This window comes from Homo sapiens, chromosome 4 (genome assembly GCF_000001405.40).
Source record: "Homo sapiens chromosome 4, GRCh38.p14 Primary Assembly".
In the NCBI taxonomy this organism is placed as follows: Eukaryota; Metazoa; Chordata; class Mammalia; order Primates; family Hominidae; genus Homo; species Homo sapiens.
The window spans coordinates 73,889,058-73,950,005 of NC_000004.12; the positions used below are offsets into that span (position 1 = coordinate 73,889,058).

General features: G+C 36.6%; 2 pseudogenes; both read right to left on the reverse strand.

Annotated features, from left to right (window-relative positions):
• Positions 49,217-50,572, reverse strand: HNRNPA1P55 (heterogeneous nuclear ribonucleoprotein A1 pseudogene 55; annotated as a pseudogene).
• CXCL1P1 (C-X-C motif chemokine ligand 1 pseudogene 1) lies at positions 54,938-55,436 on the reverse strand (annotated as a pseudogene).

A 60,948-nucleotide genomic window follows, 5' to 3' on the forward strand; every position in this document is an offset into this window, starting at 1 on the left:
TAAAAATTAAATATGCATTTAAAATGATTTTTAATGCAGCATCATAAGGCAATGACCTGAAAGTGGGAGCAAGAAGACATAGCTTTGAAGAGTTATACAAATGTGACAATTCTGAAAATAAGTTGAGGTGTTTAAAAGTATAGATGCTAGAGATGGATAAATCTATATATGAATGTCAGCTTTAGAACATATTAGCTGTGTGACTTTGGAAATATTACTTAACCTCTGTGAGCCTCAGTTTCCTTGTCTGCAAAAGGAAAAGAAAAATAGAAAGCACCATACCACCATCAAGTTTGCTGTAAGAGATACATGTAAAGTGTTAACATAGATACCTGGAATATAACAAATTTTCAGTAAATGACAATAATTATTTTTTCAATAAATGATAGTAATTAATGTAATTATTGTTTACAAGGTTATATTATTGTTAATTATCATTATTTTACTCCTTTCAGTTAAGATCAACATATCACTTATTTTTTCTATACATCTAAGGTACAAGGCTTCCTAAACAAGTTTCAAAACTGTATTTTCTATAATAATTATTGCCCTTACCACCTAAATATTAACACCTTATAGTTGTTTGGAAAGTTTGTGCTGGAAAGTAGAGTTTTCCTTTCCCAGGAGATCCACATTAAACCTGATAACTCAATTGCAACTCAGTTTTTTGAAAGATTTTCTCATAGTAATCTTTTTAGCATTTTAAAATTTCTCTGCGATTCTCTTTCCTTAAAATTTTTCTCAGTAGAAATTTATTGAAATAAAACAAAAGGATGCTGACTCTCACCATTCATCCTTCTCCAAAATATATACTCTAAATTAGGACTGCTAGAAAACAGGCTTCTTAATATATAATCTATATATGAGTGGATCATATGTGTCATATCTAAGAGTAATGAACCTGTATTTAAAATACTTTTTCAATGTGGAAATGCTTTAAAGTAGTTCACTTGCCCTCCCAGCTTTATTGCAAAATAATTACCAAAATTTGTATATATTTGAGGTGTAAAACATGATGATTTTATATACATTACCACAATTAAGTTAATCAACACATTCATTGCCACCCAGTTACCTTTTGTGTGTGTGTTTGCGTGTGTGATTTCAAGTAAGCAATACAGTACTATTAACTATAGTCACTGTTCCATACATTTTATTCCCAGAACCTATTCATCTTATTACTCAAATTTTGCATCCTTTGACCAACATCTCCCCATTCCCCACCCTTCACCCCTTTCTCCTGGCAGCCATTAATCCACTCTTTCCTTCCATAAGTTTGACTTTTAGATTCCACATAAAAGAGAGATTACACCGTATTTGTCTTTCTATGTCTGACATTTCACTCAGCATAATGTCCTCCAGGTTCATTTATGCTGTTGCAAGTGGCAGGATTTCCTTTTTATATGGCTGAATAAAATACTAGTTTGTGTGTGTGTGTGTGTGTGTGTGCGGGCATGTGCATTTATGAGATCTACATATGTTATATATAAAATATTTTTAGAATTATTCGTCTGTCAAAAGACATTTAAGTTGTTTCTACATTTTGGCTATTGTGACTAATGCTACAATAAACATGGGAGTGCAGATATCTCTTCAAGATACTGATTTCATTTCCTTTGGATATGTGTCCTGAGGTAGAATTGTTAGATCATATGGCAGCTCTATTTTTATTTTTTTATAAACCTCTATGCTGATTTTCATAATAGCTATACCAATTTACATTCCCACTAACAGTGTACAAGGTTTCTTTTTGTTTCACATCCTCAACACTTGTTACCTACACTATATGCAAAGACCTGAGATGTTTCTTATGCACAGTAAAGTTTGAGAATTTCCATACTTCATTTATTTATCTAAGTTCCTGATATTCTTCAAATCTTGATATAATAATTTTTTACTTGTTCAGCTCTTTGACTTTTAAAATATTTCCAGAAAATATTTTATCTACCATTTTTAGTTGTATTCTATGGGAGTGTGACTCCAAATAACCTAGTTTGCTATTATTGGAAACCAGAAGTCTCAATCCCATCTCCACTTGAGAAAATTATACTCAAGCTTTCAAAGCTCTGCCATGATTCTGCTCTTGATTGCTTTACACATATGTGATTTCTTCTTTGTTCAAGACATCGTATAACCTCTCTTTCTCTTATTGTCTTAGTCTGTTATAATAAAGACACTGCTAATAAAGACATACTCAAGACTAGATAATTTATAAAGGAAAGAAGTTTAGTTGACTAACAGTTCCACATGGCTGGAAAGGCCTCACAAACATGGCAGAAGGTAAATGAGGAGCAAAGTTATGTCTTCATGGTGGCAGGCAAGAGAGGGTGTGCAGGGGAACTTCTCTTTATAAAACCATCAGATCCTTTGAGACTTACTATCACAGCAACAGCACAGAAAAGACCTGCCCCTTTGATTCAATTATCTACCACCAGGTCTCTCCCATAACACGTGGGAATTACGGGAGCTACAATTCAAGATAAGATTTGGGTAGGAACACAGCCAAACCATATCACTTATTTTTCAGTCATGAGTAAACTCGGTGGTTTCCTATTTATTTATTTATTTATTTAGAGACAAAGTCTCGTTATGTTGCCCAGGCTGGAGTGCAGTGGGACTATCCTGGCTCACTGCAACCTCTGCCTCCTGGGTACAAGAGATTCTCCTGCCTCAGCCTCCCAAGTAACTGGGACCACAGGCACGCACCACCTTGTCTGGCTAATGTTTGTATTTTCAGTAGAAATGGGGTTTCACCATGTTGGCCAGCTTGTCTCAAACTCCAGACCTCAGGTGATCTGCCCACTTTGGCCTCCCAAAGTGTTAGGACTACAGTGTTAGGTGTGAGCCATGGCACCTGGCCTGGTTCCCTTTATATATCATGTTAGACACTTAATGCCAGGCAGTATATTTTGTTCCCTGAAGCAACTAGTTTGTGCTTTGCACAAAACAGTCACTCAAGATTTATTGCATTAAAAAAAATTTCAAAAAGTATTGGTTGAGAAATTATTAACCAAAATATCACTTCAGCTATTTCCCACATTTCTCAATTGCAACAAGCAATAGTCTTGAGCAATAAAAAACTTCCCAGGACTCTTCCTCTCACATTCCACTTGAGTTTACATAAAATAATGTGAATAGGCCCAGTTTGTTTTTCTTCTAAAATGGTGCAGCTGCTGAAACATTCAACTGACACTTGTTTGAATTGTGATAATAAATGTGTTTCATCAGTCCAATTCACAGAACTCCCTAAGTGGCCTCAGTTCACAGGCAAAGAAGGAATGTGACTCCCAAGGAGCATAATTCTATACAGATGTGGTCAAGTGAGACACAAAATCCCAAACTGCAGGCAAATACATGAAAAGATGTGAGGAAGGAAATCATTTGCATAGAACATAAGGTATGTGTTGCCTTAATTGCTTGTATAGTTGAGGTAAAAATTGTTGGCCAGAAAATAGTCTGGAATCATTTTAGAAGTTGTCATAACCCAGGTAACAAACGCTAATTTCATCATTTGCTACTTATCTAGCCTAAGATACTATGGATCATAATACAAATCATTACCTTACATACCATTCAGAAAGGGAAAAATCAGCCCAAGTAATCTGTGTTCTCCATCAGTGATAAGCCATGCCACAATTATAGAGATTTTAAAATGTGATAAAATGTGCCTTTTAGACTCACTGAAATACAGCATGTGTCTTATCATCTTCAACACTCTATTTTCAGGCAGTTGTGCATTGAGTTGTAGATTGTACTGCTGAGGAAAAGCAAGTCTTTTACCTGTAATCTTGCATCTATCACCCATGATATATCTACCTACAGAGAAAAAGAGGTGTATTGTAAAGTTGACTCATCTAGTCTCTCTGCTTCTGAGGGAAACATTGACTTATTTAGATGGGTGAGTTTGAAACAATCAACTTTGCATAACATCTCCTGCTTACCTTTTTCACAGAACCACTCACCCTCCTGTAAAGTAAATGATCTGTTCTGCTCTCTGCCAAGAATAAAAGTAGCTTATCGCATAGGGCATACCTAAGATTTTCCAACCCAGCTTGTGACTACATAGATAGGTCTGCCTAATTCTGGGGGTCAGTGTTAGGAAGTACACCTGTCCACAGAAACAAACCACTGGCTCTAGTACCAGCTTCATTATTAGTAAGCAGGATATTTTTATATCTTATCTAAGTTACTTTCTTTTTCATCTCAATTGAATCAAAAGTCATAACTCAAGAAGGGATAAACGATGCTACCTGTAGGCTTCCTAGAAAAACAACTAGCATACATGCACGCCCTTGGCTCTGATGAGCAGGAAGCCCTCTATACTAGAACGGAAAAACTACAATAAGATGGTCCATTAAAGGTGGCATTGTGAAGTTCAATCCATCATGTAATCATCCCTTTCTCATCCTGCCTGACACAGTCATAATCACAACCCCAGTCTGCTTCTGAGTGTGTTGAGTGTGTTATTTCTTATCTGCCCAGGGGGACCTATTCTTTCTTCTCATTCTCCTTTGGCTTCTCTTAGCCTCCTCCCAACAAAAATGCAGTGCAAAGCTTTATTTATAACCTGTGATAGGTTTGGCTGCCTTTGTTCTGCCATCAACCGTCAGAGAAGCAACCCAGGCACTAATTCAAACCAAAGAGCAGGCAGCCATATTCTATTGGAGCGGATGTGGCATGGTGTAAAGATCTCATAAGGACCATGTGTTGACTCCCTGAAAGCCATCACATTAGAATAAATAATTATACCAATGCAACCACAATCTACTTTGCTTGTCCACATTCTCAAAGACCAACAAACTGAGACCAAAAGCAGCTATGACTTCCAGAAGTGAAGTTTGAAGATAGAACGACTTCGGCCCAGCTCCACGTTTATCCTATTTCTTTGTATGCATTTTATATTGAAAAAAATACGGTACATTTTCTTCATAAAAATTCTGCTGGGATGCTTATTTTTATTTTCTTCACCTAGGAAAATCATTCCCATACACTGCACTGACTTTTAGATTATGTAATATAACTTGTAATTATTTTATTTTATTTTTTTTTTGCAGCTTGCCTCACATCCTCTCAGTCCTCCTGCTACTCAGCAATTCCTGCAGCAAACAAACTGCTCTGTGTGAGTTTAACCAAACAGCATGTGGTGTTAGCTACATTCCATGCCCTCGTTTCATGTCCTGGAGCTTTTCTAACATGGGAGCACCCAGGAGTGACAGGCAGTTGACCTCCTTTGTGCCACTGATGGATATTATGGGATGGGAGCTGTCAGTTAAATTCTCCCCACTTCTACCCCTAGGACACATTATTCTGAGGCACAACTACGATAAGCATTATCATTCTCTTCACCTGGAAGAAGTTGTAGAGGTTCCATCTCAGAAGACCAGAAACAGCATGATAAAGCATGGACTTCCTCAAGAAGAAGAAATCACATTTAGAGCTGTTGAATTTAGAACAAGGCAGAAGGAGATGGTCAAACTAGTTTGTTCTACACCTTGTTCCAACATCTTTTCAAGAGAAAAATCACTGGCCCTAATGGAAGGATGTTTATGTAACTAACATAAAGAGATGTCATAATCACCAATTAGAAAGAGAGAATGCAGATGAGAATCAGAGCAATGCTCAGTGCTCACTGAATCTATATTATAGCAGGCTAATGTTAGTCTAAGGCTGACTCTATGTGCAATGACTTAAAAAATATTATTTTAGAGTTCTTCAGAAGACTTAACAGTGCTTTTGGCATTTATTCCATTACAATGTGCTAGACAGACATGATAATTTGTAGTGATACAATTGTTCAATACAGGTAACTTATTTTACCAAGCTTTTCTTCTTTTTTTCAAATCAAGATGGTTAAACTGTTATAGTAGGTAGCTAGTCAGACATGAACAGGGCAAGAGAAGGCTCCCCTCACACATACACAGCGGGAACACCAGGCGACCAGCAGATGATGGTCAGGCAGTTGTTAACTGAGTCTCTAAAACAATAATTGGTCACAGCCAGTACCAGGGGAGGGCAGTCTCCCCATAGATAGAAAACACCTGAAACTAGTGATCAGCAGCTTCCCAATAAGATCTCAGAAGTTGGGTGAGCGGGCTCAAGCATGCACATTAAAATGGCAGAATTTAATCAGCAAATGACCTTCCAGGAACATTTGACTGGTAAAAGAAGAACGCCTCAAGTGAGCATGTGTGCAACTCCAGTAAACACACTGTACATGCTCAACTCCCAAGTGCTAGCAGGCCACTGTGCATGCAGACAGCCCATCCCAAGGGAAGAATCGGGAGAAGTAAGGCAAGACCCTGGAAGTACGCCAATGTATAAAACCGCTAGTCAGAAGGTCAAACCTCACACTGAATCTCTCAAGTCACCCACTTGGCCCTCTTCCAAGTGTACTTTACTTTCTTTCACTCTTGTCCTAAAGCTTTCAAATAAGCTTTCACCCCTGCTCAAATACTTGCCTCAGTCTCTCCTTCTGCCTTATGCCCCTCCGTCAAATTATTTCTTCTGAGGAGGCAAGAATTGAGATGGCTGCAGAATCATACAGGTAAGGATTTGCTGCCGGAGCAAAACTACCAGACAATGTCAAGCACAGTGTGTTCCCAGCGCAATAACAGATTACACATTTATGAGGTTTTATGAGTGACACATTTCCAGAGCAAAGCTGGAGAAGGAACCACATAGATATAGATCAATAATAGAATAATTGTGACCATTGCTTGTTCTTTCTGAGGCTGGACAATTAAAAAGAAGTCAGGCTGTTATGAACCTCCAGAGGTGACTTATTTCTCCTAAGGTCACAAGTGAGGAAGACCACTGCCTTAAGTCATTGCCCAGGCTCAAACACTGAGAGGAGATAGAGTTGAAAATGGATCCAGATCAGTCCCCCAACCAGGCAAACAGCCTCACTCAGGAAACTTGTTTGGTGGCCTCAAAGGTCACTTTTTTTTCATGATACACCTTGACACACCTAGGAAAAAAATATTTGAAAGGTTTGAAGGGTGAACCGATATCATCCAGAAAGAAGAGAAGAAAACAGGGCTTGGTCACATACAATGTGAAGAGATTATTCGAGAGTGACTTCTCTTGCCAATGACTAGCAGAGAAACTTCAAAAAAGAGGCAACAACTTCCCTTGGTTATGTGTTTTACCAAATGAGGTCTACCTTTACCACTGCAGCAGAAATGCTGCCTTTCTTAACTCGTTCACTTATGTATCTCAAACAGCATGCGCTTACCTAAAAAAGCACTGTAGAAAAAGGTAATACGAATCACGGACATTAATAAAATCTGTGGAATCTTCCTTTAGTTATCATTAAATTCATCCAAATCCAGATCATTACCATAACGGACATTGTAAAATTCTCAGGAAAAAAAGCCATTTTTACTGAACATATCTTAGCAAAGTCTATTACGGTTAAACTATTGTAATGTGCTTTCTCAGTAACTCAATTTTATTTAATTATTGCTATTTTTTAGGAATAGAGCAAAAGTATTTGCTCTGAGCGTCCTACATGTGGTTTAACATTGTGGAATAGTTCATATTTTCAGAGTGAATTGGAAGAATTTGTTCTACTTAGTCTAAAACCCAACATTCTGAAATAATTTTGATTGTGTTTAAGTCAGATCCAGGACTTACCAATATTTTGGAAACTTATTTTTTGTACTGCACAATGACCTTTTAAGAGGTCCTTTGTAATATGCTGACACCATGGTGAACACAAAGTTTATAGGAAGAATTCTTTATTTTATTTTTTTTCTTTGAGACAGGGTCTGGCTCTGTCACCCTGGCTATAAGTGCAGTGACACAATCACAGCTCACTGCAGCCTTGGCCTCAAGTGATTCTCCCACCTCAGCCTCCCTAGTAGCTAGTACTACAGGCCCATGACACTTTGCCCGGCTAATTTTTGTATTTTTTATAGAGACAGGGTTTAATCATATTGCCCAGGCTGGTCTCGAACTCCTGGGCTCAAGCCTCCTGCCTTGGCCTCCTAAAGTGTTGGGATTACAGGTATGGGCCACCACAACTGGCCAGTTTTAATTTCTAATACAGTAAATATCAATGGTTATAATCCATATTTCTAACAAAAAAAAAGCTCTTTTTGGGTCCTGAATAATTTTTAAGAGTTTCAAATTATCTTGAGACCAAAAAGTTTGAGAATCACTTTCTAGAGCAATGCTTTCCAAAAGAATTTATCATAATGTTGAAAATGCCCTATAAATCTGCACTGTCTGATACAAAAGCCACTAGATACATGTAGCTGTTGAGCAGTGGCTAGTGCGACTAAAGATCTGAGGCTTTTACTTTTATTAAATTTAAATTTAAATAGCAACTGTGGGTAGTAGCTAGCATATTGGGCAGTGTGGTCATAGACCTTCAGTGTGCTGGCTCCTGATATAATATTTTTTCCAATATTCCACGCAAGTTAATAGTTAGCTCATTTTTTCTTCTGCTAACCATTAAGCTCTTGGCTTGGTTTGTATGGGGTGTAAGGGAGGTGTTTAACCACAAAATACGTAATAAGAGAATTATCATGCATAGTTTTGAAATATGAATGAATTCCAGATTAAATCCTTGACTCAAGATGAAAAAAACCATTGTAGTTGCCCCACTGGGAATTAAACAGAGTTCAAGAGAATGTTTCTTCATGCCTCATCTTGAATTAACTACACAGACTATAGGCAACTGTTTTAAAATTATAAACAATGTTTTAGGCTTTGTTTCTGTTGTAGACAAAAATGTAATTGTTCCAGTTACAAAAAAAAAAAAAAAAAAAAAAAACTTGATTGAGTTTCCAAACATGGTACGGGCTTGACTTGGTATTAACATCATTCATTAGAATCTGAATCTTAGTTGGAATTCCTGGATTTCATTTTGTGGAACTATCTGGCTATCGTGCAGTTTTTACCCTTGCTAACCAAGCACAGAGCACAGAGGAAACTCTCAACTTGAAAATATAAACCTTGAATTGTGTGATCCTGTGTGAGTTACAGAACCTCTCTAAACCTATTTTTTCTCATAAAATAGGATAATAATATTATTAGGGACTTCTCTACATATTGAGAGGATTAAATGAGATAATGCACATGAAACATTTAGTATAACTCCTGAAACATTGTATATATTTAGGGGGTGGTGGTTATTACCCTAATAACTGCTATTAATTACATTATTTATAATTAATATAATGTCTACACTACATATACTATATTATTTATAATTAATATTATATCAATTATATTTCTAATCAGTAGGCATAATAATATATCAATCATGATTGTTATGATTAATGTAATTAATAATATAATAATACAATTTATAATAAATAATTAGTAATATTATTAACTGTGCTTACTGGACTTTTTTTTATGAGTCAGCTATGTGCCAGGCAATGTGTTAGTGCTAGTGGATAAGTGGCCTCTGTCCATGTGTGCATGGAGCTTCCAATCTAGAGAGGGAGAGAGACACTCCCTAGAGAGTATTGTGAGGATTAAACTTTAAAAGAGAAAAGAGCTGGGTCCTAAGATAGGATGTATCAAGGAAAATTGTTTTGATCTAGAGGGTAGGAGGATGGAATGTTTAAGCTGAGTCCTGAAATACAGTTCTAGCAAGATTTACTACTGGTAGAAATGTTTCAGGGTATATTGGTTGGGATGATGGTTAACAAATAGACTCTAAAGTTCAGTGACTAAACAAGACATAAGTTTATTTCTCTTTCACTTAACAGTCCAGAGTAGGTAGTCAGGTTTTGCTCTGTAAAGTCATCCAGAGTCCCAGGCTACAATGGTGGTTCTGCCATTCTTCACTGCGGCTTCTACAGTAGCTCCATCGCCACTATGTCCAACCAGCAGGAAGGAAAGGAAGATGGACAACTAGGAAGAACTTATTTAAACAGAAGACCTGAAAGTTACACTTACCCAGGAAGGTCAGCTGGGTGTTTAGACATGCCATTGTTGAACTAGCCTGACTTGGTGTTGTCGTCATTCACTAGGATCTGAATTTTGTATTGCTGCACTCTTGTCTGAAACATGTAGGTAATACAGAAATTATGTTCATATATATAAATTTTATATACCCTAAAAGTTAGTTTAGTTCAATAAACACTTAGAACTTGTACTTTTTTCCCCCTTAGAGATAAAAACATGGTTAATACTTTCATTCACTTACTTGTATTCTCATTCATTCAGCAATGTTCATCGAATATCAACAACCTGCACTAAATTTCAGGCACTTTGAGGATGTTCATGAAACACAGCCCTTGATCTCAAGAGATTCAGAGTCTATTGTGGATCGGAGGGGAGCAAACATCACAGTTTAGTGCAAAATAGAGAGAAAGATGTGATATTATCTGCATATAAATAAGTGCTGAAGAAGGTGGGGACTGTTCTCTGCCAAGAGAATGGGGAAAGGTTGTGGGAACAGAGCCATCTGAGAGAACTTGAATATTGATTTTATAAACAAAGAAGAACCTTCCGGTCTGATATGGTTTGGCTGTGTCTCCACCCAAATCTCATCTTGAATCGTAGCTCCCATATTCCTGTGTATCATGGGAGGGACCCAATGAGAGGTAATTGAATCATGGGGGTGGATCTTTCCTGTGCTATTCTCATGATAGTGAATAAGTCTCATGAGATCTGATGGTTTTATAAATGGGAGTTCCCTTGCACACACTCTCTTGCCTGCTGCTATGTAAGATGTGCCTCACTCTTTGCCTTCTGCCATGATTGTGAGGCCTCCACAGTCATGTGGCACTGTAGGTTCATTAAACCTCTTTCCTTTATAAATTATCCAGTCTCAGGTATGTCTTTATTAGCAGCATGAGAATGAACTAATACACAGTCTATGAGAAAAGTCATAAATAGCTCAGTGTGATTGGCTAGTTTAGGGGTGGCAAATAGTCCAGAGTGGGTGAAGTAGCTAATCAATAGATAAATGAAAATAGAATGTTAAAAGAGAGACAAATTGTGAAGAACCTCAAATGTCAAGCAACATATATTTGAATTTGTTTAATAAATAATGGGAAACTAGTGCAGATCCTTAAGAGGGGATAGATGTGACTGGATCTGAGTTTCAGAAAGAGTGCCCTGGAGGCAGCATACACAGTTAAGTGGCAGCTGAACTTATAAGCATAGATGCAGGGTTTCCAGAGTAAATCCTGCCCCTGATGCCTGTGTGATGTTGAGCAATTGGTTTACCCACCCTGTGCCTTAACTTTCTCATCATTAAATAGGAATGATAATGATAGCTATTTCATAGAACTGTTGTGAGCATTAAATTGAGTAATTCATGTCAAGAGTTTAAAATAATGTTTGACATTTAATAGGGATACATAAACGTTTACACACACACACACACACACACACACACACACATATATATATATATATATACCTTGGAGAGAAATGGAAACAAATTAAGAAAACAGAAACATCTAGTTTGAGCTAGGCTAAAAAGGGCAGTGTAGATACAGGAACAAGGGACCTGGAAACAGATTATCTCGTGCCCAATCGCAGATAAATTGTTTCTTAATTGTTCTAACCCTTTTTTTTCTCTGTAAATTAGAAATAATAACAGTGCCTATTTTATAGAATTGTGAGGAATTAAATTACACAATACATGCAAAGTGCTCAGCAAAGAGCCTAGCATCTACTGATCACTCACAAGATGAGAATTTTCATTATCAAAAAGGATTTATTCTAAAAGCTTGAAATTCTATAATTTTTTACCTCTGAATTAGTTTTGTCCTTTATCGCAACATTGATGTAGTACAAAAAACACAGACATTATAACCAGGTAAAACTGATATAAATTTTTATTCTGTCACTTCAAAGCAGTGTAAATTTGGGCATATTTTTTCTAAAATTTAGGAGCACCTGTTTCCTCTTGAGACAATTATAATGCTTCCCACAGTAAAATGTTGCTGTGAAGATTACCTGAAATAATTTGCATAAAGAACCTAGACTGGAACACAGTAAACACGTAATAGAAGTTGAATGCCCCCCTCCTCACACATGCCTTTTTTTTTCTCTAACTCTCTCTCACATCTGCTCTGAGAGATTAAAAAGTCACATGCAACCTCAACCTGGGCATATCTAGTCTAACCAAGACTGATGAGAATCCCATTTTAGTTGCAAGCAGAAGATTGAAAACAGAGAAGCACTGTTGTGAATCATGAGTTGTGGGTTCAGGCCGAGAAGGACAAAACCAAACTAACCCAATCCCTTCACTTGCCAAACCTCTTGCTGTTTGACCCCCGACTAACAGCTAACCAAAATTAGCCACAGACCGCTGATGAGCGTGTGAGCCATTGTGCAACTTTTCCAACTGGATAGAACATGAAAAATTAAGGAGAGAAGGACCATCCAACAGAGAGGCAGTGAGGGCTGAAAATACAAGGGATGATTATAGTAGGCTTGGCAGGGGACAGGATATGCATTAATGTGGAGAGAGGGATTTTCTTTTTTCACATCAAAACACACAGAATTTGACCACCTAAGTGAACAAGCTTTCTTCATATCTGGGAGTCTTGATGACATAGTTTTTAAGAAAACTGGTTTAGGAATAGTGATTGCTGAGTTCAAACCCTGGCTCCACCATTTGTGAGCTGTTATAGCCTTGAGTAAGTCATTTAAAAGTTCCAGCTGGGCGCAGTGGCTCATGCCTGTAATCCCAGCACTTTGGGAGGCCGAGGCGGGTGGATCACCTGTGGTCAGAATTTCAAGACCAGCCTGGTCAACATGGTGAAACCCCATCTCTACTAAAAAATACAAAATTTAGCCGTGCATGATGGAGGGTGCCTGTACTCCCAGCTACTCAGGAGGCTGAGACAGGATAATCGTTTGAACCTGGGAATCGGAGGTTGCAGTGAGCTGAGATTGTGCCACTGCACTCTAGCCCCTGGGCGACAGAGCTAGACTCTCTCAAAAAAAAAGAAAAAATTCTGAGCCACCTTTTCCTTGATAGTTCCCAAATCATTACACTAATGCAATGATTAAGTATTATCATAACCTTTACAAAGCAGATGAAATAGAATCTTGGGACATATTAAATATTTAAAGATATTAGCTATTACAATTGTGATTTAAGTTTTTAGCTGGTCAGCACACTTTAAGGAGAGTTGAGGCAATTGTCTATTACAGATGGTACAGATGACAAATAAGATGAGTCAGGCAAGTAAGATGAGTCTGCTTGACTGATCTCATTTCTTAGATTTATTTAGTGTAGAATTAACCTAAAATTACTTTCTTTAAAATAATTTTTCTACTAGATTTCATTGTCATCCCAAGTTTTTAAAATTCTATTTTCCTGAACTTCTGATACATGACACTTTTCCGTTTCTGGAGAAACTTATCCTATTCACAACTTCTATCAAGTGACTTGCTTCTTAAGTATCTTCAGGCTTGGCTATTGCTCATAGATCTTTTATCTAGCCCTTACCACTCCTCAATGTGGTTTGAATCTTACTGCCTTCCCTTCTGACTCTAATCTAAATAATAACCCTTGAAAAGAAAAGCTCAGTTTCACCTTCTAGCTATACAAGAGCATTCTCTTTACCTAAGTTAGAGGAAGTGCTCTCTTGTTCACTATTTAGCATTTTGTGGCTAGAGACAAACTGGGTTCTCTGAGCCTGCAGAGGTAAAATAACAACTCTCACCTTCACCCATGTTAGAATTAATGAAAGAAACAAATCTCATATCGACAAAGATTCTTTGCTTGACTAAACTTTAGTCAGCTCCTCTACCATCTCCTAAGCCCATCTGTGAATAGCCTTGTAAAATCTAGTATTAGCAAAGAAGCCTGCTAAATCAGGTTAGCAAGAACTACCCCATCCTTTTCCAGACCCCAGGTAGTGTCTAATCACTCTGGTCTGTCTTCAGCAACAATTCTATCAGGTCAGTCTAGGCCAGAATCCCCCTGGTGCCTGACGTTTCCTCTCAGTAATTTTCCATCCACTGACCCCCACCTTGCACCTTGGCTATAAATTCTCACTTGCTCCTGCTGTATTTGAAGTTGAGCTCAATCTCTTTCCCCTCTGAAAAATCACACTGCCATGGTCTCTATGGTGACCAAACCTATTGTGATGGTCTCGAATAATGTTTGCCATACGGTGCTTTAACAGGTATCACTAAATACATTTTTTTATTTAACAATGTGCATGAAACAACCAGAGAATAGAGTCCAGGTAATTATGAAAATAAGGAAGATAATATGGTATACATGATATATGGATCCACCAGAGGCATGAGACTAGACATATTGCTTTCTGGGAAACAGCAGTTACTACAGCTGGGAAAGGGAGGGGAGGTAGTAAAGAAATATTTCTGTTGTCCAAATGGCTGGCTGGCAACACCACAGATGGGGGCATTCTTCTTGATCAACTGCAGTCCCTTCTTGCTACACAATGCATCTTCCTCTATTGAGACTTGACAAGTAACACTTAGTTTCCCACATAGTTTACATAGGGCAATTTAATCCCAAAATAGCAGAAACACCAAGTGCTAGAGTACACTAATAACTAACATTTTTATATAGCATGTTGCAGTATAAAGATAACTTTTCCTTACATTGCGCTAATGTTCACAACCACCCTATGAGGGAATTATTATTATTTCCATTTTCAAATGAGTAAAATGAAGTTAAAAGAAATTAAGCAAATTTCTTAAGGCCACTAATTTAGTCCCTAACCATTTCTGATTGGTTATTACCATGTCCTGTCACCAAAGCCTGTACTGCTATGTTGCCTCACCTTTGGAATTAGAAAGAGTGTGGTTTTTTTGGTTTGTTGTGTGTGTGTGTGTGTGTGTGGACAGGGCTTATTTTATGAAGTAATCCCATCATCTAGATCATTATTTTTATGGGGAAATCATTCCAAATACCAACTTGGCAATAAAATTTTATAATATAGCCCACTTATAAGTTGGAAACCTGTGTTATAAAATGCAAAATCTGGACCTGCAGTGGTATGTTTTATTACCTTAATTCTTTGTGAAGCAAAAATGTGTGGGTTTCTTTTCCAGTGTATTTTTTTCATGCACTGATTTAATTAGGCCTTTGAAAATCTATTTTTCTCTTTCATATCAGAATAAAAATTAGGTTAGAAGTGAAAAGATTCTATCAATAATAACATGTTTCTTTGGTAAGCTGTATAATGTGTTAATTTCCAAAGAACTTTCTGCTGCAATATCTCATTACAAAATTGTGCTTATAATATATTTTGCTACATTATATTTGGTTTTAAAGTAAATATATATTTCATACTTTATTTCATTTTACATTCCTGTCTTTCTTATAAAAGGTCAAGTTTTTGGTTATAGACAATCAAACCACATTTGATTCAGTGAATTCTTAAGTCTTTCAACCTCTTGGCTGTCTTTAGAATACCCCATCACCTTTTCCATCCAAGTACTATCCAGTCCCGACCTTGCTCAGCTTCCTAGATCAAACAAAAACAGCCACGTTCATGGTGGTATAGCCATAGACTCTAATCACATTTCCACGGCGTTCCCTAACCACTTGTGCCCCAGCCAGGTTGCTTTCTTTGCTAAGAAATTTCACTAAAGATTAGAGATAAGTTTTTTAAAGTGTTTTGCAAAAGAGTCTTTACTCCCTTTCCAATGGTTCCAAAAATCTGTCAACATGTGGTTGACAGAATGAGTTTGCGTTTTCCTTTTTGTGGGAAGTGAATAATCTGGAAGATGCAATGTCACCAATTAATATTTCACAAGACTTTGATCTCAGCAAACATTTTCACCAGTTGGCCAACATTTTAGAATGTTTTCAGCTGTTATATGACAGACTATAAAAACTATTTTTTCATTTTTTATTTTATTATTATTATACTTTAAGTTTTAGGGTACATGTGCACATTGTGCAGTTTAGTTACATATGTATACATGTGCCATGCTGGTGTGCTGCACCCATTAACTCGTCATTTAGCATTAGGTATATCTCCGAATGCTATCCCTCCCCCCTTCCCCCACCCCACAACAGTCCCCAGAGTGTGATGTTCCCCTTCCTGTGTCCATGTGTTCTCATTGTTCAATTCCCACCTGTGAGTGAGAACATTCGGTGTTTGGTTTTTTGTCCTTGTGATAGTTTACTGAGAATGATGATTTCCAATTTCATCCATGTCCCTACAAAGGACATGAACTCATCATTTTTTATGGCTGCATAGTATTCCATGGTGTATATGTGCCACATTTTCTTAATCCAGCCTATCATTGTTGGACATTTGGGTTGGTTCCAAGTCTTTGCTATTGTGAATAGTGCCGCAATAAACATACGTGTGCATGTGTCTTTACAGCAGCATGATTTATAGTCCTTTGGGTATATACCCAGTAATGGGATGGCTGGGTTAGATGACATTTCTAGTTCTAGATCCCTGAGGAATTGCCACACAGACTTCCACAGTGGTTGAACTAGTTTACAGTCCCACCAACAGTGTAAAAGTGTTCCTGTTTCTCCACATCCTCTCCAGCACCTGTTGTTTCCTGACTTTTTAATGATTGCCATTCTAACTGGTGTGAGATGGTATCTCATTGTGGTTTTGATTTGCTTTTCTCTGATGGCCAGTGATGGTGAGCATTTTTTCATGTGTTTTTTTGGCTGCATAAATGTCTTCTTTTGAGAAGTGTCTGTTCATGTCCTTCATCCACTTTTTGATGGGGTTGTTTGTTTTTTTCTGGTAAATTTGTTTGACTTCATTGTAGATCCTGGATATTAGCCCTTTGTCAGATGAGTAGGTTGCGAAAATTTTCTCCCATTTTGTAGGTTGCCTGTTCACTCTGATGGCAGTTTCTTTTGCTGTGCAGAAGCTCTTTAGTTTAATTAGATCCCATTGGTCAATTCTGGCTTTTGTTGCCATTGCTTTTGGTGTTTCAGACATGAAGTCCTTGCCCATGCCTATGTCCTGAATGGTACTGCCTAGGTTTTCTTCTAGGGTTTTTATGGTTTTAGGTCTAATGTTTAAGTCTTTAATCCATCTTGAATTAATTTTTGTATAAGGTGTAAGGAAAGGATCCAGTTTCAGCTTTCTACATATGGCTAGCCAGTTTTCCCAGCACCATTTATTAAATAGGGAATCCTTTCCCCATTGCTTGTTTTTCTCAGGTTTGTCAAAGATCAGATAGTTGTAGATATGCGGCATTATTTCTGAGGGCTCTGTTCTGTTCCATTGATCTATATCTCTGTTTTGGTACCAGTACCATGCTGTTTTGGTTACCATAGCCTTGTAGTATAGTTTGAAGTCAGGTAGTGTGATGCCTCCAGCTTTGTTCTTTTGGCTTAGGATTGACTTGGTGATGCAGGCTCTTTTTTGGTTCCATATGAACTTTAAAGTAGCTTTTTCCAATTCTGTGAAGAAAGTCATTTGTAGCTTGGTGGGGATGGCATTGAATCTATAAATTACCTTGAGCAGTATGGCCATTTTCATGATATTGATTCTTCCTACCCATGAGCATGGAATATTCTTCCATTTGTTTGTATCCTCTTTTATTTCACTGAGCAGTGGTTTGTAGTTCTCCTTGAGGTCCTTCACGTCCCTTGTAAGTTGGATTCCTAGGTATTTTATTCTCTTTGAAGCAATTGTGAATGGGAGTTCACTCATGATTTGGCTCTCTGTTTGTCTGTTATTGGTGTATAAGAATGCTTGTGATTTTTGTACATTGATTTTGTATCTTGAGACTTTGCTGAAGTTGCTTATCAGCTTAAGGAGATTTTGGGCTGAGACAATGGGGTTTTCTAGATATACAATCATGTCATCTGCAAACAGGGACAATTTGACTTCCTCTTTTCCTAATTGAATACCCTTTATTTCCTTCTCCTGCCTAAACTTGTAAATATAAATATTAAAGCACACACACTCTCTTAAAAAATGACATGGGCTGCAAGCTCAACAATGACTTACTTCTATTTTCCCCTCTTCTCCAGAAGAAGAACTCAGCCTGGATAGATTGCTTTGTAATTTGTATACTTTTCTTGTAGTTAGCACTTGATGTTGAGAAATAAAAAAGTAACTTGTCCAAATTTATAAAGTCACTGTCAAGATTAGGATTAGATCCCAGGTTTTCTGTTTTATTTTTTCTTCTAGTTCTGAGCTTGATATACAAGATTTTATTCCCCCAATTCATAATTCCATAAGGCCCCAATGTTGTAGTAATTATTTAGCTTTTTGCGTTTGCATCTAACTAAACCACTGTCTCACCTAGATGGGCAGCTGTCATAAACAATATAGTTGGTATTTAGTGGGTTTCTGAATGCTCCCATAGCCATCTTCTTTGCAACTTACTGAGTTCTTCCTAGTCTTTGCTTAAAAAGTAAGATTTATTTGCCAGCTATTAACCTTCTATGAATATCTTTCTTTGTGTTATGCTATCTTCCTTTGCAATGTGAATTTAGCACAAAGTGAGCAATTGAATAGTAGAGTTTATCTCTTCACAATGAGCTAATTAAGGGTTGAGTTACAGTAGGGCTGAGAAGAATCACAATCTCATTTATCCCTAGGATCTTAGATTCTTCTCAGGTCATGTCTTTGAAACATATTGTAGGTTGCAAGATGTTCCCTCTCTCTTGTGTCTAGGTGTAAAGTGTTACATAATGATTCCAAGTAAAAGCCTGACCTCAGAGTCAGAGCCCAGAGCCAAGAAGAAGGCAAGGACTGGAAATTCAGGTGATGTGAAAGAACACATAACTGAACTTAAATGCAGGGTCTGTTTGGGCCGGGGGAAAAAAAAAAAGCTTTTCAGTGACCAGAGAAGCCAAAACAAACAAACAAACCCAAAAGATCTAGCATGAACCAGGAGTTAGAAGCCATATTTGAATAATATTATGGGGCAAAGAAGATGCAAGAAGCTCAAAGAGACAGGCAGGCAAGAAAGAATGTACAAAAGGCCAGACTTTCTGGCTAAGGTAAGTGGCAGCTCAGTCTAAACTGCATACAGAAAGCACTAAAGAATCCAAACCCTGCACTTAAGGCATAAAATGGTTGACTTGGGAGAAAACACAGTGCAGAAATTGGAAGCATTACATTGGCTTGTTAAACCAATTCCCGCTGGCCTCTGTTTGGAAATTAAATAGTCCTCTAAAGCATTAGAAATGTGGGATTCTTTTGGGAGTAAAAGTAACTACAAAAGCAGTAATAAGGGGCCAACAGGAAGAAAGAATAGACATAAAGTCCCATGGAACATTCTAAATAAATTTTTATTTTAAAAAAGCAGAAGCTTTAAAATAAAATCATGTTTATAGCATAGGAATTATAGTTCTATAACTACATCCTAACAGATAATCTTAAATAATTGCATAAAAGGCTTTGAACACAATGATGTCAGTGAGTATTTTCATGATAACAAATGAGGGCAACTTAAATTCTTAAAAACCAGGGCAAAGCTAAATAAATGATAACGTACTACAGAAAAAAAGTCATAATATAAAAACAATTTTAAATATTTTAAATCATACTGATATAGCAAGTGAAAAACATGAAAACTTTATGGTGGCATAATATTCTATATATGCACAGAGCTTAAAAAATATAGACAATGATTTTATCTTAGCCATGCAATTATGGATGACATTTATTTTCTCAATTATTTTCTAAATTCTCTAAAGAGCATAGTAGCAGTATACATAATGCTTAAAAGTTTAAGATCTATATTTGGCTGTCTGGTTTCTCATTTTTAGTAACTTTTTAAAATGTTGACTATTTTACTATCTTTGTGACCTTGGACATTTTGCTTATATTCTTTAGACCTCAGTTTCCTCATCTATGAAAATGGGATAGTAATAATATCTATCTCATACAGCTGCTCTAAAGATTAAATGAAATAATGTAAAATGTTTAGAACAGTGCTGGCATATAATTAACCATTTGATACATTTTAGGCATTCACTATTTTTATAAAAAGAATTATAATTATTTTATTCATTTTTTATAATAATTTATTATCTAAATATTTAAATTCTAAAACAATGGAAACAGATACACTTATCTGTTCAATAAGACAGTTGGGTATGGTTAAAAGTCCAATTTAATCACACTTGGTTTGCTTTGAGAAAGATATGAGAGAAATCTGATAAAAGGCACATTGGTCAAAGAGATAAGTGTAGTCCTTGCCCAAGCAAAGCATGCCTCTTCACTGTGGCTTTATTCATATCTGTTTCTTATGGATTGCACTAAACTAGTTCTCTCCTGATTGCTTAGTACTCTGAAAAGAACTGAGCTGATTAATAATGTGTTATAAGTGTGACATAATATGCTTAGAAATATAGATTCTTCCATTCAGGACATAGGCATGAGCAAGGACTTCATGTCTAAAACACCAAAAGCAATGGCAACAAAAGCCAAAATTGACAAATTGTGTCTAATTAAACTCAAGAGCTTCTGCACAGCAAAAGAAACTACCATCAGAGTGAACAGGCAACCTACAGAATGGGAGAAAATTTTTGCAATCTACTCATCTGACAAAGGGCTAATATCCAGAATCTACAATGAACTCAAACAAATTTACAAGAAAAAAACAAACAACCCCATCAAAAAGTGGGTGAAGGATATGAACAGACACTTCTCAAAAGAAGACATTTATGCAGCCGAAAGACACATGAAAAAATGCTCATCATCACTGGCCATCAGAGAAATGCAAATCAAAACCACAATGAGATACCATCTCACACCAGTTAGAATGGCGATCATTAAAAAGTCAAGAAACAACAGGTGCTGGAGAGGATGTGGAGAAATGGGAACACTTTTACACTGTTGGTGGGACTGTAAACTAGTTCAACCACTGTGGAAGTCCGTGTGGCGATTCCTCAGGGATCTAGAGCTAGAAATACCATTTGATCCAGCAATCTCATTACTGGGTACATACCCAAAGGATTAGAAATCATGCTGCTATAAAGACACATGCCCACGTATGTTTATTGCAGCACTATTCACAATAGCAAAGACTTGGAACCAACCCAAATGTCCAACAATGATAGACTGGATTAAGAAAATGTGGCACATATACACCATGGAATACTATGCAGCCATAAAAAAGGATGAGTTCGTGTCCTTGTAGGGACATGGATGGAGCTGGAAACCATCGTTCTCAGCAAACTATCACAAGGACAAAAAACCAAACCTATGTTCTCACTCATAGGTGGGAATTGAACAATGAGAACACATGGACACAGGAAGGGGAACATCACACACTGGGGCCGGTTGTGGGGTGGGGGTAGGGGGGAGGGATAGCATTAGGAGATATATCTAATGTTAAATGATGAGTTAATGGGTGCAGCACACCAACATGGCACATGTATACATATGTAACTAACCTGCACATTGTGCACATGTACCCTAAAACTTAAAGTATAATAAAAAAAAGAAATTCTTCTGAAAAACATTGAATTCACAATATGTAATGCTTAAATACTTTTTCCCCTTTTGCTGAGGACCACAATCTTCTCTTCTCTACAAGCCAGTGGGAATAAAAGGAGAAAATGTTTAAAACGTGCACTGAATTGACTCTGTCTGTTTCCAATGCCCTACATGTTGCAGCAGATCTCTGTCTCAGTGTCTTCCTTTTCTCCTAAAGGGAGCAAAGAGTGGATTGAAATAGCTAGTTCCCCCAGGGAATAGATCTGGAGAGCTAAGCGATTTAATCCCAATGTGTCTATAGTGCTCTCTATCCCTGGGGCTGTATGTTTAATAGAAAAACTAGTCTGAATGTTAGCTCTGGATTTACTAGAGCTAAAATTGGACAAATTATCAAATTTCTGAGCATTAAGTTTCTCATGTGTAAGTCAAGATCAATGGGACTTATTTCTAAGAGTTAGTGGAAGGAGAAAATGAAATATTAACGTGGGGTAAAACGTGTGGCATACCGTAGGCATCCATTAAATGGTAGCTTCTCCTGTCTAACAAGTAGGGAACAAAGGGAACGGTGGAGTTCCCTTTGTTATAATTGCCAACCGTGAGCTAATAACTGCCAACAGTGAGCATGTGTCAAGTACTATTTTCAACACTTCATGTGTAATAATGCAGCTAATCCTCACAACAGTCTTAACAGTTGGATAAAGTTATTTCCTCTGTTTAATAGACAAGGAGGAGAATATAAGGGAATTTTAGTTTGGAGTAACTTTGGAGCTCCTTGCAACTTTATTTATATATACATATTGTAAAATCTTCTTCACTTTTTCTAGACTGTGAACTCTTCAATGACAAAAAACCATATTTGTGTATTCCCAAGTTTGCTTGGATTATAGAAAATGGACAAAAAAACTATAGTTAACCATAATATATTGTATGTTACAAAATAGCTAGAAGAGAGGACTTTGAATATTCTTGCCACAAAGACATGATAAATATCTAAGGTGATGGATATGCTAATTATCCAAATTTTATTATTACACATTACATACATGTAATGAAACATCGCACTGTACCCCATAAATATTTACAATGATTATGTGTCAACTAATTTTTTTAAAAAAAGAAAGCATATGATAAATACACTCTAAAGAGAACCTATCTGCCTCAGTGGATGTGGAAATCAGTACTGCATTAAATACAGAAATTCATTTCACTTAAATTTCAGTGGCTACCAACAAATGGCTTATTTATATTTCCTTCATTTGTAATATATATTTTCACACTTGTAGGTCAAAATTTTATAGTAATTATCAAAATCATTCAACCTTTGTACATTGAGTAACAATACAGATTTTATACTGAGTGTGATGAATTATGTTGTAACTTTAGGAAGTCTGCTGTTAATTTAGTGTCTCATCACTTTCTGCTGTTTCCCTGTACCCCCTGAATCAACAACACAGTTCACTGCTTTCTTCTGGTTTTGCTCAAAGCCTGTGTCCATGTAATTAATCAAACCAAATGTATAAAACTTTGAACCAACTGTTAGGCAATGGAAGTAATCAGGGACTGGCCAGCCTGAGGATGGTTAAGTGGCCACAAACATGGCTGGAGTCAGACACATTAGGATTTACACTCTATAAAGCAACTGTGAGCAATGGAATAAAATACAGCTAGCAAAAAGTCCCTGTATTAAATCATTTTCTGCATTAGGGAACCAAAGAAAGCAAATGCCAAAGAATGTTTCAAGTCATTATTATACATCTATTTGAACCAGTTTAAAATTTGCTTTTAAACAACATTCCTTGAACTCAGTGAGTTGTTTTGAGACATTTCAGAGAAGAGTCAGGGACCAAACAATTTTGCCTGATATATTTATTTGCCAATTATATAAATATTTTAGAAAATAGCACTTTGACAGAACTTTAAAACATTCATCTGTAAGTAGTTTGTGACCTAGGGTCTTTAACCTTTTGAATCATCCTTTTATTGGTTTATGGAAATGCTGTAGTTGTTCAAGAACATGTTTTGATGTTGCAACAGAAGCCTAAAATAATCAGAAAAGTCCATACTTTAGACTTTTACTCTACAGTAACACAAGATGACTTTCATTTAAAGACGCAACTGCCTATGGTAATAATTGCCAATAAGCATCTCATTTGCAATAAGTATGCAACCTTTTAGAAGCAATAATTTTATGTCTATTTGCAAGAACTATCAACATTTATATCTCTCTCTTTGCAGGACTCTTTTAAGGGTCTCATGTAACTGTGAAATAAATGTTAGTTAGATATTGATTTCTACACTATAATAGAAAGATTGATGGCAGGGACAGTGAGAATCTATAAAACATTTTGTACATTTCATGTTAGAATATTCCACAATTAATGCATCAGTCTCCTGGAGATATCAAAAGAAGCTATTTTGGTAGGAATATTATTCATTGTAGAGCATCAATTTCACATTCTAAATTGAATGCTCAGAGAGAGAGGAATTTATACAGTCTTTCTTGACCAAGACAATAATAAAGTATGTCAAAGTGTAATCAAGATAGGCTACACACTGCATTTGTGTGTGTGTGTGTGTATGTGTGTGTGTTTGTACAATTATTATGATGTATAGATGATGGCTGGAGGTGATTAAAGTTGACCAGTAAAGATATAATTACATAATTAAAGACAATATCCATTTAAATATGAAAACGAATTTCCTGACAATCTAAAGATACATGTCAATCTACTAATAAATAAGAAGGAAAAATAAAATACTGCTGAAAGGTAAGACAAAGATAGGTAAATGACCTACTTTTGGAGGGAGGAGCCTACATGTACTCTGTAGGGGGTGGGGAGAGATCATGTAGGGTCTTAGCCAGACAGAAGTTTGAAAATAGGTGATATATTCTCCAAAGATTTCCTTCGGCAAAATATTCATCAAGAACTTGAGGAACAAATTTGAGCTTACTAAAAACAGGGTGATCTATGGCTTCCTAGGATTTTTCAAAACATGATCTCACCTATAGTCTGGAGATAAGCAGATCAACATGTCTGGATTTCGGGCAGGTCAACATGGATTGTATAAAGACAGTATTCACTGGCACCATGGTAGATGAAATCAGGTAATAAAATCATAATACTGGAGTGAAGGAAAAGAGAATTTCCTCATAGAAGGACTTCGTGTTAAAACATACCTACTGGTAGTTGGGGAAACCTCCCTCTCTTTGCTTGTTATCTGAAATGTGAACATCCCTCTACACAAGCAGAGAATGGTAAGAACTGGGGTCTGTGGAACATCTTAAAAGATACAGGTAATGTTTGAATTAATGCCCATCATTTATTAGCTTTGGTTTAATTTTCAATTAAAATATCAATTCAGTAACATAATTTATGATGAAGTGTTTTAAAATTTTAGCCCATAGGCTCAGGTATGTACAAAATATACCTCTCTTTATTTTTCTGTAATGCAGAACAATTATGCTAAACCCTATTCTACCAGGGTGGTACATATAAAATCTTACTTGAGATTTGGTCTTGCTTATTCTAAGGATTGTTTTTAATTCACACAAAAATGAGATTGTAGGGGTTATCCCCCTGGCCAACACTGTCATTATTTGTCTACTTGGCAGCCACAAACATGTACACATTTCCTAAATGCCTGAATTCCTTAGGTACATTGACTGTCTCCACAACAGTTGCAACAGGATAAAATGATGTATATTATTATATTTCTTCCATGGTATTGCTGGGGCATAGAAATGTTCAGAGAGGCCATCTGAAGCCTTCTCTGCCCAGACTTTTCAGGAAGCTGCTTTTATCAGATCCCACATGTCTAGCTCAAGTTTCATTACTTCAACTCTCTTCGGGAAGTCTCTCTCCCTAGGTCCAGCAATAGCTATTATGTTATGATCCTCTCTTTCAATCCACACCACCCCCAGTCCAGCAAAAACTTTCCTGTAACAGTGTTTCTCAACCTCAGAACTATTGATATTTTGAAGCAGAGACTTCTTTCTTGTGAAGGGCTCTTCTATTTATGGTAAAATATTTATCAGTATCCCTGGCCTCTACCCAATAGTTCCAGTAGCATCCCCCTTCCCTAAATTATGGTAATGAAAAATGTCTCTGGATTTTACCAAATGTCCCTTTGGGGGCAAAATCACCCCAGCTGAGAACTATTCTAGAAGCCCCCATTCAAACCTTACTTTTTTCAAATCTTTTGTCCTCACAATGCCATATGGGTTTATTCTATTATTTCAGGTCTCAGAGCAAAGGAAACAATATATGAAACGAGAGAAAAGGTATATTAAAAAATTATCCTTCCATAATAGCGATACTTCTTCTTGGCATGTAATAATTCCTCCCTGTTAAGTAAATGAATAATAGCTTGCATGAAAACCCTGCAAGAACTATCATATTATTTTACTAATTATCATTTCTAAGTGGGTGTAGAACTAATAAGACATCCTTAGCATTGACAGGTAAACAATTATAAAAGAGTGTATAATCCTTTCTTCGTTAACCAAGTAGTTTAAAATTGTTATAAAATTTTCAGAAATTTAAAATGGTATAAAACTAATCCGACAAATAGCTGCATGTTTATCATCCGCCTTAAGACCTAAAATGTCGCTGCCACTGTTGAAGCCCCTATTACCCCTCCTGATTGCATTCCAAGAGTAGCCACTATTTCTCCCTTGATAATGAGACATACACAATCACTTTGAAGTTCTCACTGCTGAGCAACTGTAGTGACTTATATAACTACACCAATATTCAACAGTTTGGATCTGGCTATCAGCAGTAGAAAATTTCAAATTCAACAAGATTCAGAGAGATGTAGGTTAATGAGCTTTGGCTTATTCAAAGTGAAAAATCTGCTAATGCTATGATAAAACAGAGAACAAAAACTCAAAATAACCAATCAAAATAGCTAGACGTTTCTTTGAGGCACAAGTAAATCTCTGTCCCATTGTCGAGATTTTGTTTATAAACTCTTTCCCCCATGATTCCAGCTGCCTAAAGGAGTAACAAAACAGCTTAAATTGAGAGCTGTGGGTAACATGGCATTAAATTCTCTCTGTACTTTTTTCTTTTCCCATTGCTTTCTTACAGTATCTGTCACTTTGTTCTTTGTAATAAAGTACAAAAATTTCACATTGGGTCTTTAAATCAAGCTCTCATTAATGAAGAAAAATGTGATATTGCAGAATAATCACTACTAGTTGCCAATTTTATATATATATATATATATATATATATATATATATATATATATATATATGAAATACCATCAAAGATAATTATATGTTTTTATTTGGTGTCAGTAAGGTAATACAATTTCTGGGGAACAAAAATGCCTGGAATTTGCAATAGCGTAACCCATAGAGTATTAGTCATGAAAAGATCAAGTAGGAACAATCCTAATTGCCATTTTGAAGGGATGTTTAATGGTGACCCATGGAGAGAAGAATATTGGTACCAGGGCATACAGAAAGTGTTCCATTGAACTTAAAGCCACAGCTGCCACCTGGTCACTTTGGGTTCCTCATGCTTGTGGGCCAGAAGATAAATAAAAAAGTTATACTGTTTGATATAATTGACTCAGATTGTCAGGAATAGTTCAGATCATTGACACTTATGGGGACTTGTGATGTTTCCATGCCATGGAAAAATGGTAAATAAGCGATTTCAGCAACTGTGGTTAGACAAGGGCAAGACAACCAAGAGCTCAAACCCCTCAGGGATGAAAATTTAGGTGACCCTACCAGGTAAGCATATTGAATTATTTCAATTTCTGACAAAACACAGTGAAAATCTAGAATGGATTGAAGGAGGGAGATGATGAATATTGATGATGGCCTAAGGACCAGGTGCAGTAGTGATGAGGGTAGCTTGTTTCTCTAAAACTAAATGACCAAGAAAATTCAATATGAGCTCCTGTAAATTGGAGTAATGCAAGACTATGAGTGATGCAATTCTGAGTGAAGCAGACCATGACATTCATTTATTTTCCTCCCCATCACATACCCCAAACTTACCTTTCATCTCAGTCACAACTGTAGTGAAGAGCTCCAGAAAACCTCAGATTCATCCTGCACTGATAGCAGTCCACTGTAAGAGCAAGCATATTTTTGCATTCTGCTTCAAAGCCTTCCCCAAGGTAGTGGGAGTCTGCTTGACTAGTATGGAAAAAGAGTCCCAAGTAGAGGAAGAGAGTTTATGTCCCTGGGAGTAATCCTCAACCACTAGGCAAGGAGAACTGATGGTTACCTGCACCAGACTCCAGGCCTTCAAGGCAAGCAATTCCAGAAAGCATTCTATGTGCTCCCCACAAATTCCAGAGGAATGGAGGCCCTGTTTCTCATAGCAGCAACTCAGTGAGGCATACATTTATACTGGCTTCCCACTCCTCCAGGTTTCACTCCTCTTACCTCTTATGTTTGTGTCTTGGATACCCTCGCAAATCAACTACAAGGACCCAAGTCCTTGTCTGAGGTTCTGATTTTAGGAGAGTAAAAATTATGGCAATTCCAAAAGAATAAAAAATAAAAATAAAAAATCTCCTGCCTACAAAAACACATTTTTTTCTGGGTGTTCTATAGATTATAAAAACATTTATTTTTCTATTTTGCAATTGGCCATTTTAAAGCTCTTTGGTTTTTATTTCTTTGGTCCTGTGTTGCATTCTCATTTCAGAAGTAGCCAGTTAGCCCAAAGCGTTTATTTACTTTAGTCTTAGTGTGGTAATGGTACCGTCCCCAATGTTCTGCCTGTCACTTTTCTTAGTTTAATGTTGTAGTAAACAAAGTTAAGACACCACCATAATTCTGAGGTATGTTTAACACTTGCTCAAGAGGTTAACTTCTTGTGTTTTTTTCCCAAATGACCTGATTCCCTCATAGTCTCTGTGGTTAGTTGTATTTGGAGGTATTTGGCTCTGAATTTAAACATTTAAATGTGGTTGGCCTTTGGAAAACACCAGACAGTGAGTCAGAGGCTTTTCATTCCTTTCTATGATTCTGAGCATTATGTTGAGAAACCTCCTACCCTCTCTAGGCAATTTCTCCATCTGTAATGGAGCCACCCAGCACTTTTCTGTATCCTGGATTAGAGTCAGTGTTAATAGCACTGGGAGACTCTTTGATACTTTAATCAGAAATGGGCCTAATTCCATTAAATTTTCTTGTGTTTATAATCTAAGCAGGGGTGCCCAATCCCCGGGCTATCAGTCTGTCCCCTGTTAGGAACTGGGCCACACAGCAGGAGGTGAGCAGCAGGCAAGACAGCATTACTGCTTGAGCTCCATCTCTGATAAAATTAGATTCTCATAGGAGCATGAACCCTATTGTGAACTGCATGCGAGGTTTATAGGTTGCGAGCTCCTTGTGAGAATTTAACTAATGCCTGATGATCTGAGGTGGGGCAGTTTCATTCCCGAAACTACTCCCCCACCCTCACCATCCTTGGAAAAATTGTCTTCCACAAAACAGGTCCCTGGTGCCAAAAAAAAGGTTGAGGACCGCTGATTTAAAGTACTTCTATTAGTTGTTATATTTTGTCGTGTCTGGAAAAATGTGTTAACTATAAGAGAAGAGAGAATGATCTTTTGTACTTTGATAGAATAATTGCATTCTGATACAGGAAAATAAAACTATTTCTAAGTGGGGGAAACAAAATCATTTCTTAAAACACTGAATAGACTATTAGCCCTTTACATGGCTTTCTGAGTCTCATTCTGGCCAAGTCAATACTATGTTGCCTCCTAGTTTTACAAGGGTACATTCCTTCCAATAAAACAATGTGTGAATCCACAGGACACTCCAAGAAAATGAGGAATGGCATTTATTGGTACCTTGTTAGAACACAAGCATAAACCTCTACTGCACTAAAGCTGTGTGTGAAAAGAGTCTGGGAGAGAAGGAAGGGGCGGTATGGCAGCAAATGATTCTATAGGGATGCGTGGGAGTGTGTGTGTGTGTGTGTTTTCTCAGTCTGTGTATGTGTGTTTTCTGGGTGTTGTTAAGAGGTAGTCTGTAATAAGAATATAACTCCACTTACTTTTCTATTAGAGATAGCATTTTGTTGTACAAATTCTCTTTGAAGTTCTTTGATAAATCTTTGGCTCATTCATTAGTATCTTAGGGTCAAGTGCTATAAACAGATTAATAACTTATTTTGTTTTCAGCACTGATATGGAAGGGGATTGGGCATGGGGCGTGAGGAATAATTTTCATTTTGAAGATGACGTGGATCTGCATGACAGTCTCTGGTCTTCCAGAGAGAAGTGACAAAGCTCTAGGTTCCAGAGATACAAGAATGAGGAGGAGGCAAAACAGCTTGGGAATGAAGGTGAAAGCTGACAAAAAGAAAAACTGTTTGACAGTTGTTGACTTTGCAATTTTTCCTGATAAACTCTTACAAAAGTATCTCCAGGTTAGTATGAAGATAAGAGAACATCCCTATCGATTTATCCCAGTTTTCCCAGTCAAGTCTGTGTCCCAAATGGAAAAAGAGAAAAAGAGACCAATTAAAAGGAACTAGAAAAGAAAAAAACTATATATTACTAAACACACATGCACTCGCACACACACACCAAGGAGTTCTTGAGCTCATTTTCCCTGTCTTTCATACTTACCAACAAAAATATTTAAAACATTAGGATTTATATCCTCTAATACTTATCTTTTATAAGTACTATGTAAGACATTAATAAATGCACAGAAGAAATTGATGATTCAGAGCGAGAGAAATGAGACAGCTACTTCAAGTTTACTTGCAGGAGGCGATTGATTTTGGGAGGCTTTAAAAATAAAGGTAGAATGTTTTATAAGGTTTTTCCTAAACTGGTAAATACCTGAACTTAAATTTAAGATAAAAATTTTATCTCCAATTCTAATAAATTTCATTTCTCAATTTCTTTTGGATCCAACCTGACCACTCCAGCTCTGTTTTCTCTATCTATGTATCTGTTGCCTAAAATATTATTATAGGCCAACTTAAAAGTCATCCTCAACTCTTCTCTTTCTCCCACACTCTACATCCAATCCAACAAAAAATCTTGTTGGTTCTACCTTCATAACCACTTTCACTGCTACCCCCCTGGGTTGAGCCACCATCTTCAGTCACCTGAATCATTGCAAAAGGCTCCTAACTGGTATCTTTAAGCTCTTCTATGTCTATTCTTAACACACTTGCCAGTGCAATCTTTACAAAATGTAAGTCAAACTATGATTCTGCTCTGTTCAAAATCCCCCATTGGTTCTCCTCTCACTCTGAGTTAACATCCAAATCCTTAGAGATGGGTCACAGGCCTTACCTCCCGAGGCTCCCTATTCCCTCCTTGATAGCATTTTCAACAGTGTTGTTTCCCTTGCTCACTCACCCCAGCCACCATGGGCTCTTTACTGTTCCTTAAACCCACAGCAGCTGTGCTTCTATTTTGTGGCTATTTATTTTGCCTGGAATCCCCTTCCACCAGATATCTACTTGGCTAACTTCCTCAGTCTCCTAACCTATTCACTCACATCTCCTCTTCCCCAAGAGGAGCATTCCTTCAAGCTGACTCCTGTTTCTGAGTTTCTGAGCACTCCCTTACCTTCTGGAATAAAAAGCTATTCCAGGCTCGCCTCACATTTTCCCTTCAGTTGCTCTCAAGCCTTCATCGAAGGACTGTATACTTGTATAAATCAGCATATGGACATTCTCGGCTATAAGGGATGACATGGGAAAGAGTAACATGCAGGTGCCCAGCATTCACTACTCTACTGACACCTGCTCAATGCAGTAGCTTCCTGATACAAAGAATCATGATCCAGAATCCCAGACAATCACAATGCCTACAAAAACTCCTTTAAGACTTCATTATGTCCTGAATTCCATTTGTTTTTGTAAGTGCTTTATTAAATTAATTTTAAAATGGGCAGATTCATGTATGTCTTTTTAATTTTGTGTCCTGACTTCCTGGAGTTTTTCTTTTCATATTAGAAGATCCAACTTTGAGTATTTTCTAGCACTTAGTAGATGTTCAATAAATGTTTGATCCGGGATTGATAAGGGCCATCTTTTCAATTTTATCAACAATTCAAATGGAAAATATTGAATCATATAATATGCCAGTGCCTGCAAATAGCAGGCATATTGCAAGAGTAACCAAAGTAAAAGCTGAAAGAGATTTCTACAATCTGCTGGTTCTGAGATATAAATAGCAGAAAAAGTTTTTTGGGTTTACTGGTTTTCAACATTCCCATTGACAACATAATAAAGTGGCAAAAATTTATGGAAAAACATATTTGATGTTACCCTTGTTCAATCCAAGCTTTTGGAAAATTGTAGGAAAACTAAAATATTTCGATATTTATCTGAACTTTTGGTCAATTTTAGGAAAACTAAAATGTTTCAATAATGCCAAATTCAATATTTTTTTATGATTCAGTACTAAGTAAATGAATGTTATAAAATCGTGATTAACTACTAAATTAAAACCACCATGCCAGCTGCTAAATTCTAAGAGAAAGTATAAAATCCAGGAATTATGTTAACAGTATTTGTATTAAATCTATGACTGCCAAAACATCCATGTAGTTTTATGAATGCTAAATAAGTGCCACAAATAAATCAATAATTAGGATGGTTTTAGAAAATAGCTACACTTCTTACTCAAAGAATATATCAAAATTTAGGATTGTAATTAACTCTGGTTGGAGGCAGAGGGACAGAATAGTGGAAAAGCACATAAGATTCAATAATATTGGTAAAAGTCTAGTTCCAATGTTCACGATATGCATGGGTGTTTGTTTTTATTATGCCTTTTATTAAGCTTTATTCTTTACATCTTTGGTAAGTTTCTTTTGCATATATCAATTATTTCATAATCAAATAGTATATTGGCAAATATTTCAGACAAGACTAATCTAGCATATCAAGTCTTGATTTCCTCATCTAAGATAATAGGGATAATAATAGTACTTGTACTATAAAATCAATGTTAAAATTAGATGCAATAATATATAAAAATTATTTAGCAGAGTATCTAGTGTATATGTATATTGGTATGCATGGTATGTATGTGTGTATGTACGTATATAACTAATCACTTTTGGCACTCTTTTTTCAATCTTTAGTCTTTAAAAGTATAATGTAGCTTTTGGCAAGTTTCAAAAGGTCAGGTATAAATACTGCATTTGGATCCACCTTGAAATGTTTCAGTTATAAACAACATTCTTGATGAATGTTTCCATGTCTTAATAACACATTTATCTTGGAAAATAAGCATTAAACATTTTTCTTTAAAATGCATGGAGACCTGCATTCTACATTTAGTGTTACAAATGTTGTCTAAGACCTTGGTCTTGATGGCTAGTTGTAAAAATCCTTGCCATAAATGAATAGGCAATAGAATCTTAATAATTTGTGCTAAATAATGTGCTGGAAATTCTGAGCATAATGAGTCAGAATTGATTATGAATTGTGATTTATCTACACTACAATTAGATTGTCTAATTTTACCTTCTTTTTTTTTTTTTTTTTTTTTTTTTTTTGAGACGGAGTCTCGCTCTGTCGCCCAGGCCGGACTGCGGACTGCAGTGGCGCAATCTCGGCTCACTGCAAGCTCCGCGTCCCGGGTTCACGCCATTCTCCTGCCTCAGCCTCCCGAGTAGCTGGGACTACAGGCGCCCGCCACCGCGCCCGGCTAATTTTTTGTATTTTTAGTAGAGACGGGGTTTCACCTTGTTAGCCAGGATGGTCTCGATCTCCTGATCTCATGATCCACCCGCCTCGGCCTCCCAAAGTGCTGGGATTACAGGCGTGAGCCACCGCGCCCGGCCCTTTACCTTCTTATTTACCAGGCAGAAGCAGAAGAGACTTTTTTGAAGATTACTAAGTTCAACAATTGTGCCATTTCTGCTTCCTTTCCCTGAGACAAATATAAAATTCATAGTAGACAGTGCACAATCAAATCAAGCCTCTCTCATTTACTTTTAAAAATCTATGAACTCACTCAAAAATCATAGTTTTCTATATTTTTTGCTAAGGTATACTCAGAACACCCTACTAAATTCCAGGCTGTGCTGTTTCAAGATAAGTCAGGCTGTCTATCACTTCTGACTACCCTTTCCTTCACAAAAACAAACAGATTTGGAAGATACCATTTAGAGCTGGTATATGAAGCCCAATTCAGAATCAGTTGAGAATATAAGCAGGGATATGTTTAGCTCTTTCCATTGACAAGTAATTATTTTCATTATTCCATTGTATTCTGAATGAAAGCATTGACAATGGCCAAAAGTAGCATTAAGTTTCTTCCATGTGCCAGGAACAGTATTCAGAACCGTACCTGCTATCTCACTTAATTCTCAAAAAACCACAAGAATAAAATATTATTATCTTGAAGTGACTTGTCCAAGCTATACCACAATTAAGTTAAACTAAAATATCAATCTTCTGTACTAATTGTTTTACTATTTATTCAAATATTGTCTATCAGTTGCAGTCAATAGCCAGGCATTTTTTCTAGCATTGTGTTACCCAGCCTTGAAAGAATTTCTCACTGTCTGAAAAGAAATTTTTGTGGTGCCATCTTAAGACTTCAAGGATTCTGAGATAAGAGGAAGGAAGAAGAAATGAATTAATTAGTCATGATTTTGTATAAGACTTTTAATCAGAGGCTTTCCTGACAGGATCTTACATGATTTATAATCTACAGTTTTTCTTTGTATGGCAAGTAGAACAGAAAAAAGAAGACAGTTCTGAAACTGTTTTACAAGTACTCAGGCAAGGTCAAAAACTAAATAATTGTTAATAGAAAAGAGGGAAAAGGTAAAGATCACAGATTTTTCTCAGCCAAGCCTGCATATTACTAGCCTGTGTGCTCATCGAAATACTGAATGTCAAAAGGATTATTTATTACTTTTGTTGAGACTAATCTTGAAGAAAAATGCCTTGATGCATTTATCAGCTTCCTTCCTCATTTCAAATGTAATAAGATTGCTTTTCTCTCTTCTTTTAGCCAAGTGGACAATTGATTATTAAGTGGGCTATGTATACACTGGATTATTATTACCTTAGATTTTTGCTGTATTACCTTCTTTTTGCTGTTTGATTCATTTTCCACAAATGCAGAGCCATGAAGAATATGGATTTGGGGCCACCTTGTGACAGACTTAGAAAAGTCCTATTTATCAAATCCTAGAATTAGAATTTTGGCTTCCATTCCTAGATCATATTACTTTTCAATAAACATATTTTTGCAAAATGGCATCATATTGTAATAGCTGATTTTTACCATTGAGAAGTATTATATATACTATGTAGTAAAATAAACCCTGATAATTATATTGAATATTTAACGAGTTCTTATATTTTTTCATTGACATTTCAACTTAGTGAATTATATTGATTGACTTTCCTATATTGAGTCAATCTTGTATCCCTTGATGTATTTTTTAAACTTCTAATTTTCAGTTTTCTAATCCTTTATTTTTAAAGAACTTTTACATTTATAGTCATATTGTGATTCACCTGAAAAATTCCTTTCAGAAATAGCTCTTGTCAGGTTTTATTATCAGGAATATGTCAGCCTTATGTAGTAAGTCAGAAAGGGATCTAAATTTTGACACTGTGAAATAATTTCTGTAAGTTTGAATTTTTTTTCCTGAATATTTGGTAGACTTCCCTATTAAAAATGGCTGGTTTTGTGCATTTCTTGGGTAGGAAATATTGTAAGTATTAATTCAACTTTATTAAAGGTTACAGGTTTATTTAAATATAATATTTCCTCTTTAATTTACTGTTATATGTTTCTACAAATTTGTCCATTTTACCTATTTTCACATTAATCGCCACCAAATGATAACATCTTCTTGTTAACTTTGTAATGTCTGCAGTCTTGACCAATCACACCAAAATCTATTCAACAACCAACTCTTGGTTTTGGTGATCCTTTCTATTGAATGTGTGTTTCCAATTTCATAAATTTCTACTCTTATATCTAGTTCCTTCTCTTTGTCTTTTTATTTAATTTAGATATTTTAAGTTCATTTTCTAGCATAGCATTTTAAAGCTGTAAATGTCCCTACATTACCTAGGTCTCATGTGTTCAACATACGGCAAAATTATCAGTTGATTCTATATATTTTCTAATAAGTTTTTATGTATTTTCTGATTTTCTGATTTTTGAGTTATTTAGAAGTGATTTTATTAATTTCCAAATATATGTTGCTTTCAGTATTGTTGAGTTTTTTTCTAAAGTACAGTTTTGTGGTTGATACCTAACTTATTCACACAATAATCACAGATCATTGTGTGTATCACAACAAACATCGAAAAGTATTTTTGAGTCTTGCCTTCTATCTAAATATGTGGTCAGCTTTCATAAATGGTCCATGTCTTCTTGAAAATACTATGTTCTCTGAAACTATCACCATAATCTTTGCCATGAACCTATCCATTACTTCCAAAAATTTCCTCCTTAACTGTTTGTTATTTTTCTTTTTGTATATCAGTTACACCTCAATAAAGTGGGCTTTTTTAAGAAAAGAATATACTCTGTAGCTATTGAAAATTGAGTATGTGGAGATATATATTAATATACATACATATACATAAAAAGCACAATTAATACATTTCATGCAATGGATATGTATATATTGATATATATATCATGTATATATGTTTTTACATATATTGATATATATATCATGTATATATGTTTTTACATATATATGTATATGTGTATATATATCGATATATATGTGTATATGTATCGATACATGTATATACATATATACATATATATCGATATATATGTAAAAACATATATACAGATATATCCATTGCATGGAATGTATTAATTGTGCTTTTTAATAGTCTGTATCTTAATGTCTTTTCTGCATAAATTATCAATTATTTAAAAATATATGTTAAAATTTTCTAATGAAATATTTATATATTTCTTCTTGGACTTATTTATGATATTTTATATATTACATATTTTGAATCTATCATATACAAATAAATTTGATTTCAATATACTCCAGACTAAGTGACTTTTTATAACCATGTATATACTCTCTTAATGTCTAGAAATGTTTGGGAAAAAAAAACTCAGCTGACACCTTGATCTTTGACTTCTAGCCTCCAGAATTGTATGAAAATAAATTTATGTTTTTAAGTCACTCAGTGTGTGGTACTTTGTTATCAAGCAAACTAATACGTTACTCATGCCCAGTGGTATTTGCTGTAGATGATACAGAACCATTGAAGACTCCCAAGGCAGAAAGGTAACCTAATTAGGTTTGTGTTTTAATGGAATCACTTTGCAGTGAATAAGATTGGGGGGCAATAATCAACACTTTTAAAGAAAAGAAATTCTAACCCAGAAATTCATATCCAGCCAAACTAAGCTTCATAAGCAAAAGAGAAATAATGTCTTTTTCAGACAAGCAAATGCTGAGGCATTTTCTATAAAGCAACCACATAAATAAGTCTGCAAAATAACCAGCTAACATCATGATGACAGGATCAAATCCAAACATATCAATACTAACCTTAAATATAAATTGTCTAAATGTCCCAATTAAAAGACACAGAGTGGCAAACTGGATAAAGAACCAAGACCTTTTGGTATGCTATCTTCAAGAGACTGATCTCACATCTGATAACACACATAGGCTCAAAATAAAGGCATAGAGGAAAAATCTGCCAAGCAAATGGAAAACAGAAAAAAGCAGGGGTTGCAATCCTAGTTTCTGATAAAACAGACTTTAAACCAACAAAGGTCAAAAAAGACAAGGGCATTACAAAATAGTAAAGGGTTCAATTTAACAAGTAGATATAACTATTCTAAAGATAGATGCACTGAACACAAGAGCACCCAGACTCATAAAGCAAGTTGTTAGAGACCTTCAAAGAGACTTAGACTTCCACACAATAATAGTGGGAGACGTTAATACTCCACTGACAATATTAGACAGATCATTGAGAAAAAATTAGCAAAGCTATTCAGGACCTAAACCCAGCACTGAATCAAATGGACCTGATAGATACCTACAGAACTGTCCACCCCAAAGCAACAGAATATACATTTTTCTCATTGCCACGTGGCACATACTGTAAAACTGATCAGATAATTGGAAGTAAGAACTGAAGTCATAACAAAGAGTCACTCAGAACACAACACAATTAAATTAGAAATCAAGACTAAGAAATTCACTCATAACGATTACAAGGAAAATGAAAAACGTGCCCCTGAATGACTTTTGAGTAAATTGTAAAATTAAGACAGAAATCAAGAAATTCATTGAAACTACTGCGAACAAAGATTCAACAAATCAGAATGTCTGGGACACAGCTAAGGCAGTGTTAAGAGGGAAAGTAACAGCACCAAATGCCCACATCAAAAAGTTAGAAAGATCTCAAGTTAGCAACCTAAAATCACAACTAAAAAACCTAGAGAACCAAATGTAAATCAGTCCCAAAGCTAGCAGAAGACAAAAAATAACCAAAATCAGAGCTGAACTGAAGGAGATTGAGGCATGAAAAACCATTCAGAAGATCAACAAATCCAGAAGCTGTATTTTTTGACAAAATTAATAAAGTATATAGACTGCTAGCTAGACTAATAAAGAAGAAAAGAGGGAAGATTCAAATACCCACAGTCAGAAATGACAAAGGGGATATTACCACTGACCTCCCAGAAATACAAACAACTATCAGAGAATATTATGAACATCTTTATGCACATAAACTAGAAAATCTAAAAGAAATAGATAAATTATTGGACACATACACCAAGACTGAACCAGGAAGAAACTGAATCCCTGAACAGACCAATACTGGGCTCTGAAATTGAGACAGTAATAAATAGAATACCAACTAAAAAAACCCCAGGACCAAATGGATTTACAACTAATTTGACCACATGTAAAGAAGAGCTGGTACCATTCCTACTGAAACGATTCCTAACAATTGAGGAGAAGGGACTTCTCTCTAACTCATTCTATGAGGCCAGCATCATCCTGACACCAAAGCCTGACAGAGATACAAGAAAAAAAAAAAAGAAAACTTTATGCCAATATCCTTGATGAACATTGATGCAAATGTTCTCAACAAAATACCGGCAAATTGAATCTAGCAGCACAACAAAGAGCTTATCCACCACGACCAATTAGGCTCTATCCTTGGTATGCAAGGTTGGTTCAACATATGCAAATCAATAAATGTGATTTATAATATAAACAGAACTAAAGACAAAAACCACATGATTATCTCAATAGAAGCAGAGAAGGCTTCCGATAAAATTCAACATCCATTCTTGTTAAAAACTCTCAATAAACTAGGTATTGAAGGAACATATCTCAAAATAATCAGAGCCATATATGACAAACCCACAGTCAATATCACACTGAATGGACAAAAGCTGGAAGCATTCCCCTTGAACACTGGCACAGGCACAGGAGAAGGGTGCTGTCCCTCACCACTCCTATTCAACATAGTATTGAACGTCCTGGCCAGGGCAACTGGGCAAGAGAAAAAAATAAAGGGCATCCAAATGGGAAGGGAGGAAGTCAAATTATGCCCACTTGCAGATAACATGATCTTATATCTAGAAAAACCCATAGTCTCTTCCCAAAAGTTTCTTAAGCTGATAAACAACTCCTGCAACATCTCAGGATACAAAATCAATGTGAAAAAGTCACTAGCGCTCTTATACACCAACAACAATCAAGCCAATAGCCAAATCAGAAAGAAACTCCCATTCACAGTTGCCACAAAAAGAATAAAATACCTAAGAATGCAGCTAATTAGAAAAGTGAAAACTCTCTACAAGAAGAGCTACTAGCCACTGCTCAAGGAAATCAGAGATGGCACAAATGGAAAAACATTGCATGCTAATGATAGGAAAAAGGAATACCGTTAAAATGGCCATATTGCCCAAAACAATTTATAGATTCAATGCTATTCCTATTAAACTATCATTGACATTCTCACAGAGCTAGAAAAAATTATTTTAAAATAGATATGAAACCAAAAGAGAGCTGAAATTGCCAAAGCAATTGTAAGCAAAGAGAATGAAATGGAAGGCATCATGGTACTTGACTTCAAACTATGTTACAAGGCTGCAGAAACCAAAACAGCAGAGTACTGGTACAAAAACAGACACATAGACCAATTGAACAGAATAGAGAACCCAGAAATAAGATTATACACTTATAACCACCTGATCTTTGACAAACTTGACAAGAGCAATCAATGTGAAAAGGATTCCCTATTTAATAAATGGCGCTGGGATAACTGACTAGCCATATGCAGCACATTGAAACTGGACTACTTCCTTATACCATATACAAAAATTAACTCAAGATAGATTGAAGACTTAAATGTAAAACCCCAAACTATAAAACCTTGGAAGACAACCTAGGCAATACCATTCAGGACATAGACATGAGCAAAGATTTCATGATAAAAATGCCAAAAGCAATTGCACCCAAAGCAAAAATCAACAAATAGCATCTAACTAAAATAAAGAGCTTCTGCACAGCAAAAGAAACTATGAACAGAATAAACAAACAACATACAGAATGAGAGAATGTTTCTGCAAACTATGCATTGGATAAAGGTCTAATATCCAGTATCTATAAGGAACTTAAACATATTTACAAAAAAGTAACAACTCCCTTAAAAAATGGGCAAAGGACGTGAACACTTTTCAAAACAAGGCATACATGTGGCCAACAATCACATGAAAAAAAAGCTGAACATCACTGACCATTAGAGAAATGCAAATCAAAACCACAATGAGATACTTTCTCACACCATCAGAATGATTATTCTTGAAAAGTCAAAAAATAACAGATGCTGGTGATGTTGTGGAGAAAAGGGAATGCTTATACGCTGTTGGTGGGGGTGTAAATTATACTTTCATGTATAAATGCTTATACACTGCTAGCAAGGAGCAGCAGTCAGGATGTCTTAGATGGCCTGATTAATTAGTGTGCCATGGGAAAGAAATGTGCTTCACCCAGGCACACAAAGGGGATGTCTTTCTGGAGGCTTTATGTCTCAGCATTCCATAGAGGCTGAGTGTAACCAGGGTGGAACTAGGTACTACTGAGACAGAAATAATGGAAGAAAATGGATACCAGTCCTGGCATGTGAAAGACACTGTGGCAATTCATCAAAGTCCTAAAGACAGAAATACCATTCAACCCAGCAATCCCGTTATTGAATATACACCCAAAGAAATATAAATCGTTCGGTTATAAAGACACAGGAATGCATATGTTCATTGCAGTGCTATTCACAATAACAAAGACATGGAATCAACCTAAACTGCCATCAATAATAGACTGGATAAAAAAAGTGTGGTACATACACACTATGGAATACTATGCAGCCATAACAAAGAATGAGATCGTGTCCTTTGAAGGGATGTGGAAGGAACTGGAGGCCATTTTTGTTATCAAACTAACACAGGAACAGAAAACCAAATACCACATGTTCTCACTTGTAAGTGGGAGCTAAACGATGAGAACACATGAACACATGAAGAGGAACAACACACACTGGGTCCTCAAGGAGGGTGGAGGGTGGGAGGGGGAAGAGGATCAGGAAAAATAACTGACAGGTACTAGGCTTTATACCTGGGTGATGAAATAATCTGTACAACAACCCCCCATGAAATAAGTTGACCTACTTAACAAACCCGTACATACACCCCTGAATTTAAAATAAAAGTTAAAAAAGTATTGATCGAAGGATACAGATGACTGGAACTAGGGAGACTTGTTAAGAAGTTATATCAATAGTCAGGTGAATGCCAGATTTAAGGCAATTGCATGGGGAAGGGAGAGGAAGAGTCATGAGAGTTGTTAAAAGGACAAAATGGCAGGATCTAAAGCCCAGGTGGAGTTCTAGCTGGAGCAGAAAAGAGAGACAGGCTCAATCTATGATGAAACTTAGGTTCCTCCCTGGCTTAGGCAGCTGAGTGAATTGTTTATAAAGCAAAATGGAAATACAGAGGAAGAGTAGGCTCCCCATGTGAACTTTAGGGAGAGCTAACTAAATTACAGTGGTTGCATGTTAACATTGGCAGCAAGAAGAAAGTGGAGCAGACAGGCATTGGTCCAGATTAACATTATAGTAGCTGATGTTCCAGTAAAGGGAAGCTGTCAGAGCTGCTGGCAAGGATCAGCATCAGGATGTCTTAGATGGCCTGATGAATTTCTTCACGTTAGTTTCATGGGGAAGAAATGTGCTTCACCCAGGCATACACAGAGGGTCTCTTTCTGGGGGCTTTATGTCTCAACATTCCATAGAGGCTGAGTGTAGCCAGGGTGGAGCTAAGTACTGATAACTGAGATAGAAATAATGGAAGAGAACGGAGATAACAATCCTGGCATCATGGCTTGGTTCTGCCATTAACAGGTTTTATAACCTTGAGCAGGCTAGTTGATTTCTCTTTTTTCATTTCCTTTTACTAGCACATCATAGTAAAAATGAGATAATTGTTATTATGATGCTTCATTAGCTAATGAATACTTGAAGGGCTCAGGAAATGTCTCTTGAAGGAAGTGATTTACAAATTAAGAGCTGAAGATTCAGTAAAAATAAGCCAGATGAACGGGCTAAGTGTTGGAGAGGAGGTAAAACATTTTCCAATTACAGGGAATGGCATGTGGAAGGCCCCAAGCCAAAACAGAAAATAGTCATTTCAGGGAACCAAGTAGTGATCTGATCTAACTAGGGCATACAATTTCACAGAGAAGCAATGAGGAAACCTAAATTATAAGCAGTTAAATAACTTGATCAAAGTCACCTAGCTAACAAAGTTCTGATCTGTGAATTGAACATGTCTGCATCTGCATTTTAACTATTAATTATGTACAGGCTTCCTACAATGCCACACAAATAGGAGGAGATCATTGCTAAGGATGATACAGGCATAATATTTCTCAGTGTGTCTAGGATGTTATATGGTGAATATTCTCTTGAGTTTAAGTTTTTGAAATCATGGTGAGATAATGTTAGAACTGATAGTCATTAGGTATATAGAATTAGACCACAAGAAGGAGGGGAAACTCCAAAATAAATCAATGGATAAACTACTAACCCTTGCTCTCACTCTAGTCCTCTGGAAATATAAACATCATCTCAAAATGGGGTTTCTGACTGATGTAGTTTGGTTGTGTCCCCACTCGAATCTCATCTTGAATTGTAATTCACATAATCCCCATGTGTCATGGAAGGGACCTGGTGGGAAGTAATTGAATTATGGTTCCATGCTGCTGTTTTCTTGAGAGTGAGTGAGTTCTCAGGAGAGCTGATGATTTTATAAGGGCTTTCCCCCTTTTGCTTGGCATTTCTTCTTGACACCACCATGTGAAGGACATGTTTGCTTCCCCTTCCACCAAGATTGTAAGTTCCTGAGGCCACCCCAGCTATGCTGAACTGTGGGTCAATTAAACCTCTTTCCTTTACAAATTATCCAGTCTCAGGTATGTCTTTAATTAGCGGTGTGAGACTAGACTAAATAAGCTCTGAAAAGACATGTTATTTGCATTTATTTTATTAAAAAATCCAAATCAATTCAGTTTTGTAAAGCACAAATAATGTTATTAAATATACTATCCAAAGACTGGATGAACTGGCTTTGTCCACACCTCTTCCCTAGAGCACTCACCCATAGCAGATTACATTAATTTAAGATCTTCTCCTTGTCCTCTGTATTCTGATGTTTTACTATGAGGAGACAAGGTGTTGAATTGTTTTTATTTGTTCTGTATGTAGTTTGTTGAGATTCCCAAATATGAGACTTGTTGTCTCTGGCAGCCATGAAGGCACTTCACTCAGATTTTCCTCCGACAAGACCTGCTGCAGGAGCTCAGCTGATGGCCCACAGTGGCAGGGCAGCTAGCTTACTAGTGCACTTTTATTAGTGGCATTCCCATCTTTATATTATTCCCATCTACTTCCCTGCTGGCCTTCCTTGCACCTCCCAAGTACTTACTTACACTTCAATCTTTGTTCCAGAGTTTTCTCTTGTTATCTCATTTCTACCCAATGATTTGTTGACTCTGCCTGGAGGTGAGCTTCTGGCAACACTATATTGGAGATACAGAATTTCCACCAAAGATTTTGGAAAAAATTTCTTTAAGTTAATAGGCCTATGTTTGATCTGTATAAGACAACATACAACCATTGTTGTCATATATATGTATAGTAAGGATAATTATAGCATAGGTCACTTTGAATATCCTACCTCGTTATGTAATAAGTATGGATTCAATTCATTTAAATCTACAACAGAGCTTTTGTTTAAATGTCAATCTAGTTAAAAGAAAAAAATTATTATCAAGACATTTTGACATGTACTGTACTTATCATTAATCTTTTTGGTAATGATCATCACTCATACATCCTTAAGAGCCTCAGGAAAACTAATTTTTCATCTTTCAATGTGATTCTGGAAAGGAGACTATTTTGATAATTAAAACTGGGGATACCACCTGTTAATAAATGGTTCTTATAAAATTCTAAGGTGATTTAATATTATTTATTGTTTTTAACAACTGTAAAATACATGTATTTCAAAATAAACTTGTGTCAAATATTACTCTAACTATATATTTAGAATACAATGTTCTGTGTGCACTACCACACTTTCTACCATTGACTATGAATAATGTCTGTTTTAAAGTATGATAAAACTTTTTCCAGCAATAAACAAATCAGAAAACATTTGTTACTATGTACAAGGTTCTGTGTTAGGTTTAGTAATCTACATGTGCATCTCCCAAGCTGTCCCCATAGAATGTTTATTATATATTATTTAGCATTCTATCTCTAACACTCTTTTTAGGCAGTTTTTGCTTGTTTGGCCTTCAGAGTCTCATTAAGATATCATTTATAATTAGGTGGGGAAAGCATACATTGTCCAAATCAAAAGGAAAGTATTCTGTGTTCCTGTTTAAGTGCCCATTTAAATTGATGCTGAAGTTTTCAACTGCTATTCACAGACTACAGGGCTCTACCTGAATTTTCAGGATTCTTTAGACGCTCATTAAGTGCAGACATGGCCACCTCAACTTTCTTTAGGAGTGGAAACTCCAAGATTTAAAAATAATAAAATTCTATGTTGATTTATGATATAAAAAGAAAGCTCAAGAAATTATTAATAGCAGGTAATTTTCTCAACCTCAAATAAATATTAACCTAAAATAATATAAATATTATATAAAATATATAAAATAATATAAATATTAACCTAAAATAAATATTATACTTAGTGGTAAATGTTTGGACAGTTTCTTAAGAACAAAACAAGAGTGTCTGCTATCAACACTTCCCTTCAAACATGTACTAAAAATTTTAATCAGTACAGTGAGGCTAGAAAAATATATAAAAATTGATAATAGGTGAAAACAAAAAACTGCCATTAGTAGTAGATTGCATAATTGTCTATGTAGAAAATGCAAAATAATTTACACTACTAGAATACTGATGAGTATAAAAATTAGATACAAAAACCAGAAAACACAGTCTTCAAGACACTATTTACAATAGTGGCCAAATACAAAAGTCTCTAGAAACAAGATAAACAATGTACAAGGAGAAACATTTTTTAATATTAAAGACCTTAATTTATGGGCTATACCATAAAATGTTAATATCTTAAACTTGCATCAACTGTCTCTCCCAAAACTGATCTATAAAGTCAATAAAGTTGAATTCAAAAGTTACATATTGACAAAGTAATTCTAAGGTGTATATCAAAGAACTGAGAAGAGATCAGTGACTCCTAAAGAAGAAAAACAATTTTGGGAGACTTGCCTTTTCAGTTATCAAGAAATTTTATAATAATATAGTGATTAGGATAGTATAGCACTCATGTAGATATGACATACTGACCAATGAGAAAAAAACAAAGTCTAGAAACAAACTACACATATAAGAAATCTTGATTTATGACAGAGATTGAAAAATGATTAACATTTCAACACATGATACTGCACCAATTTGTAATCATATAAAAAATAAAATTAAACTTCTACCTCACATTATAGAGAAAAATCAATTCTGAGTAGATTAAAGTTCTAAGTAAGAAAGACAAATCTACTTAATTTTTAGAAGACAATGTAGAATATTTTATGATTCTGAGAAAAGATCAGCCGTAAGAGAAAAAATTATATTATAGAAAATTCACTTTAAAACACACTGCAGAGATAACTTTGTGCCACATATGTAAGTGACAAATGATTACCATCCAAAATTTTTTAAAGCTTTTATGAAAAGGCTAATAGCACAACAGAACAAGTGGACAAAAGAAACAGAAGTTTCACAGAGGACCAACTACAAATGGTTCATAAATGTGAAAAGATATTCACCTTCATTTATAATAAGGAAAAAAGCAAATTAAAATCACTATATGATACCATTATAGAGTCATTTAGCAACAATTTCAGAAGTCTGAAAATTTCAAGGGATGGCCAGTGAGTGGAGGAAAGAAACTTTCATGAATTGCTAGTGGGTGTGGTAAATGAGTACAATCATTTTAAAAATAATTTTTTATGATTTGGTAAAGTTGAATATATGCATGCCATATGAGCCAGTAATTCCACTCCTACATATATATCCTAAAGTATCTCTAGGACTTATATACCCAGGGCTCAGCACAAAAAATGTTGAGAGCTATGTTACTAGTATTAGCAAAACTGTAAGCAACTCAAATTTCCACACAGCAGTGGACCAGATAAGTATTTGTGTTGCCACAAAATGTAATAGCAGTCATTGACTGAAATAAATCATCCTATATGAAATTCACAAACAAGTTCCTAAATGACAAAATTAGGTCATATCTGTGTAGCATCAGCTCATTTTTCCAAAGTTCAAAACAAATAAAATTAATAATCAATTGTTTAGGATTTTACTTATAGATGTTAAGCACTACAATAAGTGGGAATGACTGACACTGAGTTCAAGTTAAGGGTTAAGGTGCAAGGAGTGTGACAGGAAAGGAGAAAGATGAGATTTGGAATGGGTACAGAGAGTACTTCCAGTATCCTGCTAATGTTCATATCTTAAACATGGAAATGGGCATAGTGGTTTATTTTGTTACTCTTCCTAAACCTTTGTCTGTGTGTATATATGTATATAGGCACACATGCAAATAGTATACATATGCATATACATGTTTTATACAATCTTTAATATTAAATATTATTTATATAAAACATCTATTCATGTTTTTATATAGTATATGTTTCTATACAATCTTATACATCTATGACATATTGTGCAACTTAAAAAACTTTTTAAACCTGCTACATTATATTGCAACTTTTGAATGTTCTTTGTCCAAGTATATAAAAGACTTCCCAATAATCTAGCATTATCAAAGTATTTTTAATGCTAGTATGTGTCATTGCTTATTATAGATGTTCATTGACTTCAAAAATCAATCTACACATTTCAGTTTATGCCTTACTCATGCTCCAATGTCAGATACTTTTTTTTGAAGAAGAAGAAGTTACTAGAATAGAATCTTGAAGATAGTGATTTTTTTCCTTCACCATGTAAGAATAATGCCCAAACCCTTGTCTCCTATATTGTTAGTCTGGTAAATTTTGCAAGAACTTCATCTCTGAAAACTACTACTAGAGACTATTACTTTCCCCTCATAATTCCTACTTACATTATTTCTTTTCAGCTACAGCAAGAAGCTTCAAGTATCAACTGGACATTTTTAATGAGTATAGAAAAAAATTTAAAAAATCATATTCCAAATATATTGATATTGCAACTCTTAGCTCTCAGAAGCATCAGCTATGTGAGGTAAGTACAGAAAAATCTGAATGAAGATAAAGACAGCCATATTGCCTAACCCTTAATTTACTATTTCAAATCAATGTAGCTGGCCACAATATTGGATTAAGAATTCAACATTAATAGAAATAGTCATGGAGAAATCACAGAATACCAATTATTTGCCAATATCATAATCAATATGAATTTATTGAGCTGCTACTATGAAATAGTGTTAGGCATAAAAGAGCAAATATCCACTCCTTAAGGTTGTAATTGTAATCAAAACCATAACTACATAAGTATAAAAGAACTGCTTGAGTCCAGCGAAAATTTATCGGTATAATTTGATGTAAGATTTCAGTTGAATGTAATAATTCCATCTGCTAACTAATATTAAAATAAACACCCTAGATTGACTTGAAATAATATTACTACCATCATCTCCCCTTTACCCTTCAGAAAGAGAAGTACAGACCCTTTAATCAGAATTTCAAGTTAAATAAATTTGTTCTGCCTCTATCTGGGCTTCTTTGACACTTGACAAACTGCATGCATGTCCTAGTTTAATTTTAGATATTTCACAGCTTTTGTTTTGCTTAAAGCCAAAAAACATCTCTTTAGACCTGGTTTCTCTTTTATGTAATGTTAAATGGATGAAAGAAAAGGACAAACTTTGTAAGGGCAGATAGCCAAAGAATGTGAGATCTCAGTAGACATTTCTGATTTCAGACCTTGGTAGACTCAGGACTATAGTGTTTCTCAGCCACCACAATCTCAAGAGCAATTTTGTTGTCTTCTCCCTTTTTGTTGAAGAATGAAAGGAGAAACTTATCAAAGTGATGTTTGTCAGTTACAAGCCAATAAGAAAGTAGAATTTAGTTTTCCAGTTTGTTTTATTTGGGAGGAATGGGAAGTGTAGAATGTAATAAATCTGTTGATAAAGATATGAACTGTTTGCCTTTTTATTTCCTGGAGGTGGAACTATGCAATTTTGAAGGATCCAATGACATCTGCAGTTAATAATTATTTAAAATGTGCTGTCATAAAAAAGTCTGTATCTTTTTAAAATCCAAGTTAGTACTAAGCAGGAAATTAATATGCTTTAACTTATGTTTTCATTTTATGTCAATTTGAATGATCATATTTAAGGTATTAATGGAATCTTCCATCTATTGATAGGCTATTAAGGAAATAGAATTCAGAATAAATTAACTTATTGCAGTCAGGAGCAGTATATTCAGCTTCACAGCTCTTAAAACTGAATTACTAAAAATGGAGTATGAACTCAAATTCTGTTTATTATTCTGTTAAATGACCTTGGTTACATTATACTGAATGCATTTTTTCCTTTATCAACATATCAAACCCTTTAAAGCAATAATTAATAGAATTGTAGATACAGTGCCACTTTATACATAGCTTCAAAAATCAGAGTATCTCATTTGCTTTCACGTGGAAGATATCACTGAGTTGTATCAAAAAAAATGCATAAAAGCTCAGCATACAGAGAAAAACCTGAAGGACATTGCAAACAGAAGCATACTCCAAGAGGTAAAGTTTTGAGACAGAAAATGGCATATGAAAGAAAAGTCTCAACATACAATATGATTGAATGACTTTTTAACATTCCACTGATTGCTGACTTCTTGGTCTTTATGTCAAGCAAAAACTCAATGAATCAGAAACACTATTCAGACACTATCTTTTGTTTTGTTTTGTTTTTGAGACAGAGTCACTCTGTCGCCCAGGCTGGGGTGCAATGGAGCAATCTCAGCTCACTGCAAGCTCCGTCTCCCGGTTTCAAGCCATCCTCCTGCCTCAGTCTCCCAAGGGACTACAGGCACCTGCCACCACGCCTGGCTAATTTCTTGTATTTTTAATAGAGGCAGAGTTTCACCATGTTAGCCAGGATCAGACACTATCTTAATCTCTTTGAGTCATTATTCTCTATGCACAAGGTAGAAATGATCAAATTGTGTGTTATCAGTGCTATCATGATGATAATAGAAAATAAGTATACAAACATGAGATAAAAGTGTCTTAAAAAATATTATCTAACTTCACATTAATTTAGGATTTTTTTTAAAAAAAAGACATTTATTCAGCGTCATGATCAGACTATTACATTTAGCAATCAACAGCATGGGTGCAAAAAAAAATCTACATTAAAACCCTTTGTTGGAATGCTTTACACTTTGCACAGAACAGAAACTAAAATAACCTGTTATACAGTTAGTCACAAATACAGTCCTATTTTTGCCCATACACATGAGTATTTGTCTAAAACATGTCTTCTTTGTAGCAGCTAGACCTTGCCACCACTGTGCTTGACTGAGTTCACAAATCTGTTATAACCTGAAGCTTCCCTGTCACTTCTCTGGCTCTCCTCTCCAGCTAAGCTTTGTTCCCTAATTAAAATCTTCTGCCATTGCCATAGCTACTGCTGCTACTGGAACCGCCATAGCCACCTTGGTTTTGTGGTTTGGCCAAGTATTGGCCTCCACCCCCATAGGGGTCAGAGCTTCCACCTCCAAAGTTTCCTCCCTTCATGGGTCCAAAATTTGAAGACTGATTGCTGTAATTGCCAAAATCATTGTAGCTTCCACCACCTCCAAAATTGCTTCCATCATTACCAAATCCACTATAGTCATCCCCACTGCCACCATATCCACTACCACCGTGGCTGCCACCAAAGCTACTATGACCCCTGAAGTTTTCTCCATGACCAAAGTTGTCATTTCCACCGAAACCACCTCCATGACCACCACCAAAGTTTCCAGAACCACTTCGCCTCTTTGGCTAGAGGAAGCACTAGCCACCTCTTGCTTTGACAGGGCTTTCCTAGCTTCACAGCTGTGGCCATTCACAGTGTGGTATTTCTGAATGACAGTCTTATCCACGGAGTCATGGTCGTCAAAGGTTACAAAGGCAAAGCCTCTTTTCTTGCCACTGCCTCAGTCAGTCATGATTTCAATCACTTCAATTTTCTCATACTGTTCAAAATAATCTCTTAGGTGATGTTCTTCAGTGTCTTCTTTAATGCCACCAACAAATATCTTTTTCACAGATAAGTGGGCACCTGGTCTTTGAGAATCTTCCCTTAGACAGCTCTCTTTGGTTTTATAACTCTTCCATCCTCCTTGCATGGCCTTGCATTCATGGCTGCATCCACCTCCTCCATAGTGGCATATGTGACGAACCCAAAGCCCTTGGAGCACTTTGTGTTTGGATCTCTCATTACCGCACAGTCCGTGAGCGTTCTCCTTTGCTCAAAATGGCTCCTTAGGCTCTCATCAGTTGTTTCAAAGCTCAACCCTCCAATGAAGAGCTTCCTCAGCTGTTCGGGTTCTTTAGGAGACTCTGACTTAGATGTAACAGCAGGGAGAAGAGAGACTTTAATGCTGCTTCTTTGGTGGCATCCACAGGCTGATTTAGGAGTTAATGGCAGTTATTGTTGAATTTGTCAAAAAGATTGTGATTAGGTTTTCAAATACAGGTATCTATTTTAAGAATGTTGACCCAATACCAGATTGATAATAGATTTAATAGATTTAATTTGTAATGAATTCTAGACTCTTTAAATTCCAAGATTATCAGATTCTCAGGTTTGTTTCAAATAACTTACTGCATAACCATAATCTTCCAGCTGCTCTAAGGACAATACAAATTTTTAAATCACATTAAATACTCCGTTAGAACTACCTTGTATCTCCCTTCTCAAAAATAATTACTTATTCTGACAGGTACTGATAACCAAAATGAGTGACTGAGGCAAATATCTCAATCAATCAAGATTTATGAAGCCAGCTTTAGGACACTGATATGTTAATAGTTTGGATACTTGTCCCCCCAGATCTCATGTTGAAATGCAATCCCCAGTGTTGGAGGTGGGGCCTGGTGGGAGTAGTAGTTTGGGTCATTGGGGTAGATTCTTCATGGCTTGGTGCTTTTCTCACAAAAGTGAGTGAGTTGTCCTGAGATTTTGCTGTTTAAAAGTGTGTGGTATCTTCTCACTTGCTCTCTTTCTTGCTCCCACTCTCACCATGAGGTATGTTGGGTCCCCCTTTGCCTTCTACCATGATTGTAAGCTTCCTGAGGCTCATGATTGTAAGCTTCCTGAGGCTTCCTCACCAAAAGTAGATGCCAGCATCACACTTCTTGTGTAATCATCATCGTGAGCTAATTTAATGTCTTTTCTTTATAAATTACCCAGTCTCTGATATTTCTTTATAACAATGCAAGAATGGTGCACAAGGTGTGGTCAGGAAAAACACACATGACAAACATCTGAAGACGTTTTTAGGAGGTTTAGTATTTATACATTTCCTTAAACGGGGGAAGGCATGTAGGAAGAAGGGCAGGTAGGCAGTATGGCAAATTGTTACATTATTGTGAGACTTTAGTTAGTGCCCAGTAAATCTACATTTTACTTAAGATAAGGGGAATGTTTGAAGAAAAAAAATAGAGTAAAGGAAGAATCAATTATGCAAACATCTCTGGGGAGGTGGGGGAAAGATCAATCTCCTCTTGTCTTTGTTCTTCATCTGGGAACATAATCTTGTAATCTGCTCAGTGTGGAATCTGTGGACTTGAAACAGACTTTAGTTTCAGACCTGAGACCTTTTACCTTTCTGTGGAGATCTGGCTAATGCATTATGTTAGCAACAGTTATTCACTTGGAAGAAGGTGTTGCATGACTCAGCTTCCAGGCTTAACTTTCATTTTGGCATAAGGAGTTTGGGGGTCTTGAGATTTTTAAAAAATTTTCCTTCATGACACTATAAACTGTGCTAATAATAACCATTTGCAGAGTATTGCTTTGTATCAGTACTATTCTATATACTTTTTGTGAATTAACTTGAAACCTTACAACAACCCAACAAGGGTTATTTTTATTTTACAGATGAGGAAATTCAAACTCAGAGGAGGTAAGTCATTTGGCAAGGTCACAAGATGTGGTAGAGATTTTTATTCCACACTTATTCCATGCTTATTCCGAGCATGTTTGGCTATGATGTCCATAACTTTCCTCTGGTCCACACAGCAGTGGTTATAGTGAAGGGTCAGAGAAGAATCCTGAGAAGCAGAAGGAAACTGTGGTTCTAGAATATGCACAAAGACAACTATGCCTGGTGGTTCATGTCATCATTTTTTGCAAAACTCCTGGACTAATGTTCAAAATCTTGATTCTCTTTCTTGTTTTGTATTTGAATAGTTCTGTCAGGGAGTAGATTAGGTGGACTTGTATTTGTTTCTTGCCCACAGAGCAGACTTCTATGTGCTCTGACTTGCTGCTATGAGACCAGGTCCATTTAATCTGTTTATCACTCCCCAGATCATCATATGTTTCCCCATCAGACTATTGAAAGCAAAAGGCACAACCCAGTCACCTGTCACTATCAATCTTAAGGCAGAGGATAAAATATTTCCACAGGGATACCATACACTCAGCTAAAGATAAGGCCCCTGATGTGGGCTTGCGGACTTAGAATTGGTATAGCCACATAAGCCTTTGTCTCGGTCTTCATGGGAAATCTAGTACAAATGAACTCCTGTCTTATAACTTTGATATTCCAGCAGAGGAAACATTGCCCAAACTGGCTATTGCAGAAGCTCCATCTCTGTATCTCTCACATCCCACCAGTTTCTGGAAATCTCTAACAGGAGATTTCAGGATAATTCTCAAATAAGGAATCGTAATAACAGAGTGGGGTCATCCATCATTCCTCTTTTTCTCTTGTAGTTTATTTGCCCCAAAAGTCTCAGGTACTGTTGACATTGTTGTCTGCCTCTCAAAGTCACAGGTCATGCTGTGTCACACTGTTCTAAGACTGATCTTTGAATACAGAGAACATCTGTTTTCTGCCCTCATCATCTGGTGACCATTCCCTCAAATAACCCTATCTGCCACCCGCTACCTTGATGACCTAAATGGAGGTCTGCTTGCACTCCAAATTTTCACAGAGAATTTAATGTGGTACTCACTTTTGCTATTACGACTTGCTCCAATAATACATTGATATAAATGACAGTGGGCTAGAGTACCAAAGATAAACATTGATCCAGGGACCCTCTCAAAGTTTTCCACCCAGACCTTCCTCTTGTTCTTCTGGTCATTCATGCCTTCCCTCCAGTTATGTAATGAATCTTTTTTGGTTTGGTTTGAAGCTCTCCAGTGTGGAGAAAATACCTAAGTCTTCTTTTCTTTAATTCAGAAACATTAACAATAGTTGCATTTATTGAAAACTAGCCAGAGGTGGTACCATTTTAGTTCCTCCCACAATTTCAGATTTCTTTTCTATAATATGTACATGTCTTTTTAGCCTACAAAATGTGCTTCGAAGACTGACTTTCAAAACCTTGTGGTAGGTTGAATAATGGCCCACTAAAGATGTCATTGTCCTAATCCCAAGAACCAGTAAATTCATCGCCTTATATTGTAAAAAGGACTTTGCAGAAATGATGAAATTAAGAATCTTGAGATGAGAATTTTATCCCCAATTATCCTGAGTGGGCCAGATATCATCACAATGTTGTTATAGAAAAGATGCAGGAGGAGTCAGAGTTAGACAGAAGGCAATGTGACAGAACAAAGGGACAGAAAGAAAGATGTGAAGAACCTAAGCAATGGAGATGTAGGGAGATGCAGAAAGGGAGCTATAAGGCAAGGAATGCAGATAGCCTTCGGAAGCTGGAAAGGTAAAAGAAACACATTCTCCCCTAGGGTCTCCAGAACAAACCAGCCTGTGGACACTGACTTTAGCTCAGTGAAACTGATTTTTGTCTCCTGGTCTCCCAAACAGTAAGATAATAAATTTATATTGTTTTTAGGTACTAAATTTGTGGTAATTTGTTCCAGCAGCATTAGGAAACTAATACACTGCCCCCATCTTCAATCAAACTGCTCCCTCTTTGTTCCAGAAATTCCAAAGCCACTACCAACTCTCAGGCACTGCTTAGCTCTTTGCATAAATGATTATAATGCATAAGTTTAGTAACAACTACAAAAAGGTGTAGCATTTTTAATACAATGAGAAAATAAAGTTTAATCAAGAAACTTAACCTCAAGATCACACAAGAGATGTTACAGCTGGACTCTATTCCCTGATCCATCTAATTATTCACAGCCTATGTTCTTAATCACCATATGAACTGAGTGCATCTTCTTTCTTCTTTCCATACATCATTAATGAAGTCCATGTTTGGTTTTTAACCACATTTTAAAATTTAAAATTTACACAGAGGGGATTCTGGATCCCAGGCAGATTTCCTACTAAATACCTCTCATTAAGTGTGTTCAGCTTCCTGCTTGCCTTGGGCCTCCCCCCTGAGTTGATGCAGTGAAAGTCACATCTATTGTCTCACACACTGGGACACACACTCCATAGGGTAAGGACAGGAAAAGATGATTCCTTCTGCTTGTAAAGGAGAAGGAAGAATTTGTCCCACTACCCTCCTGAAAGGGTCTTCATGGAAACACAATGAGCTAGAGCCCTAACTCCAACTCTTTGGGATGTAAATACCTTTCCCCTGGAACCTAAGAGCCCTCTGGTCTTCAATTTATGTGTCCTACTGATGTCTTTAGGTTCTGTGGGCTTCATCTCTTTTGATATGTAAATAATTAGGAAGATAGCATTCCACTCTCCCCAGCACCTTAGGGCTTAACCTAGGGACCAAGTCCTGGATGTAACCTTTGGGCTTTCTTGGGGGAGATTAGATATATTTTATTATTCTTTTGGATCCAGCCACTAATTAGAAAAATGACTACAGATTTAATTCTCATGGTCTGAGAAAAGAAAAAGTCACGGGGAGGGACTTATATGACTTCGGTTTGGGTGCAGTGGGGTCCAGGGGACTTCACGTTCACACTTCGGATATTCTTGGGGTGAATTCCCTGCAGGGTCTGCAAGCACTGGCAAGGCAGTTCATGGGCCACCCATACTCCTAGGGAAGAAGAGACTCGCTGGGTGAGCGGGACTGTTGGCGCGGGGTGCTACCCCAGCCGTGTCCCGCTCCGGAGACCCCAGGGCGCCGGGACCCATCTGCCGCTCGCCGGCCGGAGGCTACCAGGAGCAGGAGCAGCAGCGCCGCCCGCAGTAGCCGGGGAGCGCGGGGGACAGCGGGGGGCGCGGCGCAGTTCACCGGGCTCAGAAGGCAGGTCGGGCGGCGGTGCGAGGAGCGGGAGAGCTGGCAGGGAGGTGCCTGCAGCCCAGGCTCTGTGGCTCCCCAAGATCGGTGAACCCTTTTTATGCATGATTGGGGCTGAAAAGTCTGGAACCCCCGGGCCAGGGAAATTCTCGGAGCTCCAGGTCTATCCCGAGTACTGAAGAAAAGGGCTGGCCCCACCCCCGGGGTGGGTGGGTGGTGGGCGGTGGCTGGTTACCCACTGGTGCAGCCTCCCCGGCTCGCCTTCCAGAGTAACTCCCGTCGACTGTGGGATATTCGCTTTCTACCCCAAATCCCTGGAAGGTCATTGAGTCCACCTCGCTGGAAATACCGCCTGCGGGGAAGGACTTTGGGCATGGGGCCATCCCAGTGCGTGGGACGGGGAGGAGAGTTAAGAGCTGGGGCGGATCCCTGAGAACCACAACAGGGGAGGCGCGAACTCTTTAAAAGAGTGATAACTACTTAGTTAATAGAGTTGGGATGGGGGATTTAAGAGGAATTAAGGAGGGCTTAGAAGGCTAGATTTTGCTTAGCTGGCTATCTTCTAGATATCATATTCTCTATCTAACCTCTCTCTGTCTCTTCTGTCTCTGCTTTTCGGTTTAGCATATTTCACATATATCTGAAATCAATGCTCCCTGTAAAAATACAGCAGCCATCATGTCAGATTCCAGAGAAGAATGTTCTGCTTGCTCCTTGTGTTGCGTATTCTCTAATCACACATAGAATATCTTGTTTACGTTTTCCATTTGGTGGCAACAGATTATCAGTGTCAAAAGCTGAATCCAGTGTTAGTTTCAGTGGAAGCCCAGGCTGTAACATGACCTCTTTTTTTCCTATCCTGCATAACTTCCTTCCCTCTGAAATACTGGGACTTCCGAAATTCCCTAGAGATCTCCTTCTCCCCGTACGAGAGGTTCAGATTTGATATGACATAATGAGATTGGCTATCACTCTGAAGCTGGGCACTGGCTGTCACTCCCATATGTCACAGATTTGATCTATGACATGAGGGACTTGCTGGGTCCAGCAGCCTCATGGCCTATTTCTGGTTCTCTGTCTTTCAACGGCACAGCACATGACACTGGGGAGTGGGTACCTGGTGTGCAAGCACTCTTCCCACTGAAACAGCAGATATCCATTCAGATGAAATAGGAACACCAGGTCCCACATAGAGTCACATTCCATTTACTATCAGACTTTCTGGTATTTGATGTTGGACCTGCTTTCTCTGGAAACATAGGCATTGTGGCTTTCTGATCGTGAATTTCAGCCTTTTAACCCGACGCCTCTATCACTTTTTCTACAGCTTTAGAGAATTTATTTTGATTCATCATTAGGTTTTAGAGGGTTTTAGTGTGAATCTCCAAGTCAGTTTCAGACCTCTCTGAGACATGGAGTAAAACAGAGAGAAGAGAGGAGAAAGGAATGGCCTCTGCCTAGAGTGCAGAGCTCTAGGCAGCCCAGTTCAAGGCATAAGAGCCCTTACCCCTAGCCAAACACAGGGCAATACAACTTGGCTGCCTGCATTTAGTTGCACAGCATCACCTGCAGATTGTTTAACCTCTTTGTGCTAAGCCCAAGGTAGTTATGAGAAGTGAGTCAACATTTGTAAGAGCCATCATGGATTAAGTGCCTTATCAACGTTTTTTAAATAAATAAAATGGAAATAGCTTTTCCCAATGTTGCCTAAACAGAAAATCAACCTGCTATGAATTCTTCTATAAAGAAAAAAAAGGATCTAATAAAAAGGTTCACTCCCTAATTTTTTTTTACATTTAAAATTTTCTGTATCCCTACTGCCACCCAACTGTACTTAACTATACACAACACCATATAGAGCAGTGTGAGCCCTTAAGAAATCAAAGCAGGTCCTAGAATGAAGACTGTTCATATAAACGCAATCTCAGTGTCCAAAATGTCCTCATAGCTACTGGTGCTCACAGGTACCTGTGCTGTCATTACAGTAATCCTGGTCAAGGGGTGGAAAGGTGTGCTAGAATGTTGTGTTGCTTTAAAACAGATCCTATCGTTAGTATTTCTGCTCCAATCTTTTTCATTTATTTCCTTTCTCACATTTTCCTGATTACTTAAATTCCATGGCAGAAAGGATACAAGAAAAGCCTTGGCCCAATGGAGGACAAAATACAAAGTGCCCCAAATGTCTTCATCCATTTCAAGCTATAATAAATGCTGCAAACTTCTAAATTAAAAAAAAAGCAAAACACACACATACACACACACACACACAAACCTGAGGCTGCTCTGCCTATGGAACAGCCGTTCTTTCGTTTCTTTATTTCTCTAATACACTTGCTTTCACTTAAAAGATAAATTACAAAATAAACTCAGGAATTTACAAAAAATTAACATGAAATTAAATTTTCCATATCTGACTTTCAGAAAGGAAAATACATCTGTACTTTACTAGGGGATGCACTTAGATGGGAGGGGGGTCATTTTTTACTATTGAGACAGATCCTTAATTTATTTTTCAGCCCCAGTTTTAAACACTTCATCTGTAAAAAGAAGTTTAAATATAAAGTCTCCATCTTATTTATTGTGAAAGATGTACAAAATCCATGACTGTATTAAAAAATACTTGAGCATGAGCCTAAGAGAAAAACCAAGAGAATTAAAGGGAAATTCAAATTTGTATTGGGGGTAGGAAATGACATATAACCTAAAGGTTATAAAGTATGTGACTAGCTCATGAATGATTGAAAGGCTGTGTGATTACCCCTTTTATTGTTACTCTTTTTGGGGGATTTGATGATAAACTGGCCTAGAAATATGAAAGTGATTCTTTAAAATTTGAAAAATGTAAATGTATTGTTTTGTTTTCTAATGGTAGTTGTAATACATGTTCATTTTATAAAGTTTACCATAGTCAGCAAGGCATGAAGAGGTTTTTTTTTTCTCTCTAATCTCTCTTCACGTTTCTCTATGAAACCTACTTTAATGGGTCACTGAAAATTTGCTTGTTTTTCTTCAATAAACATAGGAGTTAATAGCACATCATAGGTTTACATACTCCCATTCTGGATTATGTACTCTGCAGGAAAGCTGTAAAATCTCATCCCTGTTTGTCTCCAATGAGTCTGGTTCATACTAAGCACTCTACAAATATTTGTTGAAATAATGGATAAATAAATGGCTTTGGGCCACTGTTTTAGAATCAAAGTGTCCTGAGGTGAGTACATATGGAAATTGCCCTTGAAGGACAGCAGCATTTCCTTAGTATTTTTTTGCCTATTTCAACTCTCAGTACTGAATAAAACCTCTCAGTAGACCTAAGATGATACAGCTGGACCAGAGCCAGAGTTTAAATTTTAGAGTAAGAGCTAAGGAAAAGTATCTTACCTGGGACAGCTCATTTCAGAATATGAACCTTGGCTTAGATATCTTTGAAGCTAATTTCTGCCAAGTCCAAAGAACACACATGGGACCTGCAAAGGCATTCAGAGCCAGATTACCTGAGCTGCTTAAGTCTGGAACAGAAAAGGAGAAATGTCAGAAATAAAGCAAGAGAGTTTGTCACAGATGGAGCTGGAGTATCGGTGCTTGGCCTTTATGGATCATCTGTCTCATGGCGGATGGTAGGAGCCAGCTAATTCAAGGTTCATCATCTAGACAGAAAGTGAGTAAATAATAGCTACACTTCCGACACATTTTTAAATTAATCTATGTGTATAAGGCACAGTGATAAGTTTAGTAGAGAAGGTAAAGTTGGATAGAGTCCAGCTTCTAATGCAAAATTCTTATTTAGCCTGTCTACTTTCTTTGGCCGTGCTAGATTATTTATTTTTCGGTTTCTGGCATGATAATCTGATGATATGATCAGTCTACAAATACTTAAAATCATTCAGATATTATTGAGAATCATTCAATATATTAGATTTTGTCAGTTTTTTGGGGGGGTAAGGGGTGGTTATTGGCTTTTAAAAGCATTTTTGTATGTTGTTTTGCCTCTCCATTTTCCTAAGATCCTTTTCCGAACTATTTGGAGCTGATTATTAATTAAATAAATGATACTATGATCACATAATGTAAAAAAAAAAAATCTGAAATACAGGATTGCCAAAATTGCAAAAGAGTAAGGAAATGAGGAAACTTCTCTTGGAAATAATTACATAAGAAATTTGTTTTGGAGATTAAAACATTATTATGACTTTGGCATTCTGGAAACAACATTTAGGAAGTTGAGAGATGAATATATAAACCACAAATGAAAAAATAGCATACATAGCATAAAAACACAGACTTCAGCTAAGAAAAGTTTGAATAATCACAAAAACTTGATTTAAATATCATGCCATAGTATTTTCAATGTTCCGTATCCTCTACTTTTTCAGTCAGAAATATTTTTGGTTTAATTTTTTTTTCTTTCTGGGCTGTGTCCATATATTCAGAAGAGACATCTGAACAATACTGATTTCAGAGGGATGGTTCTGCTGGTGTGTGACTGAGCTAGTTCATTGACTGACATTTTTGAAGTAGTTAAGGATACTAAAGAAATATGAGATTTAATTACATATTGTGGAAATTATGGTGAAAGTGGAGAAACAAGAACTTGGTTGTGTGTAATATATCATCTGTATGACGCACATTAGAGTAAATATCTATTATCATATAAGATTGAGTGAGCATATATTGTAGCATCTGTGTATGATTGGACTATGTGGATGGACAGATGAGGGGAACTCTTAACAGAGTCCGTAATAGTTACAAATGTGACTGTAATGAAACGCCAAACAAATCACCTATGAGACAAATGGCATGAGCATGTCATAATGTCTATAAATAACTTGGCAAGATCTGTGAGCCTAGCATGGTCAGGAGTTGGGAAAACAGTATTTTTAATGTTCAACCAACTTTGTGTTGGCTGAATGCCTTATCCTCAACACTAAACTGCCATTATTACATTGTATTGCTAACTACAGTATTATTCCTCTTCATGTAGTTAATATTTGACCAATATTTTTTAACGTCTATTCTATTAGGCATTTTTCTGAAATATAGAATTATGAGATGGAGTAGGCTTGGCCCTTATTTTAAAGGAGAAAGGGAGAGGCCAGAGATCAAATATCCCGGTTCCTCTGTAGCTGATATCTCCGGAAGATAAGCAGCCCAGACTTGAGTTTCTAGATGGATACAACCAGGTGCATGTCCAAGGCACAGAGGAGGGTATTTATAACCCATGGTAACATTAAATGCAGTGCCTTCTCCTGGTTGAGCAGGGCAACAGTCATCTGTGGCTCCAGGCATCCACACACTATCGTTAGTGTAGATTTCTGCAGGAGCATCTATCCAGGTGAGAGGTCGAATAAGTGGAGGAAAAGGCACATAAGCCCAGTAAGAATAATTTTGTGTAGCAGGTAAATCAGTGTGGGAGGAAACTGGAGAGACAGAAAGTATAAGGAGGAGAATCATTAAATAAAACCCATAGTAAGCGAGATTGAGTGCTGAAGGAGGAAGAGAAGAACAGAGGGATGTTACTTTCAGGCTAATAGAAATGGTGAGATTTTCAGGTTTGTAAAGAGAAAAAGAAAGGTAATCAGGAGAAGTGGGATTAGTTAGATGGGTCTCCATTGCCACCAGGGAGGATTGAATCAGACCCATTGTGATTTGGTGTGCCTGCTTCTGAG